We start from the raw sequence: 72089 nt of genomic DNA, 5'->3' as shown, positions 1-72089 counted from the left end.
TCTCCCTTCCTATTTTTCAATGACAGTGTGGGCTCCAGCAACAGCTAGTAGACATTGCACATCAGCTCTATGGCATGATGGTTTATTGCTCCCACAGAGTCGACTTCTGACGTAGTGTCGAATTTACCTTTAAAGGGAATGTCTTGGTTAGTAGTGCGACCTTGGTTCCCTGAATGGAGGGAACGAGACGCAATGATACTGCAGCTACTGATTTTTCACTGTCATGGGACAATAGATATGCTCTCTTTCTCTTCAGTCAGAAAATTCTGATGATGTGAAGCCGGCTTCTGCTTCCATGCTCACGATGACGTCAGCATAGGCGGAGCGCTAAGCTTCACCAGCATCTCATTCCCTCTTTTCAGGAAACCAGGGTTATGCTATTAACCAAGATGACTTGTATTACACATAAATAAATGACTGAAGTTCAACTTTACACAAGCTGATAGGTACTTTGAACTTGTATATTTAGCTGATCGGCTCACTCAGATGTGAAATGTTAAGCCATTCGGCTCACTTGGTGTAAGCTTATTGGTCCTTTAACATGTAATTGGGTAGCCAATCAACTTGTGTCTCTCCCTTTGTCTAACATTTAAGTAGCTTAGCTTTGCAGATACGCACTGTGAGAGCTTTTCTCTGAAAATGCTCAGGTGGTTTCTGGGGATTTTGGCTTGCACGCAGGGGTGGAAAGAGTACTGAAAAATCATACTCAAGTAGAAGTACTGTTACTTCCCAAAAATTTTTGTGTGAGTAGAGTAAAAGTAGCTGTCCTAAAAACTACTCAAGTAAGAGTACTCATGAGTAGTGAGTATTGAGTACCAAGTTGCAAAACCTATGCCCCATTATAATGAACACTGTATGCCAACTTTTAAAATACATCACTTATCTATACACTACATGAATCTGATTCCAAAAAATAAAAGGGAGACATGATAACAGAAATTAAAAGATTAAAAATTATTTTCAATACACTGATCACCATTTTAAATTGTAATGTATGAAACAATGACATTAAAATCAGTTTATGTTTAGGGTCTAAATTTCCCTCAATGCCGACAGAGCGTTATTGTTGTGCATAAAACATGTTCAACACAATGCAAGGAATGCAAAAATAAGCAGGATCACTTGGCATGTCATGTCCTGCACAATAAAGGAGGTAGAGCAGACATGGAAAAAGTTGTTTGGTACAGGAGCTACATCACACTTAAAAAGGAATAATTCACCCAAAAATGAAAATTCTCTAATCATTTACTCACCCTCATGCCATCCTGGATGTGTATGACTTTATTCTTCTGCAGAACACAAATTAAGATTTTTAGAAGAATATCTCAGCTCTTTTGGTCCATACAATGCTCAAATATTTAAGCTCCATAAATCACATAAATCAGCATAAAAGTAGTCTAATTCATGTGTCTCCAGTGGTTAAATCCATGTCTTCAGAAGAGATATGATAGATGTGGTGAGAAACAGATCAATATTTAATTCCTTTTTTACTATTAATTCTCCTCCCTGCTCAGTCAATCTCCACTTTAAATTTCACATTGTTCTTCTTGTGTTTTTAGTGATTCACATTCGTCATGCATATCGCCACCTACTGGGCAGAGAGAAGAATTTCTTGCAAAAAAGGACTTAAATATTGATCTGTTTCTCACCCACACCTGTCATATAAATTCTGAAGTCATGGATTAAACCACTGGAGTTTTATGTATTACTTTTATGCTGCTTCTATGTGCTTTTTGGAGCATCAACATTTTGACACCCCTTCACTTACATTGAATGGACCTACAGAGCTGAAATATTATTCTAAAATTCTTAATTTGTGTTCTGAAGAAAGAAAGTCATGCACATCTGGGATGGCATGAGGGTGAGTAAATGATAAGAGAATTTTCATTTTTGTGTGAATTATTTCTTTAAGTAGCACATGGGGGGGGGGGGGGGGGGGCACATTGTCCTCCTTTTGAGATACAGTGTTCAACATTGATTTAGTTCTTGTATCTTTTAAGCCCAGAAATAGTTGTGTTCTCATTGTCATGCATGATGCACAATTTTCTGAAGTTTGTGACTGGTGGAATGTTCTGCCTGAGGTATTGCTCTACAAGGGTTGATACTTTTCTATCTTTATAAAGGCTAAGCATAATTATAAATTATTTTATCACCTCTACTTTCCTGGTAATTTATTATACCAATTAACACACTCTCTACATCTGGGGTTGGTATTATTAAAAAACAAACAATATTTTAAAAAAAATATTATTAATAAAAATGTCACTGTTTTATTCTATTACATTAATACTTTTAAAGCTACTCAAGTTATTCAGCCAAAAGTAGTGAATGGTTTTCTTGTTTCCTTGTTAATGTTGTTTGATTAATAGCCTTTATATGACATACCGGCAAGTAGAGTTTTCGCATGTGGCGGACTGAGTCCCCGTGAACTTCGTACTCTTCCTCGCAGAATCCCTGGCGAAGTCATTACTGTACCTCTCAAGATGGCACTGGTAAATGCTCATTCAATAACTAACAAAACTTTTGTGTTGAATGATATTATTCAAACCAAGGAGTTGGACTTTTTGTTTTTGACTGAAACCTGGCAGAGAAATATGGAAAATGCTCCGTTTTTAGAATTATGCCCAAAGGATTACACTTTTATTAGCCTTCCTAGAACCTCAGGCTGTGGTGGAGGACTTGCTGCTGTGTTTAGAAAATATTTCTTTTGTCAGATGGTAAATGTTGGGTCTTTCTCCTCTTTTAAAATGCAAATGTTTCAAGTTGGACGTACTAATCCCTTTTACTGTATTTTAATTTACCGTCCACCTGGCCCAAACAGACATTTTTTAGATGATTTTAGTGATTTTTTCTCATCTATTCTTACATTTTCTAGTATTGTGATTCTTGGTGATTTTAATATTCATATTGATGATGTCTCTGATAAATTTGCATCTAACTTTATGAATGTCACTGAATCTTTTAATCTTACTCAACATGTTACTGAACCCACTCATATAAAAGGGCATACTCTAGATCTTGTCTTTAGTTATGGTTTACATATCAGCTCTGTTTTGTCCGAGGACCTTTGTATCTCAGATCATAATTGTATCTTATTTGACCTGCCCTTTAATCTAAACTCATCATGTGGTAGTCGGGTAATTACCTCTCGCATCCTAAATAACCATTCTGCAGAAAAATGTCCTGCTGCTTTTGACAATACCACCATTATTATGTCGCATAGAAATGTCGATGTTCAAGTGCAATCTTTTAATGAGTATTGCCTTTCAATCTTGGATGAAGTTGCTCCTATGAAAAGTTTTGTCATAAAACTGAGCATTTGTGGAAATCTACTCATTTACTAGTTCACTATCAGCATTTAAAAGAACTGTTAATGGATTTCAATAGCATGGTTAAGGATGCCAGAATTAAATACTTCTCCAATCTTATATCTAGTAGCAGACGCAATCCCAAAATTCTTTTTGACACCATTAATAACATTGTCTCTCCTCCATCACCTGCTCCATTTTCAGATGATGAGTGCAACAGTTTACTTTCTTTTTTCATGAGTAATATAAACAATATACGAGATAACATTATTCCTTCTCATTCCCTTCAAATACCTTGTATCTCCAAGCCAGTAATCCTGGAGAATTTTTCTCAGATAACATTAGATGATCTTACCAAACTGGTTAGCTCTATGAAAATTTCCTCCAGTTCTCTTGATGTGGTACCCACTGCTCTGTTCAAAAATGTAATTAATGACACTATTGGTCCCTGCGTGCTCTCTATAATTAATAATTCACTGATATCTGGTTATGTTCCAATTTATTTCAAACAAGCTGTTGTTCAACTCCTTCTTAAAAAAAAAAAAAATAATAATCTTGATCCATCTTTGTCCCAAAACTACAGGCCTATTTCTAAGTTGCCGTTTATGGCTAAGGTTTTGATGCATTATAGGATGCTTATAATGTGTTTGACATTTCAGTCTGGTTTCCGTCGTTTGCACTCTACTGAAACTGCTCTCCTTAGAGTTTCAAATGATCTGTTAATGCAAGGTGATGCAGGTAAATGTTCTGTACTGATTCTTTTAGATCTTAAAGCTGCTTCTGACACTGTCAATCACTGTTTATTTGTGATTGGCTTCAAAAAGGTGTTGGTATCTCTGGAACAGCCTTGAAGTGGTTCTCGTCATACTTATCAGACAGGTCTTTTTCAGTCAGAGTTCAAAATAATGTCTCATGAACAGCATCTGTGTCCTGTGGTGTTCCCCAGGGCTCTGTTTTGGCCCCATTGCTTTTTGCATTATATTTGTTGCCTTAGGGCAATTAATAAGTACATTTCAGGGTGTCTGTTATCACTGTTATGCAGATGATATTCAACTATATATTTCTTTTTAGCCACATGCAATTACTAAATTGTCTATTCTTCTAAATTGCATAAACTCTATAAAAGATTGGATGGCTGAAAACTACTTGCAGTTAAATGGCAAAAAAACAGAAATTCTTATTTCTGCTCCTGCTGGTGTTCTCCCAAAGGTGATGGAAACTCTTGGTCCTTTATCTCATTTTGTGAAGCCTACCCTTTGAAATGTAGGTGTTTATATGGGACAGACCTTGAGTCTTGATCAGCATGTAAATTCGCTTGTGCATACTTGTTTTTATCAGTTGAGAAATATTGCTAAACTAAGGCCAGTTGTGTCCACAGTAGAGATGGAGATGATTATACATGCGTTCAATTCCTCTTGTCTCGATTATTGCAATTCTCTTTTTACTTGTCTTAATAATGCATCCTTGAAACGATTACAAGTGGTTCAAAATGCTGCTGCCAAACTTTTAACTAAATCATCAAAAAGATCACATGTAACACCAATTCTAAATTCTTTACATTGTCTCCCAGTTAAATTTAGAATTCAATTTAAAATTCTTGTGATGGTGTTTAGAGCATTGCATGGTCAAGCTCCTGCTTATATAAAAGAGTTGTTGCAACCTTATAACTCCAGAAGGAATCTGATATCTTAGGAACAGGTCTTGTTTGCTGTTCCTTGCTTTAGAATAAAGACTAAAGGTGACTGTGCTTTTGAGGTTGTTGCTCCCAAATTGTGGAATGCTCTCATTTTTAAAAAGCAGCTAATAACCCACTTGTTTAAAATTGCTTTTGTCTAATTTGTTTGTTTTGTCTTTTTTTAATTTATTTTGTATTTTTTATTTTTTTTATGCTTCCGTGTTTTTATATTGTGGATGTTAAGCACATTGTGATGTCTGTTCTAGAAAGGTGCTATAGAAATAAAAATTACTTACTTACTTACATAGCCTACTAGACAGTGCTCAATTTGGTTACACTTCAAGTCCAGCATTTTGATGCAAATACACTTTTTGTCCCACTGTTTAAGTTCACTTTAGACATAAACGACTGTGTTTACATTAAATCCTCACCAAAACGGGCACTGGTGGAATTTTGAAGTGTATTTGACCGTTTAGGCGCGAACACGCATTAGTGCCTGTCAATCAAACAGCATGCGCCTGTCAATCAATCAGCATGCAGCTACAGACGTCAGGAAATAAAAAGTCAATCTTTTATATTTCACCTAGATCAACCAACCAGTGGTGCTCTTGCTATCACGATCGTTGTAATGAACACACCTGTTCTAGATGTAGAACATAGGCTAAATATAGAAAATTACTCAAAAGTTTGATCGAGGACATCTCTCTTTTTTCCGATAAACATCTAGATCATTTCATTGCCCAACCCTATTGATAACTTTGCATTAATCTCTCACAGCAGCGCAATAATCTCATTGATAGATAGTTAAATTACAGGCAACGTTATAGACACATAATTTAGTAAGCAGAAATATGAAATTTACCGCAATATGTTTTTTCAAATTAGAGGCAGAATTAATGCTGATATCTGGCTTGAGTAAGTTAAATTTACATGACACAGTCAAGCAATTTACCTTTTTCACTGCGAAAAGCCCTTTCAGGTGCGGCTGTGATGTTCAGGTGTAAACTGTGCTTGAGGCATCCATAACAGTTGGCGCCAGATCTACAACTGCCATTCAAGTTTTTTACGTGTGATTTGATTGGATGGGAGTCACGAGACTCTCTCCCTAGCCAATCATGTTGATAGATAAAAATAAAATCAGGACAGGAAAGTAGCGAACACAGACGATGGGAAAATAGTACAGTAAAAGTACAGTTACAGCACTTAAAACGTACTCAAGTAAAAGTATAAAATGTATAAACTACTTAAAAAAGTACAATTCCTGGGAAAAACTACTTAATTACAGTAATGTGAGTATTTGTAATTCGTTACTTTACACCCCTGCTTGCACGGTAAGGTCTCCTTTGGCCATGACACATAGAAGCACGTCTATAACAATGTAAGCCTTACATCCTAGCACACATTGCTATCTTAGGTCATTACTTTTAATAAATCCACACATAGCTAGGCTGAGTCACTTGTTAAATAAGCTCTGGGCTTTCAGGTCCAGGAACACATTGAGTCAGGTCAGCCATTTAAGCCTTTTGGCCAAGCAGGCCAAGATACACCTAGTTTGCATACATTTGTTGCATATGGCCCTTCAGAGTAGCAGCAGTATACAAGTCTTGGCGATAGATCTGCTTAGTTGGGGGGGGGGGGGGTTTGTTTCATGTTTATGTTATGCATTGTGCAGCTTGTCTGCTTTGTAGCAACATGTATTGTGTTTTTTTTTCTAATTGTGCAACAGCAGCAGCACATCCAAATGCATAGCTCAGTATGTCTGTGTGTATTCTATCAGAAAGACTTGCAGACTTAAGTGAAATTGGCATGATATTTATTTGATGAAATAATTATGAAACACATGTATTTAATGTCTCTTTGGCATAAGCCCTGTCTGATGTCTAGTGAGATTACTACTTGAACAGTAAGGTCGTGCTGGAGATAGGAGGTATGGGGCAAGGAGCCAACCCCAAAAGGAGAACCCAAATACTATCCCAAAAGAGAGGAGTTCCAGGTGGGTTACAAACTAGGTCTTTGAGGCTGGAGTTTCAATCTGGAGAAGAGAAAAGAGATGTAAAAACATTTAATTTGTCAGTTGTGCATAAATTATGCAATATCCCTTGCATGGTTTGTGTAATACCTTTAAAAGAGGATAAGCCGTACTTTACATTTACTGATGAACCCTTCTGATGGGGGTGGGGTGTGGGGGTGGGGGTGGGGGGGCAAGGATAGTGTGATATCCTTGCTGAAGGATAACCATGCTTGCCAAAGGTTTAGCAATGCTGCATTTGAGCCCTACGATAAGGGCAACATTATTGTGCAATATTCTGTGCCAAAATATAAACAACATATGCGTTTGAGGCCTTTGATAAGGGCAAACGCTATTGGTGCAATATCCTTGCCCAAGGAAAACAATGTTAAGTTTGAGCCCTATGATAAGGGCGACATTGTTGTGCAATACCCTATGTCTAAAGATAAATAACATCTGATTATGAGCCCTCCAACGAGGGTGGCCGTTGTTTGTGAAATATCTTTGCCAAAAGATGAAAAACGTTGCGTTTGGGTCCTATGATAAGGACGACGTTGTTGTGCAATACCTTTGCCAAAAGATAAACAACATTTGCATTTGAGCCCTTCGACGAGGGTGAGCTTGGCTTGTGCAGTACCTATGCAAAGGAAAAAATATTCTTGGGATAGCAAATGAGCCCTAGTAAGAAGGATGAATATGATAATACACTATCCTTGCAGAAGGATAGACATGCTTGAATTTGATAATTATCTGAAATAAAAATATGAGTGGCTGAAATGCAATGAGTAGCCCTAGACCACCACCAGGCATGAAAAATGGATGACTTATGGAGAAGTGAGCGTGCATGATGATTTGAGGGTTGGGTCAAATATATTTCTGGTAGGATGAAAAAGAGCAGTGGCCAAGCATCTTGATCTTGGACTCTGGTAGCCCTTGATGAGAGACTGCAATGTTTGAGGGTAGTGTAAAGGTGATTTCTTTACCAATAACATGATATGGGTTCTCGAGATGGGGTGATGAATAGAGGAGAGTCAGCTGCAAAATGTGAATATATATCAGATATTTTTTCAAAGAAGGGAAAAATGGTTTGGAGAAAAGGAAATGTTGGAAAAGGATAGTTCACAAAAAGGCAGAAAGGAGAGTGAAACAGTAGTGAATTCTCTGTACCTCAGAAAACTGTAAAAGGCTAAAAGGAAATCAGCTTCCAAAAGAATATTAACATACTCTGAAAATGGGATGGGAAGTTTGCTGGCATAGGCACATAGGCGATAAAACTCCTGAAAATGAAAACGAGATAGGGAGTCAGCGATTTAATTGGAAAACCCAGGAATGTGCTCGGCTGAGAGAATTAAATTGCAGTTGATGCTTTCCTATATAAAATGTCTCTGTAGAGACATAATGAGACTGGAGGAAGACCAGACTTTTTAGATGATTGCGATGACATCAGCACAGGTGGAGCGCTAAGGCGAACTTCTTAGAAATAAAATACATGTGTTGCACTTCTCATAATATTCACCAGGTAGCGCAAGGAACACGCCCCTCTGTCCAGTTACAGTGACAGGTCACCTGCTGCGTCTTTTGTGGGTGGGTCTCATCAGTATTATAATTTATTACCTTGTAAGATAGGTATAGGAAAATATTAAATATAAAGGTCAAGTCAAGTCATATTTATTTGTATAGCGCTTTTCACAACACACAAAATTTCAAAGCAGCTTTACAGAAAATTATGCTTTAACAGAAAAAGCTTTAATATAGTAATGTCTTTGAATCATAAAAGTGCCCAGTAAGCAAGCTTAAGGCGACTGTGGCAAGGAACACAAAACTTCATAAGATGTTGGTTAACCCTTTAAAGCCTGAGCCCAAATTTCCGAAAATTCCATTCTGTGCCAGAATATGATATTTGTATCAATTTTCATATTAAAATCATATTCATATAACATCACACACCTGAACTGTATATACCATATTGAAGAGAAGAACTAGGGCTTTCAAATGATATAAATATATGTATGATTATTTAAGGCTAATCATCCTTTATCAATAAGATTTCACACAGTAATTTTTACAAAAATCTTCTCCGGCCACCATGCTTCATCAGACAACTGCATTTTCAACCATTTTAATTACAAGCTAGAGGGAAACTTAGAGTGAATGAAATATACATAATTTTGTGGGCAATGTAGAATAGCTGACAGATTAGAAATATAATCGATTGTTTAAAAGTTATGACCATTCTAGTGATTAGTGAGAAAACTGAATAAAACAAACATTTAGAATGTTAAGATACATTTCACATGACCACTCCTCAAATACTTTTTTTGAGCACCTGTAATAATAAATTGAGATTGCATCTGAAATTGAAGGACACAAACACTGAAATATACATTTTATGTGTTCAATAAAACACACACTATATTTAATTTGAACATTAGAATTACACATGCATTACACAGCAAAACATACAAAATCAAACTTTCGAAGTATCTACATAGTAACATCAAATACATTTTTATTAAAGAGTACAGGAACAGAATATATATAAATTCATAAATACTCAACAACTGCAATACCTGTGGAGAGAAGAGAGGGAGAAAAGAGGGGAAGGGGAGGACGACAACACCAGTAAACACAGCCCAAGCTAGACCTCTTCGTGAAACTGGTCACACTCAGCTGAGTGCCAAGATTGAAAACAGTTCCTATCGCGAACCAAGCAAAGTATTTTGCCATTACATTCCGGCGCGCAACAAGCTACTTTTGTTGTATTTTCAGTCCCACTTTTTGATAGCATAACCAACATCTCTTAGAGTACTTTTCAAATTTAGGGACATGGGTTGTGTGGAGTGATGACGAAGGAGGGACTACAGGCTTTAGTGTATGCAAAGGGAAACTTCCAGCTGACGAGCCAGGTTTTCTCTGAAATCTATCTGGGTTAAGTTCATTGGTCTATGCTCATCCCCTGGTGCCTCATGAATGTGTTGCCATTCCTTAAACAATATGAAACTATTGATGACAGCAACATCTATGAAGTGGGAAAAAAAGAGTCTTTATAATTAATTATATTTATTTATCACACATTATACATTTGCACATGTACAGTGAAATTCTTTTTTTTTTCACATATCCCAGCTAAGCTAGGGTCAGAGTGCAGGGTCAGTCATGATACAGTGCCCCTGGAGCAGACAGGGTCAAGGGCATTGCTCAAGGGCCCAACAGTGGCATCTTGGCAGTGCTGGGACTTGAACCCCCGACCTTCTGATCAGTAACCCAGAGCCTTAACCGCTGAGCCACCACTGCCCCTGGTAGTGGAGTGGTGGAGTCTTCCACCACTTCTGAGTTTTTTGCAGGATGTTGTAAGATTTTATCATTTGGTCTGACCTATCAACAGCGCCTATGTTTTTGTTATAATCACTGATGACAGTGGGCTGGAGGGCTACTTCTTTTGTCCAGTCGCCATCATTTTTTACAAACCTAGTAATTTTGGTTGAGCCATTTGCATTGTGGAAATTGGAGAGGCATGTAACTGCACGCGTGTCCTTCAACTGAATTACAAGTATATTCCCCTCAATCCTACACCACCTCATATCCCCACGAGCTGTCTTGCATTCCCATCTTTTGATGTCTTTAAATTCTGCAGGAAACAGTTTACGATTCATCCTGCATGTCCCACAGGCATTACTTCCCATTTCTAATAACTTAACCATAAGAGCTGGGGATGTGTAAAAGTTGTCAAACCAAACATTGTGGCCCTGGTCTTTGAATGGCTGCAGTAACGATTCAACTACTTTGGTGACACCAAGTCAGTGACATGCCCATCATGACTACCTGTGTAAACATTAAAGTTGAGAGTATACCCTGAGTCTGATGTTGCAATTACCCATAATTTAAAACCCCACAGAGTAGGCTTGCCCTTCATGTATTGTTTAAATCCTGACCGAGCTTTAGACTTGACCATACGTTCATCTATTGCGAGATTTTGGTTAGGCTGAAAGAGCTGCTGGCATTTTTGTTTGAGGTGGTCCATAAGATAACGCAACTTCCTAAGGCAATCCTGATTATCCTCTGTGGTAGGGTCTACAACATGTAGAGCTGCTAAAAGAGTATTGTAGTGGTCACGCGACATAAATCCCCTTGCCCATGAGCCCTGAAGTGACTTGGTTCCCCAATGACGATGGGAATCAGGGAGAATTGAAAACGTCCTGGTTACTTGCGTAACCTCCGTTCCCTGATGGAGGGAACGAGACATTGTGTCGAAGTAGTGACACTAGGGGTCACTCTTGGGAGCCCGAGACACCTCTGGTCTTTAACAAAAGGCCAATGAAAATTGGCGAGTGGTATTTGCATGCCACTCCCCTAGACATACGGGTATAAAAGGAGCTGGTATGCAACCACTCATTCAGGTTTTATGCTGAGGAGCCGAGACAAGGGTAGTTCAGCATTGTGGCAGGAGGGACACAACGTCTCGTTCCCTCCATCAGGGAAAGGAGGTTACGCAAGTAACCAGGACGTTCCCTATCTGTCAATCACTCGACGTTGTGTCGATGTAGTGACACTAGAGGTCCCTATACAGAATGCCACAACTGGTTGAACTGTGTTACGTGAACTGGCAGTGTGTGACAGGCAGACCACTGTGTGCCTCGTAGCCAGCACACCAGGCTGACTCGTAACCTCCCCCAACATAGTTACGAGTGTCGAATGGCCCTTTGGGGACAAGTCGACTACCCAAAAGATAGAGACAGGCTAACCAAGTCGTGGCCTCTTTTCCCCTTCTTTTTTTCCACTCCGTAAAAAAGAAGGGGGATTATCCGACTGGGCCGCTAGGTCTAGTCAGGGGGTGTCCCTCCCAAGGGGAGGACACCGTGGTGACCACACCTTGCCCAAAGAGAGGGGGGATATTTAAGTGGAAAATACGTCACATGGTCTTGCCGACCATGTGGAGAGTCTCATGGTAGATCCTACCCAACGGGGGAGGAGTTGCTACAAACATGGAGTTGTGGCAGAGGGGGCTCTGCCCAAGGAAGATGCAGTTTGCCAACAGGGAAATGAATTAGCCGAAGATATACATCACATGGGGTTACCTTACAGGGAACCACCACATGCGGAGCACCTACCCCAGAACAGGGCTCTTAGTTAGCACGTGTACTGGGCCGGCAGCGAGTCTCTCCGAAAACTCGACTGCCAAGGGCTCGGAGGAAGTCAACCAGGGAACATTAAACATTAACTACTGGGAATTAATGGCACACGTCTTCAGCTCAGAGGAGGTGAAAGGGGCTATGTGCAAGCGATACACCCGGCCAGCTATCCCGGGCTTATCCGCTTGTATTGCATGCCACTACCTGGGACGAAACCGGTTCCACCCAGAGGTTATAGAACCTTGCAAAGGTGTTGGGTGTTGCCCAGCGCACTGCTCTGCAAATGTCTGTTAGAGAGGCACCCCTGGCCAGGGCCCAGGAGGCCGCTATACCCCTGGTAGAATGGGCTCGTAGCCCTACTGGGGGCGGCACGTCCTGGGCATGATATGCCATAGCTATGGCATCAATGAGCCAGTGGGCGATACTCTGCTTGGAGACAGCGCTTCCTTTCCGCTGTGCACCAAAGCAGACAAAGAGCTGCTCAGAGAACCTAAGCTCTAAGTGCGATCCAAATAGATGCGTAAAGCGCGCACTGGACACAGCAACGACAGGGCTGGGTCTGCCTCCTCCTGAGGCAGTGCTTGCAGGTTCACCACCTGGTCCCTAAAAGGGGTCGTGGGAACCTTGGGCACATAGCCCGGTCGGGGGTCTCAGGATCACGTGAGAATAGCCCGGACCGAACTCCAGTCTTCAAAGTGAGTGCCTTATGCTGCAAAGGCTCAAAGGGGGCTCTCTGTAGACCCTGAAGAACTACAGAGAGGTCCCATGAGGGAGCGAGGCACGGTCTGGAGGGATTCAGCCTCCTGGCACCTCTCTGGAACCTGATGACCAGGTCGTGCTTCCCTAAGGACTTACCATCCACTGTGTTGTGGTGTGCTGCTATAGCAGTAACGTACACCTTCAAGGTGGAAGAGGACAGCCGCCCTTCCAACCTCTCCTGCAGGAAGGAAAGCACCGATCCGACTGCGCATCTCTGGGGGTCTTCCCATCGGGAAGAACACCACTTAGCGAACAGATGCCACTTAAAGGCATACAGGTGCCTCGTAGAGGGGGCCCTAGCCTGAGTGATCGTGTCTACCACCGCGGGTGGTAGACCGCTTAGGTCTTTCGCGTCCCATCCAGTAGGGTGCTACCAGGACGACCTGCTCCTCGTCCTCCCTGACCTTGCACTGAGTCTGTGCAAGTAGGCTCACTGGGGGAAACCCATATTTGCTTAGGCCAGGAGGCTAGCTGTGTGCAAGTGCGTCTATGCCGAAGGGTGCCTTGGTCAGGGTGTACCAGAGCAGGCAGTGGGAGGATTCTTGGGAGGCGAACAGGTCTACCTGTGCCTGTCCGAATCAACTCTAGATCAGCTGGACCACCTGAGGGTGGAGTCTCCACTCTTCCCTGAGGGTAACCTGCCGTGACAGCGCGTCCGCTGTAGTGTTGAGGTCGCCCAGGATGTGAGTGGCTTGCAGCGACTTGAAGTGCTGCTGACTCCAGAGGAGGAGAAGGCGGGTGAGTTGTGACATACAACAAGAGTGCAGACCGCCTTGGCGGTTGACATATGCTACCGTTGCCGTGTTGTCTGTCCGAACTAACACGTGCTTGCCCTGGATCAACGGCCGGAACCTCTGCAGTGCAAGCAGAATTGCCAACAACTCGAGGCAGTTGATGTGCCAATGCAGTCGCGGGCCCGTCCATAAGCCGGCAGCTGCGTGCCCGTTGCAAACAGCGCCCCAGCCCATTTTGGAGGTGTCTGTTGTGACCACGATGCACCTGGAGACCTGCTCTAGGGGAACACCTGCCCGTAGAAACGAGAGGTCGTCCAAGGGCTGAAAAGATGGTGACAGACCGGCGTGATGACCACACGATGTGTCCCGCCATGCCCATCTTGGGACTCGAGTCTGAAGCCAGTGCTGAAGCGGTCTCATATGCATCAACCTGAGCGGGGTGGCCACCACTGAGGATGCCATATGCTCCAGGAGCCTCTGAAAGAGTTTCATTGGAACCGCTGTTTTCTGTTTGAACACCTTCAAACAGACCAGCACCGACTGTGTGTGCTCGTTTGTGAAGTGTGCTGTCAAAGAGACTGAGTCCAACTCCAAACCGAGAAAAGAGATGCTCTGAAACGGGAGGAGCTTGCTCTTTTCCCAGTTGACCTGAAGCCCTAATTGGCTGAGGTGTGAGAGTACCAAGTCCCTGTGTGCACACAACATGTCCCGAGAGTGAGCTATGATTAGCGAATCGTCGAGATAGTTGAGAATGCGAATGCCCACTTCCCTTAACGGTGCAAGAGCTGCCTCTGCGACCTTCGTGAAGACATGAGGGGACAAGGACAGGCCGAAAGGGAGGACCTTGTACTGATACACCTGACCCTCAAATACAAACCGCAGGAAGGGTCTGTGTCAAGGTAGAATCGACATGTGGAAGTACGCGTCCTTCAGGTCTACCACCACGAACCAATCTTGATGCCGGATGCTTGCCAGAATGCGTTTTTGTGTCAGCATCTTGAACAGGAGTCTGTGTAAAGCCCGGTTCAGTACTCGCAGGTCCAAGATTGGCCGCAACACACCACCTATTTTCGGTACGATGAAATAGGGGCTGTAAAACCCCTTGCCAAATAGGCCAGCCTGGGAGATGGGGGCAGCAAGGAACTGTGTCCTGTCGGCCTAACCCATCTCGACAAGGTTGAGCCAAAGGTGGTGCTCCTGGACTACTAATGTGGACGTCGTCCGCCCGAGAGACCACGCCATGACCTTCGTCACTCAGAGAGTGCGCAGTTCCTGCATCAATCCCAGGGTGGGATTGCACAACCAAAACCTCAAGCAGTTCATTTAGCACCTTGGCAGACTTGCAGGAGAGCCATGGCGTGCAGGGTGGAGGCGGCTTGTCCAGCGGCATCGTAGGCCTTGGCCGTCAGAGACGACGTAAACCTACAGGCCTTGGACGGAAGCTTTAGCACCCACGCCAGTTGCCAGCACTCTGCGGGCATAGGTGCACCGCGAGTGCCTTTATCCACCAGGGGGATTGCCGAATAGCCCTTGGCCATCCCACCATCGAGGGTAGAGAGGGTGGGGAAGTTGAAAGACCGGGACCGGGCAGTAAAAAGTGCCTCCCACGACCTTTTCAGCTCTTCATGCACTTCCGGGAAGAAAGGAATGGGGGCGGGGCATGGCTTTGAGTGGCGCCGCAAGCCCAGGAACCAATCATCGAGCTGCGAGGATTCAGGGGAGAGCGGAGTTCCACTCTAGCCGACGCTAGCGGCTGCCCAGGAAAAGAGCGGAGTTCCACTCTAGCCCGACACTAGCGGCTGCCCAGGAAAAGAGCGGAGTTCCACTCTAGCCCGACACTAGCGGCTGCCCAGGAAAGCATGTCATCATCTCCGCACCCGAAGGGAGGAGCCCAGCTGAGGCTTCCGTGTCTGACTGGACGAGCCCACTCTCCGATGCTGCGCTCGAGAGCTTATCACTTTCGTGGGCTCTGAATAAGAGGTCAAACTCGCCGTGAGACGAGCCGGCGGATTCATCCGGAAGCCCGATCAGGGCAGACGAGCGTGCTGGGGAATGGGAGGTCCTTGGGGGGATACCCGGTGGAGGTGGTCCCATTGGGGTCCCCAAATCGCCCCCAGTGCTAGCCGCGCTGGCCTCATACCCGTGGGTAGAAGGACCGAGGCGGGGAGCCTCTGGGGTGGCTTGCTTTCTTATGAAGGTAAACCGCGACCGCATCGTTGCCATGGACATGTTCTCGCAATGAGTACATGACCCATCCACGAACGCTGTCGCTGTGTGAGCAGTGCCCAGACCCAAAGTGATCGTGACCGTCAGAAGGTGAGAGATAATGAGCGCAACCAGGAATAACACACAAAGGAAAGGCATCTTCAAAAAGACGTTCTGTGTGTGCCACTCTTTCAGAGAAATATACTCTTTTAGAGAAATATACTCTTATTTCTGCCAAAGCGCCCAGGGAATTCAGCTTAGTGAGCATGACCGTTCGGCTCCGAAGAGAAAATCTGAATGAGTGGTTGCATACCAGCTCCTTTTATACCCGTATGTCCGGGGGAGTGGCATGCAAATACCACTCGCCAATTTTCATTGGCCTTTTATCAAAGACCAGAGGTGTATCGGGCTCCCAAGAGTGACCCCTAGTGTCACTACATCGACAACGTTGAGTGAGTGACAGACAGGGAACCACATGTAAATGAGCAACCCAAGAAATTTGTAAAATTCATCATGGTCACCTCCATCCAAGCTCCTTGGTAGCTGGAATATGATGGACACTTTAGTATGAGCTCCCACCCCTGACGGTTTGTAAAGCTGCATTTCTCAGCAACTACAGCCTGAGTAAAAAACAGCATGAAAAAGTAAATTTCTCACAACATCATATTGATGGTTGACCACACAACCTGACGCATGCTACCTAAGTCAATACCGAATGGACGGCTAGGCTTAAATGGGAGAGGTTTTGGTGCCTGTGAATCGATGTTAGAGTACGAGGAATAAGAAACAGAGTCAGGGAAGCATTTAAGCTTTCTAGCTGACTTGGGACCTGTGCGAGAATGGCTAGCCATACCCAAAATAATAAGAGTAACAGTGTTAGTGTTACTGTGAGTATCAGTCATATGAGACATAGAACCAACAAATACATACACATTCATATATAGCCAGTTGATGGTCTTGGCTGGGGATCACGTTCCATCTCATCCTCCATGTCCTCGTGATCCGGGTCCTCTTGCGGTAGTTCCTGGTCTAGCAGATCTTCCCCCTGTGTGCTCATGCCCTCAAAAGCAGGGAGCCATAGACATAGATGTGTGTTCTTCACAAATCTATACACTGAATAGTCACCAAAGACTTGCAGAATAACCAGAATGTCCAACTGCAGACAGCCCTCTCACATTTTCCTTGTGAACAAGGAAGCTACACACAATCTAAAATCATGTCTGTGTGATGGATTGGTAAGGCTATCTGCTAAATTATAGAAAGATATCTACCATTTTTTTTTTTTTTAATTACATAGGAAAATCAACAAGTTAGATAACTTATCTAACTAGCAGGCCAGTTTCCAGGCAGGTCTGAACAGCATCAAAAAATAAAATAAAAAAAATAAATAAAAAAAGTCTGAACAGCGTCTGCACTCTACCTCACATTACTTCAGGTGGATTTTTCACAAGCGAAAAAATTGGGAAAAAAAAGTTATTGGTATTTAGTTAAAAATTTACAAAGTATTGTTTTCACAGAAACATTTATATAAAAAGAAGAGGCTCGCCGATGACAGTGAAAAAACAACAACTACCTAGTGCAAATAAATGCTTCGTAACAAAAAAGGTTTGACTATCTTCCACAAGCAACAAAATTGGCCAAAAAAGTTAATGATATTTAGCTAAAAATGCACATAGTATTGCTAACTAATGTTTATTTAGCAAGTTTCACAGAAATTTGCTTAAAAATAGAGGCTAGCTGCCTGTCCGATGAACGCCGACGGTCATGTAATTTTTTCCAGAAATAACTAGTATTACTCCTACAAATAAATACTTTGTAACTAAAACGTTTTGACTTTCAATAGACAATATTGACAACAAATCACTTGTCTTACCTCGAAAGATCGCCTCAGTTTTCTATTTGAAGCAGTAAATCCAACACTGGAGGTAATCTCCCGGGATATCCTTTCTGGCTCCACCCAGGCAAATGATGGATGACGATGATGACGAAACATTTATTATTCACTCCCAGTAACCCCTTAACCAATCTATAGCTTATATTGTCATGATTATCTGGCAGTTTTCAGAAATAAAATCGTGATTGGACGGTGAAGATATTGAGACAGGAACCATGGGAATAATTGTTCCCAGATTTGAATGCTCCGGCTGGAAAGGGTTAATGGAGAAGATAACCTTGGAGGAAACCAGGCTCAATGTGGGGGCCAGTTCCCCTCTGGCTAAACAGCATGAATATAATGCCAATATTAGTAATTTATGTGTAGTATAGGTTAAAATTAATTAGATTTAATATTTAAAATTAATAAACTATATAAGTGTTAGGGGCCAATGTTTAAACAATAAGCTTTTGTATTAACTGTAAGATTAATGACTAAAGTCTGCAGAAGTGCAGACAGATGCATTATCCTTTGTTATTATTCCATTTTAAGAATGTAGTCCATACTTTGGCCAAGGGGATGCAGGCAGAGGTCAGTAAGTGCACTGCAGTTCAACTGTAAGCTTGTAACAGATTAATTTCTAGTGGAGTCCATCTTAAATCCAAGTTTAAGGCAGTGTCCAGTGAAATATCCCATGTCTGATGGTTGGTGCTGGAATCAGTTTATCCTCTGTTAAATCCATAGTAGTAGATTGAAGTGATATCTGACTGGTACAGGTTGCAGTTAGTCGTCATCACTCAGCAACACGTAATAGTGGGAGTCGGACATCAGGCAGGACTGGAGGCAGACATCAGACAGGACTGGAGCTGGATCTGGCAGGCTCTGGTAACCTCAGGATATTTATCCCGAGGTTAAGACAAGGAAACAAATAGAATAATATTAGCATAGATGCAATTCACTTTAAAACAGGATTATAGAAAATGAGAAGTGTTTCCGGTTCCAGCAGACTTAACTAATGCAGCATAACTATGAGTTGATGGATAAATTAAATGTATGCCTTGCTGCAAAGATGAGTCTTTAGTCTAGACTTAAACTGAGAGAGTGTGTCTGAGTCCTGAGCCATGTTTGGAAGACTATTCCATAGTTTAGGAGCCAAATAGGAAAAGGTTCTACATGCTTTTGTGGATTTTGATATTCTAGGTGTTATTAACAGACCAGAATTTTGCAATCTTAGTGAACATGATGGAATATAGCATGATAGAAGGTCACATAAGTACTGTGGAGCTAGACCATTTACAGCTTTGTAAGTAGTTAGAAGTTTTTTTAAAATTAAAATAAAATGTAATAGGTAAATCATTATTACTTCGCTGCTATGGAATATCTGGTTCAGTCGAAGCTTTATTCCTTAAAATGTTTTCCACATTACTGAATAAACACCTAGGATTATTGTGGTCATGTTCTATGAGTTTGCTAAAATATGTAGACCTGGCAGCATTTAGAGCCTTTCTGTAGCTAGAGACACTATCATTCCATGCACCACAAAAGACCTCTATTTTTGTACTCTTCCTCTTGTGCTCCATGTTCCAAGCTGCTCTCTTGAGAACGTGGGTGTGATTGTACCACGATGCAGGGTTTTTCTCTTTAATTTTCTTTAATCGAAGATCAAGAGTGCTAGAGAAGACTGTATCTATATTTTCTGTGGTTACATCAAGTTATTCTTTTTTACTGAGTATTTGAGACAAATCTGGAAGGCTATTAGTGAAGCTATCTTTAGTGGTCGAAAGAATAGTTCTACCCGATCGATAACGTGGCATGGATTAAGTGACCTTTGCTAAGCGCAGCATACAAGAGACGAGGTAATGATCTGCAAAGTCATCGCTCTGTTCTAAATGATGGAATTAAATCTAGCATATGATTATGGCAATAAATTGATCCTGTCACATTTTGTCTGACCACAACAGAGTTGAGAATACCAATAAATGCTAATCCCACTGTATCATTTTCTTTATCTATGTGAATGTTAAAGACACCAGCGATTAAAGCTCTATCCACAGTAACTACTAGATCTGACAGAAAATCCGCAAATTCTCTTAGGAAATCAGAAGATGGCCCTGGTGGTCTATACACTCTAGCAAGAACAAAAGACAACATAGATTTTTTTATTTATATCTATCGATGTCACATTAGGCATTATCAGTTCAAAAGAATCAAACTTATCTCCTGACCTCTGAGTAACACCAAAAACATCACTGTAAATTGTAGCAACAGGTGAGGCTCTTGTTTATAACAATAACCTTGGAGAATAGACTCATTTAAACTAATATTTTCGTCTGGTTTAAGCCATGTTTCAGTCAAAGTGAATCTAAACTATGATCTTTAATAATCATTTACAATTATTGCTTTGGATGAAAGCGATCTAATGTTTAGTAGCACTTACCTTTATATGATGTTTATCTTCGATTTTTTTTCTTCAAGTTTGACACCAATCAGATTTTTTCTAAATGACTTAGTGAGAGTTCCCTGTCTGTCACTCACTCGACGTTGTGTCAATGTAGTGACACTAGGGGTTCGATCTTAAGAGCCCCAATCACCTTTGCTTAAAATAGAAAAGTCCAATGAAAATTGGCAAGTAGAATTTGCATGCCACGCTCTGCCCTGGACATACGGATATAAAAGGAGATGGCATGCATCACTCATTCAGATTTTTTCTTCGGAGCCGAATGCTTGTGTGTTCGTCCTCTCACCTCTTGCTACGCTGCTATGGGTGTCTATGAGTCTATGGGTGCTAAAAGAGTATAATCAAAAGAGTATATTTTCTCTAAAAGAGCTCACGCAAATGCTTGCAGTCTTTTTAAAGATGTCCTTCCGCGTTTGCGCTACTGGATGTGGCCGTTATCTCTCCCCTCCGGATACCCATGAAATCTGCCTCGAGTGTCTGGGGCACCGGCACGCCGAGGTGGCTTTCATGGAAGGGTTGTGTTCTCATTGCGAGAACATGCCCATGAGAACGTTGCGGTCACGACTCACTTCCTTCTCTATGAAGCAAGGAGCCACTGCGGCTGCTCCCCAACCCAGCCGGCCGGGTCGGCAAGCACCTCCCATCCTCCAACACGCTCGTTCTGTCCGGACGAGCTGTCGAGCGATGCAGGCGGTCTTCCTCAGGGCGGGTTTAATGTGTCGTTCGTGGCTCGTGACGAGGATGAGCTTTCGGTCATGGCATTGGAGGGTGGGCTTCTGCTATCGGAAGCGGACGAATCTTCTGAGCTCCTGCCCACGGGCAGTAGAGCACAGGATGAGGCGGACGCTGAGAGGGCAGCCATGCTTGCCCAGGTGGCTGCGAACATCGGGCTGAAGTGGAACCCTCCACCCTGCCCTGAGCATTCGCGGCTAGATGATTGGTTTCTGGGCTCACGGCCATGCCCCGCCCCGGTGTCTTTCTTCCCGGAAGTGCACGAGGAGCTAACGCAGTTTTACTACCCGTACACGCTTCACGGGCTCGTCCACTCTGACTACCCTCGACAGCGGAGCGGCTAAGGGATATGTCGGGCTTCCCCAGGTACAGCGCTCCATAGCGGTGCATTTATGCCTGCTTCCACCCTGTACACCATGGCCATCTTGCAGGTCCAGGCCAAGGCGCTGAAAGATCTGCACGAGGGTAGGACCGACCCAGGGCTGATGCAGGAACTGCGCACTGCGACCGACCTTGCCTTACATGCGACGAAGGTCACGGTGCATGCCCTGGCTAGACGATGTCCACTCTTGTGGTTCAAGAGTGGCAGCTGTGGCTCAAACTTGCGGAGATGCGTGACACCCAAAGGGGGTTTTTTGGCGACACGTCGAAGATTTTGCCCATCAGTTCTCGACAGTGAAGAAGCAGACCAAGGTGATTAAACACAACCTGCCACGGCGCAACCCAGCCACCTTGTTGTTGCATGCGCATCTATCTGGACTGCACGCAGAGCTTTAGATGCTCGGAGCAGCTCTTTATCTGTTTTGGAGGACAGCAGAAGGGGAAAGCTGTCTCCAAGCAGAGATTAGCCAATTGGATTGTGGATGCCATTTTCCTCGCATACCAGTCTCAGGACTTGCCATATCCCTTGGGAATCTGGGCACACTCCACTAGAGGTGTTGCATCCTCCTGGACACTGGCAAGGGGGGCCTCTCTAGCAGACATATGTAAAGCTGTGGGTTGGGCTACACCCAATACCTTTGTGAGGTTTTATAACCTTCGCATAAACCCGGTTTTGACCCAAGTGTTACGCGGTAACAGCAGGTAGATCGGGCGGCCAGTTGGGTGTACCGCTTGCATTGCGCCTTTCCCCTTTTTTGAAAGGTGATAATGTGCGCTTTTTTGTCCACAACAGTTCCCTGTACCGGTAAACTCCGGACACCTCTTTAATTCTTTAGCACTGTTCAGTGAAGAACTTGGCAGAGGAGTAATGCCACCAGGCCCAGTACTCGTGGTATTCCCCTTTTCAGGTGAGCCTGTGTGCTCGGGCTCAATGCTCCATGCATGGTGATTCCCGCTTGGTAATCCCGTATGATGAGTTTCCACTGTTCAGTTTCCCCCTTAGGTGAAACCTGTGTTTCCCCTCGTCAGAGCTTTTTCTGTCCTGGCCACTGTGCTGCGTACCCTCTCTGTAGATAGGGTCCTCTTGTGGTATCATTCCATATATGTACTTCCCCGTTGGTAAGTCCATGTGAGGTATGCTCCACATGTTAACCTCCCTCCAGCAGGATGTAGTCTCCATAGTACTCTCCTTCCTTGAGAGGGAAGGGCACTTCCCAGCGCTATTCTAGAAAGTGCTGAGCGGGTGATTGCTTAACAGCAAATTAAGAAAGGCACCACCGGTAGCCTACTTGAGTAAGTGCCTCCTCCCTCCTTAACGGGACTAGGGAGATGCCTTACCTAACTCGCTGGTAGATCACAACGTGGTTGAGTGCTCACTCCGAGGCATGCAGCAGCTTGCCCGTGTCCACTCTTCCGTGCTTCGTGACATGGTTCAACGCCTGCAGCATTTCCTATAGGAACCCCTAGTGTCACTACATCGACACAACGTCGAGTGAGTGAAAGACAGGGAACGTCTTGGTTACTGATGTAACCTCTGTTCCCTGATGGAGGGAAAGAGACGTTGTGTCCCTCCTGCCGCGGCGCTGAACAGGCCGCTGACATGGCTGGGACTCTCTATCGGCTCCTCAGCATAAATCTGAATGAGTGATGCACACCATCTCCTTTTATACCCATATCTCCGGGGTGGAGAGTGGCATGCAAATTCCACTCACCAATTTTCACTGGCCTTTTCTATTTTAAGCAAAGGTGATTGGGGCTCTCAAGATCGAACCCCTAGTGTCACTACATGACACAACTTCTTCTTCCCTCCATCAGGAAACAGAGGTTATACCAGTAACCAAGATGTTTTGTGTCTGGTAGTTCAGGGAACTATGTTGTTGTTTATGTGACCTGTGTGACATCTCAAGGCAGCTAGGAGACATTCGGATTATCCAGTTTGTCTGTTTCCTGATCTGGGCCCCAGTTAGTCAAACACTATCACTATTTAAGACAATGAGCCAAATTACTAGAGAGGAGAGCGGCACCTTCCCTGGAGGGATGGAGTCTGTCCCTCTTAGGAGGTCAGGTCTACCCCAAAAACTTCCAAATGTCTATAAATCCTGCGCTATTTTGTGGACACCACTCAGACATCCATTCAGTAACACTAATCTACTATAAAACTCATCACCATGACGAGCAGGGAGGGGACCAAAGCATATTACAGTGTCTGACATCATTTTTGCAAGTTCACAATCCTCTTTAAAATTATCTTTAGTGATCGCTGACTGGCGATGCCAGACATCGTTAGTGCCGACATGAATAACAGTCTTAGAAGATCTATGTTAAGCATTAGTCAGCACTTGTAAATTTGATTTGATTTTAGATGCTCTAGCTCCCTAAATGCATTGAACTATGGTGGCTGGAGTCTCTATTTCCATGTTCCTTACAATAGAATTATCTATAATCAGGGCGTTTCCAACAGGCTTCTCAGTGGGTGCTTCACTGAGTGGGTAGAATCTATTGGAACTCCTAAAAGGAAAGGGAGAGTGGTATTGCTTTGCCCTTCAAATATGCTGCCGAGACGTCACCCAAATGCCCTGCTGGGGCTCTACAGCTGGAACCGAAGTGTGTGTGTTGCTTGCTGTACAATCCACATCTGAAACAATATCTACAGACTTCTCTTTCTCACTAACCTTCACTAGCGTTTGGATGTGTGTCTCTAACACATTAATCTTCTCCATCAGTCTGACTAATTCCTTACAATTATCACATGTAAATCCCTCACTGCTGATGAATGAAGCTATCATAAACATATGGCATGCAGTGCAAGTAGCAATAATGTGTGCTGATGCCATGTCTTACCACAATTGTTTTTTGTTGTGGTGCTTCTTGGCAGTGTGGGTTTGAGATCGATTGCCAATCCCTCACACAATTGTTTGTTGTGGTTGTTCCTGGTCAGTGGTGATTTGAGATAGATGCAATAATCCACCTAAACACGGAGGACAAAATGGGTGCACATGGTAAAATGCACGCAGTTTACTCGCGATAAATGTATAAAGTGGAAAAAATAAAGTGCACTGAAAATTGGCAGAGATTAAAGATTAAACGCTAAAAATAGAAAGATAAGCAATGCTAAAAAGGCTAGCAGGCTACAAACACAGACTCGAGCTAGGCGCCAGCAGCAACAGGAACAGGAAGTGATGTCAACCAGTCTTGCAGCCAAAGGCTACAATTTCGTTCTGATGAGAAATGCTGGACTGCAATGGTGATTGAAAGTGAGACTGATTCTAATGCGTGTGTTTCCAAAGTGTAGGCTGCTATATGCATTTATTGCAGGGAGACAAAGAGTTCCTTGAAAAATTTTATTAGGTTATTTTAAAAGATAATAAAATTTAATTGTGTAGAGAAAATGCATTGTTGATTTTAATCATGTTTTATATGGATATGCATTGTTAATTTCACTGCAAAGAGCATTTGTAAATGCTTGTCTTATTTCATAAATAAAAAAGTTTGGTGTAATGTGTTAATTATTATGGAGAGTTGATTTTAAAACACAGACCTTTTCCTGATTTTTTTAGAGGGCATTTGTATTATTAAATTTGAGAACCTCTGGAATTTGATTTGCCTACATCATTCACAATTCTTTATGGGAAGAGAATCATATAGTTCATTCCCTCATTAAAGATGTTAAGCACACAGTTTTGAATGCTATTATTTAGATTTTCAATTACTTTTGATTGTAATTAAATATTTAAAGTGACTCATTTCAAATCTTGTTGATTTGTTTTATGGCTCATAAAAATAGGTGGAGCATGTGTAAGGCTGGCCACAGGTGAAGGCCATGATGTGTGAATTGAAACAGAATTCCAATTGTTGCTCTAGGAAAATGCTGGCTCATAACTGCTGGTCTAGGATCAGCTTCTCCTCCTCAAATTCAAATGTTAATAACTAGTGTGAAGTGAAAGGCTGACTCTAGATCAGTGGTTGTTTACGAATTCATCTCACATTAGTGGTTTCGGCCGAGCGCAGTGTCCATGCGATTATGGACGTGGATAATGTCTTCATTTATTAAATAATTTAACATTTTACAACAAATATTAAATAGTGCAGTTCTTGGATTAAAACATGGTTGCACTGAAAAACAAGTGCATCCAAGTGTTCCTTTTTTAATTATATCCATTCACATTTAAAATAATAATCATCCAGTTAAACTCTTGGAGGAAATAAATTTATATAAATTTATATTCCTTAAACTTGTGAAAAAAAAAACACTCTCTCCACTGGATTTTATCTTAACTTCCAACACTTTTCAAGTCATCCCTACATGATATTGTCAGCGTGGAGCACCATGGCGTATGACGTAATGTATTTTTAGAACAGATGCAATGAAGTCGTAAACCAAAATTAAATTAAGTGCATTTTAGATGTATATATATATATATATATATATATATATATATATACATATATATATATATAAATTATCTATTAACTTTTACACACATTGCTGTAGGCATAAAGTGTTATTTTTTTATAGTGGTTTTCCCCTGCCAAAAATGATTTATTTAAATCTTAGATAGCATAAAGAAATGGAGTGTGCCCTTTATATAGGGGAAACAGAGCCGGCGTTCTCATTAGAGTAAGACGCCGTGCAAATCGACCCCCGCTACCCACTATTCTACTGGCAAATGTTCAGTCTCTGGATAACAAGCTCTGCGAGCTGAAAGCGCGGATCTCTTTCCAACGAGATACAAGGGACTGCTGCATTATCTGCCTTACGGAAACTTGGATGTCTGCAGAGATTCCAGACTCAGCCACTGAACCCGCGGGGTTCTCTGTGCACCGAGCGGACAGAGCAAAACACCTCTCAGGTAAAAGCAGAGGTGGTGGTGTATGTTTTATGATCAACAAATCCTGGTGTGATCAGAGGAACCTACATTCTATCAAGTCTTTCTGCTCTCCTGATCTGGAATTTCTTATGCTTCTGTGTCGACCGTTCTGGCTACCGAGGGAATTCACAGCGGTCATTATCACAGCTGTGTACATTCCCCCACAAGCCGACACAGACCGGGCACTCAAGGAACTGTATGGGAGTATAAGTGAGCAGGAAACCGCGCACCCTGAGGCCGCATTCATTGTGACCAGGGACTTTAATAAAGCCAGTTTAAAATCAGTCGCACCAAAATACCACCAGCACATTAGTTTCAACACACGAGGGGACCGGGTTTTGGACCATTGCTACTCTCCCTTCCGGGATGGCTACAAATCCCTCCCCCGCCCACCATTTGGCAAATCAGACCACTCTTCCATTCTGCTTCTGCCCGCTTACAGGCAGAAATTGAAACAGGAAGCACCCACCCTCAGAACGATCCAGTGCTGGTTGGACCAATCAGATTTTACGCTACAAGACTGTTTTGATCACACGGACTGGGAGATGTTCCGGTCTGCCTCTGATGACGACATCGAGCTTTACGCTGATAGCGTAATGTGTTTCATCAAAACGTGTGTAGAGGACGTGGTTTCGACCAGAACAATACGGATCTATCCGAATCAGAAACCTTGGATTAATAGCGATGTTCGCGCGGCACTTAATGTGCGGACCTCCGCTTTTAATTCCGGGAACATGGAGGAGCATAAACAAGCCAGTTATCATATCAGAACTGCAAAACATCAGTACAGGAGCAAGATTGAAGGACAGTTTAACACCACCAACTCTAGAAGCATGTGGCAGGGAATTAACATCATCACGGACTTTAAAGGGAATAAAAACTCCACCATGAACACCGCTGCCTCTCTCCCGGATAAGCTAAATACTTTTTATTCTTGTTTCGAGGGAAATAACACCGCCCTCGCGGAGAGAGCTCTCGCGGCTGAAGCCACAGAGGTTAATTCACTCTCCGTCTCTGTGGCGGATGTAACCCGATCCTTCCGACGGGTGAATATCCGCAAAGCCGCAGGCCCAGACGGCATTCTGGGCCGCGTCATCAGAGCGTGCGCGAACCAGCTGGCTGGTGGTTTTACGGACATTTTCAACCTTTCCCTCTCTTTGTCTGTAGTCCCCACATGCTTTAAAACATCCACCATTGTGCCTGTTCCAAAACAATCCAAAATCACTTGCTTAAATGACTGGCGTCCTGTTGCTCTGACCCCCATCATCAGCAAATGCTTTGAGATACTAATCAGAGATTACATCTGCTCTGTGCTGCCTCTCTCTCTAGACCCATTGCAGTTTGCTTACCGCAACAACCGCTCCACTGATGATGCCATTGCATTTACAATACACACTGCTCTCTCCCACCTGGAAAAAAAGAACACTTATGTGAAAATGCTGTTTGTAGACTACAGCTCAGCATTCAACACCATAGTGCCCTCCAAGCTGGATGAGAAACTCCGGGCTCTGGGCTTAAACAGCAACTTCCTGTCAAGCAGACGCCAGGTGGTTAGAATGGGCAGCAACATCTCCTCATCACTGACCCTCAACACTGGAGCCCCGCAGGGCTGTGTTCTCAGCCCACTCCTGTATTCCCTGTACACACATGACTGTGTGGTAACACATAGCTCCAATGCCATCATTAAGTTTGCTGATGACACGACGGTGGTAGGTCTGATCACTGACAATGATGAAACAGCCTACAGAGAGGAGGTGCACACTCTGACACACTGGTGTCAGGAGCACAACCTCTCCCTCAATGTCAGTAAGACAAAGGAGCTTGTGGTGGACTTCAGAAGAAAAGAAAGAGAACACAGTCTGTGGACAGAGTCAGCAGCTTCAAGTTCCTGGGTGTCCACATCACTGAGGAACTCACATGGTCCATCCACACTGAAGTCGTTGTGAAGAAGGCCCATCAGCGCCTCTTCTTCCTGAGACGGCTGAGGAAGTTTGGAATGAACCGCCACATCCTCACACGGTTCTACACCTGCATTGTAGAGAGCATCCTGACTGGCTGCATCTCCGCCTGGTACGGCAATAGCACCGCCCACAACCGCAAAGCACTGCAAAGGGTGGTGCGAACTGCCAGACACATCATCGGAGGTGAGCTTCCCTCCCTCCAGGAAATATATACAAGGCGGTGTGTGAAAAAAGCTCGGAGGATCATCAGAGACTCCAGCCACCCGAGCCATGGGCTGTTCTCACTGCTACCATCAGGTAGGCGGTATCGCAGCATCATGACCCGCACCAGCCGACTCCATGATAGCTTCTTCCCCCAAGCAATCAGACTTATGAACTCTTGATCTCCCACGATCAAATACATCAGCACTGCACTTTATTACCCTTACTCTTATATCTCACACCGGACTGTCATAAATTATATTATTATTATATTATATTCTCTCTTAACAACTGACTATCAACCGACAGCCTGAATGTCAATACAGTACAATACTGTACATTCTATATATACTATATATACTTTTTTATATATTTTTATTTTTTATTTTTATTGAATAATGTGTATCTATATAGTGCGTATTGTATACTGTACAGTGTATGTTATTATTTGTATATTGTTGAGTGTAATTATGTGTATATCAGATGTTTAAATTGTGCTGTGTTAATTTGATGTTATTGTAAATTGGTACTGTCTCATCACTGTCACGACTGCTGTGTTGATCGGAACTGCACCCAAGAATTTCACACACCATTGCACTTGTGTATATGGCTGTGTGACAATAAAGTGATTTGATTTGATTTGATTTGATTGATTTTCCTAAGATGAAACTGAAAATGTCTCTTTTCCCCTGGTGTGGTTTGAAACATTAAGTGCCCCATTCATGATTCTTTTGTCTCGCTGACTTGCGGGAGGGAACATTTTTTAAGGTGTGAATCTTTCCTTCCTCCATCAGGACTCTGGAGAACATTCCTAAAAGGAAATTTTATCTGATGCATAGCCCATACTTTAGCTCACATTAAAAATGGAATAGGGAACCATGTAAATGTAACATACTGTATCTGTCTAAATATTCAGTATGCCTTAATAGTAAATGTTATTTGACCCACACGTTTTTTTAAATAAACTGCTATTTTGGCTGGAATCAAACCAGTTAACTTGTTACACATCTTGAGCGGGTGTTTTAGACCACAGTGTGTGATGTGAATTTCAAACTATATTTGGCTAAAAATCAGCCGTTCGCTGTCGTAGACATGTAAATAATATGGCATGTTATTCATTACGAATTGTGAATTCAGGTGACTTCAGCGCAATTTGTCATTTTAATTTTATAATGCTTCTTTATTTTATAAGGCAAATAGCTCCAAAAGTTGAACACCTACAGAAGAAACCACTCTAATCTTGACCAGTCTGAATTGTTAACTTTTTCACAACAAAGTTTTTGTCTTTTAGTTAAGTCTGCAAGTCGAGAAGGTGAAAAATAAGTGCATTTAACTTTTAATGCTATTTCCAATAAACACAGTCTAGGTTCATGCTTCACTTGATTAGGACAGAGCCTGATTTGTGAAAACTGGTGGTGCATTTGGTGGTGTTTGATTGCTCTTACTCCCCTACCCCATTGCCTTGTGTAATAATAGGCAATGGATGTTCATTGTTTGGAGCTAAAACCCCAATTCCGAAAAAGCTGGGACAGTATGAAAAATGCTAATAAAAACAAAAATTAGTGATTTGTAAATTATAATCACCATTTGCTATATTGAAAGCACTACAACTACACAAAATATAATGTTTTACCCTGTGAATTTAATTTTTTTTTTTTTTTTTAATGTACAGTAAATTCAAATCAGATTAATGTCACTGCTGGAGACAGGATGGATTACTTTTAGGCTGACTATCTGTCTTTTTTAAACCTACAAATATCTAATCACCATCCTCTCTCATTCTAAGGACCTACTGAGCCTGGATATTTTTCTACAAATCTTCAAAAGTGTTTTGCAGAAGAAAGAAAATAATACACATCTCAGATGGCATGAGGGTGAATAAATTATCAGAGAATTTTCATTTTTGGGTGAACTATCCCTTTAATGTACATTGTTTAATATGTATATCAATGTCTCTGTATATTCTCGTGGCATTAAAAACAGCAGCAAGGTTTGGCAAGCTCGTTTGCACTAAGCTCATAGTAAAATATCCCATAAAAAGATTTGATACATGCAATGTTTTAGACAAACAAACTGCAGAACCACACTGCTATTTTTATTGCAAGGACAATATTACAATGTATTGCAATAATTTAAATAAAGACCATGAGCAGTGTTTTCTTTTATATTGTTTTTAATATATACATAATATTTTATACTGTACATGTTATTCTCAATGTACATTATTCCACGTGTATTTATATCACTGTACCTTGTTTTGTATTATCCAGGCATTAATCCAGGCATTATAAAAAAGAAGTTGAGTTCGGGAGTCTGGAATATAGACCTACTTGTAGCAAAATACATGTGCAAATAAATATGAAACAGCACTCTTTACTCATCTCACCGGCATAAAAAAAAAAAAAAAAAAAAAAACAGATCATATACTCAACATTAATCAACACCATGCAAAGAACATAATGAAACAGTTATGCCAAAGTAGGTAAATTAATGCTTTAACAGTGTTCAGTATATTAATCTCTAACAGCTGAAGGGTCCGGACAGGAGACTGGGCTGTTGTCATCCCCACAACATCGCCGCCTACTGTACCGGAGTGAAATAGTTTTTAGTTTCATGTTTTTATGGACTCGGTGTGAATAGAACATCCATCAGATGTTCGTCTCGCAAAATCATCATGGATTTGGTGTGAACTGGCCTTTAGATGGACCCATTGGAGAAATAAACTCACTTACTAAACCATTAGCGATCTGTGTTGGTTCACAGAATGAAATACGACTGCCCTCTACTGATCATGTCTCTCCCACATCGCCTAATGTCACATCACACCACGTGAAATCACAGTATCGATTTCCTTTTGACACGCATTCTCAAAGGCCTCATCTGTAGATAAATGACTGAAGTTCAGTCATTTTACACAATCTGAAAGTTCCTTTGAACTTGTTATCTGTTAGCTGATCGGCTCACTCAGATGTGAAATGTTTTTTCTTTTTTTTTTTTTTCCCAATTTGGAATGCCCAATTCCCAAAGCATGGTGGCGTAGTGACTCGCCTCAATCCAGGTGGCGGAGAATGAATCTCAGTTGCCTCCGTGTCTGAGACTGTCAATCCGTGCATCTTATCACATGGCTTGTTGAGCATGTTAACGTGGAGACATAGCACGCGTGGAGGCTTCACGCTATTCTCCGCGGCATCCATGTACAACTCACCACATGCCCCACCGAGAGCAAGAAACACATTATAGTGACCACGAGGAGGTTACAGTGGCTGAAGCTAAGGCCATGGAACACACCACTGAGGCTGCAGTTAAAGTGGTTCATGCTGCCTCACGCAGCGGTATGAAGCCATGATGGAGAGCAACAAATACACCACGTAAGTCCACCGTCTCTCCGCAAATGTCAGCAAACGAATCACAGAAGAAGGCTGATGCTAAAACATGTTACCATTGTGAGAACAATGTTTACTTTCAGTTAAAAAAAACAAAAAACTTTCAGTTAAAAAACTGATTTAAATGGATCACTCAACTCTAGAGATCAAATAAAATATTTTCCCCCAAACAATTATTGTGATAGCCTACGTTTCTTATGCAGAAAAAACGTCATGGTTACTGGTGTAACCTCCATTCCCTGATGGAGGGAACGAGACGTTGCTGTCAATGTAGTGACACTAGGGGTCACTCTTGGGAGCCCGAGACACCTCTGGTCTTTGATAAAAGGCCAATGAAAATTGGCGAGTGGTATTTGCATGCCACTCCCCCGAACATACGGGTATAAAAGGAGCTGGTATGCAACCACTCATTCAGGTTTTACGCTGAGGAGCCGATATAAGGTCCGGCCATTTCAGCGGGTAGTTCAGCGTTGTGGCAGGAGGGACCAACGTCTCGTTCCCTCCATCAGGGAACGGAGGTTACACCAGTAACCATGACGTTCCCTATATGTCACTCACTCGACGTTGGTGTCGATGTAGTGACACTAGGGGTCCCTATACAAAACGCCACAAGGCTGAACTGTGTTACGTGAACTGGCGGTGTGTGGTGGGCAGACTTGCTGTGTGCCTCATAGCCAGCGCACCAGGTCGACACGTAACCTCCCCCAACATAGTTATGAGTGTCGAACGGCCCTTTTTGGGGACAAGTCGACTACCTAGAGATAGAGACAGGCTTAACCCAGTCGTGGCCTCTTTCCCCTTCTCTTTTTCCACTCCCTAAAAAAGAAGGGGGATTATCCGACTGGGCCGCCAGGTCTAGTCGGGGGGTGTCCCTCCCAAGGGGAGGACACCGTGGAGACCACACCTCGCCCCAAGAGAGGGGGGATATTTAAGTGGAAGAATACATCACATGGTCTTTCCAACCATGTGGAGAGCCTTCAAGGTAGATCCTGCCCAATGGGGGAGGAGTTACTACAACATGGAGACTGGGGCAGAGGGGCTCTGCCCAAGGAAGACACAGTTTGCCAGCAGGGAAATGTACTAGCGGAAGATATAGATCGCATGGGGTTAGCCTTACAGGGAACCGCCACATGCGGAGCACCTACCCCAGAACCGGGCTCTTAGTTAGCGCGTGTACTGGGCCGGCAGCGAGTCTCTCCAAAAACTCGACTGCCACAGGGCTCGGAGGAAGTCAACCAGGGAACAACTTTTGTGAACACTACTGGGAATTAACAGCACACGTCTTCAGCTCAAAAGGAGGTGGAAGGCGCTATGTGCAAGCGATACACCCGGCCAGCTATCCTGGGCTTATCCGTTTGTGTTGCGTGCCACTACCTGGGACGAAACCGGTTCCACCCGGAGGTTGTAGAACCTTGCAAAGGTGTTGGGTGTTGCCCAGCCCGCTGCTCTGCAAATGTCTGTTAGAGAGGCACCTCTGGCCAGGGCCCAAGAAGCCGCTACACCACGGGTAGAATGGGCTCGTAGCCCTACCGGGGGCGGCATGTTTTGGGCGAGATATGCCATAGTTATGGCATCAATGAGCCAGTGGGCGATCCTCTGCTTGGAGACAGCGCTTCCTTTCCGCTGTGCACCAAAGCAGACAAAGAGCTGCTCAGAGATTCTAAAGCTCTGCGTGCGATCCAAATAGATGCGTAAAGCGCGCACCGGACACAGCAACGACAGGGCTGGGTCTGCCTCCTCCTGGGGCAGCGCTTGCTGGTTCACCACCTGGTCCCTAAAAGGAGTGGTGGGAACCTTGGGCACATAGCCCGGTCGGGGGTCTCAGGATCAAGTGAGAATAGCCCAGACCGAACTCCAGGCATGTTTCGCTGACAGAGAACGCTTGCAGGTCACCTACCCTCTTGATGGAAGTGAGCGCAGTCAGGAGGGCAGTCTTCAAGGAGAGTACCTTAAGCCCGGCTGACTGCAAAGCTCAAAGGGGGCTCTCTGTAGACCCTGAAAAACTACAGAGGTCCGATGAGGGAACGAGGCACGGCCTGGAGGGATTCAGCCTCCTGGCGCCTCTTAGGAACCTGATGATCAGATCATGCTTCCCTAAGGACTTACCGTCGACTGCGTCGTGGTGTGCTGCTATGGCAGCAACGTACACCTTCAAGGTGGAAGGGGACAGCCTCCCTTCCAACCTCTCTTGCAGGAAGGAAAGCACTGATCTGACTGCACACCTCTGGGGGTCTTCCTGACGAGAAGAACACCACTTAGCAAACAGACGCCACTTAAAGGCATACAGGTGCCTCATAGAGGGAGCCCTAGCCTGAGTGAACACGTCCCGTCCAGGGGCCAGACATGGAGATTCCAGAAGTCTGGGCGCGGGTGCCGGATGGTGCCCCTTCCCTGAGAAAGAAGGGCCTTCCTCAGGGGAATTTGCCCGGGGGGAGCTGTCACGAGGAGCGTGAGGTCCGAGCACCACGTCTGGGCGGGCCAGTAGGGTGCTTACCAGGACGACCTTCTCCTCGTCCTCCCTGACCTTGCACAGGGTCTGTGCGAGCAGACTCACTGGGGGAAACGCATATTTGCGAATGCCAGGGGACCAGCTGTGTGCCAGCGTGTCTATGCCGAGGAAGGCCTCGGTGAGGGCGTACCAGAGCGGGCAGTGGGAGGATTCTTGGGAGGCGAACAGGTGCACCTGTGCCTGACCGAATCGACTCCAAATCAGCTGGACCACCTAAAGGTGGAGTCTCCACTCTCCCTTGAGGGTAACCTGTTGTTACGGCGCGTACGCCGAAGTGTTGAGGTTGCCCGGGATGTGAGTGGCTTGCAGCGACTTGGTGCTGCTAACTCCGTTGGAGGAGACGGCGGGCGAGTTATGACATACAGCGGGAGCGCAGACCACCTTGGCGGTTGACATATGCTACCGCTGCCGTGCTGTCTGTCCGAACTAGCATGTGCTTGCCCTGGATCAATGGCCGGAACCTCCGCAGGGCGAGCAGAATTGCCAGTAACTCGAGGCAGTTGATGTGCCAACGCAGCCGCGGACCCGTCTAGAGGCCGGCGGCTGCGTGCCCGTTGCCAACAGCACCCCAGCCTGTTTTGGAGGCGTCTGTCATGACCACGACGCGCCTGGAGACCAGTTCTAGTGGAACACCTGCTCGTGGAAACGAGAGATCGGTCCAAGGGCTGAAAAGACGGTGACAGACCGACGTAATGGCCACACGGTGTGTCCCGTGGCGCCATGCCCGTCTCGGGACTCGAGTCTGGAGCCAGTGCTGAAGCGGCCTCATATGCATCAACCCGAGCGGGGTGGCCACCGCCGAGGATGCCATATGCCCCAGGAGCCTCTGAAAAAGTTTCAGTGGAACCGCTGTTTTCTGTTTGAATGCCTTCAAACAGGCCAGCACCGACTGGGCACGCTCGTTCGTAAGGTGCGCCGTCAAGGAGACTGAGTCCAACTCCAAACCGAGAAAAGAGATGCTCTGAACCGGGAGGAGCTTGCTCTTTTCCCAGCTGACCTGAAGCCCTAGTTGGCTGAGGTGTGAGAGCACCAGGTCCCTGTGTGCGCATAACCCGTCTCGAGAGTGAGCTAAGATTAGCCAGTCGTCGAGATAGTTGAGAATGCGAATGCCCACCTCCCTTAACGGGGCAAGGGCAGCCTCTGCGATCTTCGTAAAGATGCGAGGAGACAGGGACAGGCCGAAAGGGAGGACTTTGTACCGATATGCCTGACCCTCGAACGCGAACCGCAGGAAGGGTCCGTGTTGAGGAAGGATCGAGACGTGAAAGTACGCATCCTTCAGGTCTACCGCCGCGAACCAATCTTGATGCCGGACGCTCGCTAGAATACGTCTTTGCGTCAGCATCTTGAACGGGAGTCTGTGTAAGGCCCGGTTCAGTACTCGCAGGTCCAAGATTGGCCGCAACCCACCGCCTTTTTTCGGTACAATGAAGTAGGGGCTGTAAAACCCCTTCTTCATCTCAGCTGGAGGGACAGGTTCTATCGCGTCCTTCCGTAGGAGGGTAGCGATCTCCGCGCAAGGTAGCAGCGTTTCCGTCTTTCACCAAGGTGAAGTGGACACCGCTGGACCTGGGCGGATGCCCGGCGAAGTGAATCGTGCAGCCGAGTCGGACGGTCCGGACCAGCCCTCGTGACGGACTGGAAAGCGCAAGCCATGCATCCAAGTTCCATGCAAGGGGGACCAAAGGGACAACGTCATCGGATGTACCGGCAGGTGGGGCCTCGCGGCGGGGCGGAGCTCGAGGTGCCACACCACATCGTGGCCGTGCTGAGTCCGAGGACATCGAAGCACTTACCTGGCTCCTTGTCACCACCCCCGGAACAACCTGGGACGGGGGAGGAAGAGACCTGTCCTCATGACCCGTGGAGACTGTCACATCGGGGGCGGATTTGTGCCACAGCTGGGCGCTCAGGGCGGGAGACCGCCGCTGGAGCGCCAACCTGCCAAATGGAGTGGTGGAAGGTGGTCGTGATGCCAGCTGTACACACCGGATATGTGACCCAGGGAACAAGGAAACCACTCTTGCTGAGCTCTTGATTACTGCAGCCACTTGAGCATGCAGCGCAATTAAATGCAAAAGGTAACAAAAAGATGAAGATCTGCTTACCAGCTCCAGAGCAGCGGGTTTCGTTGTCCCTGGGTTGCCAGTCTCAGGGGCGCTTCGAAGACCTCTGTGGGTTCTTCGGTGCCGGCTGTGAGACGGGTGGCGTCGGCTTCCTGCGGTGGGCTCCACCCCGGGGCCGGGCCGGAGGTGCGGGCTGCGGCGGAGCCGGTGCAGTCACCGCAGGGGGACGCCCTCGGCGATGAGTAGATGGGGTGCGGGATCTTGAGCCGCGCCGGGGCAGGATAAGCCGGCTAGCATCCATCTACTGCTCTACCATCGAGAACTGCTGGGCAAAGTCCTCGACGGTGTCGCCGAATAGGCCCGCCTGGGAAATGGGGGCAGCAAGGAATCGTGTCCTGTCGGCCTCACCCATCTCGACCAGGTTGAACCAAAGGTGGCGCTCCTGGACCACTAGTGTGGCCATCGTCCGCCCGAGAGACCGCGCCATGACCTCCGTCGCTCGGAGAGCGAGGTCGGTCGCCGAGCGCAGTTCCTGCATCAATCTTGGGGCGGAACTACCCTCGTGCAGTTCCTTTAGCGCCTTGGCGGACTTGCAGGAGAGCCATGGCGTGCAGGGCAGAGACGGCTTGTCCAGCGGCACCGTAGGCTTCGACCATCAGAGATGACGTAAACCTACAGGCCTTGGACGGGAGCTTTGGGCACCCGCGCCAGGTGGCGGCGCTCTGCGGGCATAGGTGCACCGCGAGCGCCTTTATCCACCGGGGGATTGCCGAATAACCCTTGGCCGCCCCACCATTGAGGGTAGTGAGAGCGGGGAAGCTGAAAAGATCGGGACCGGGCAGTAAAAAGTGCCTCCCGCGACCTTGAAATCCACTCTAACCGACGCTCGCGGCTGTCCGGGAAAGCATGTCGTCATCTCCGCGTCAGCCTGTGACTGAGCGATCGACCCCGAAGGGAGGAGCCCAGCTGAGGCTTCCGACTGGACGAGCCCGCTCTCCGATGCTGCGCTCGAGAGCTCATCACTTTCGCGGGCTCCGAATAAGAGGTCGAACTCGCCGTGAGACGAGCCGGCGGACTCACCCGGAAGCCCGCTCGGGGCAGACGAGCGTGCTGGGGAATGGGAGGTCCGCGGGGGGATACCCGGCGGAGGCGGTCCCATTGGAGTCCCCAAATCATCCCCAGTGCTAGCCGCGCTGGCCTCAAACCCGTGGGTAAAAGGACCGAGGCGGGAGCCTCTGGGGTGGCTCGCTTTCTTACGAAGGCGAGCCGCGACCGCAACGTTGCCATGGACATATTCTCGCAATGAGAACGCGACCATCCACGAACGCTGTCTCTGCATGAGCAGTGATCGTGCAGGCGAGAGATAACGAGCACAACCAGGAATAACACACAATCGGAAAAGCATCTTTAAAAAGACGCGTCTTTAAAAAGACGTTCCGTGTGTGCGCTCTTTTAGAGAAATATATACTCTTTTAGAGGGGAAAAATGCTCTTTCAGAAAATATACTCTCTAGTTTTTCTGCCGAAGCACCCAGGGGCATTCTCTGCAGTGCACCAGTGCAGAGGAGGGAGAAGCCGCTGAAATGCGCCGTCAGATCCAGCAGGTGAATGAACAGTAGTATTCAGCTCAGCGAGCATGACCGTTTGGCTCCGAAGAGAAAATCTGAATGAGTGGTTGCATACCAGCTCCTTTTATACCCATATGTTCGGGGGAGTGGCATGCAAATACCACTTGCCAATTTTCATTGGCCTTTTATCAAAGACCAGAGGTGTCTCGGGCTCCCAAGAGTGACCCCTAGTGTCACTACATCGACACCAACGTCGAGTGAGTGACAGATAGGGAACAATATTGACATTAAACCAAACAAAACTGTCCCCAATGGTTGGGTCTCTTATTTCTATAAGCTTGATAAAGAATGGAAAAAAAACTAATCAATGTTATCAAGCTTTGGGGCAACATCGGTTAATAGCAAATATTAACTACTAATAAAATACTATGACAGATAATGAATAACAAAGCATGAAACCTACAATTTTGAACTGCATAGCATTTCTGGTTAGTACATGTTGCATAAAACTCAAACGCATGTATGGAGACAAATTATACAAATAAAATGGTTACAATACTTCCAGCCTAATTCATGTAAAGGAAAATTGTGATTGTTTTTCAAATATTTTACAATATTTCAATTGATAATTATTCTGCTCCCATGAAGAACAATTTTGTTCACTTTCGTTTTTATTGACACAACAATACATATATAAATTAATTGCTATGTCACATTTGATAATCCTGTTTAAAAATAGAAAATATGGGCTAGCCTATCGGCACATTAAAAGAAAGCACACGTTTAGAGTCTTGACAGTTTTTGGAAGTTGCAATTGTTTGAAAATGCTGCCTAATAATGCTTGCTTATAACATCTATGCATACATATAAAATACTCACAAATTATAATTCTCTCTAATGAAATGTGAACAAATAAATGGAAACAAATAAGCCTCCACGTGGACATCCTCGTGAACATTGAAAGTTGCGTGAAATATTTATCATGATTCATGCATCTCCATTGCAACATCCAACCAGCAAATAAATGTGGTGTTCTTGCATTTGATATTCTTCTCTTTTATGGCAGTTGGCAAAACAAGCTTAACTTGCATTACCACCACAACCTGAATGGTTGTGACATTGGGAGAAAGAGCTTTGAGGCGTTCAGCTCTGGCCTGCTGAAATTCTATAGTTATAGTGCCCATTAACAATTTAGACTAATCAATTCGGTGATTGCAGTGGTGCTAAGCCTATTCTGGTTGAATACCAACTGTACCAAGTTTCGGTTTTTATTTGACAAAGCGTTGCCGAGATACAGCCTCACTTCCTGTTTTACATCAAACTCATTAACTTTGTGTTAGCATAACTTCTAGATGGTAGCAGAAATCAAAATTCTCTTTGGTGAGGCTCAGTCTGGAGTTTATTTTGAGCCATTGTTTGGGCAAATCGGACCAAGTTTGAAGGATGTGAAACATTTAATATAATGTGAGTTTTAATTTAAGATGATTCATTTTTAATAATCAGGAGGAGAGTAAACATCACCAAATGATATGGTATTTTCAGGGCTTGGTCACAATAAAAAATAACAAGTTTCATATCAGTACGCCAAAGCATTCGTGATATACAGCCTCAGATCCTTGATGGCACCTTGCAATGAAATTCGTTGATGTGTTTCATGAAAATGGTCTATTAAAAATATTTTTTAAGTCTCTTCATAAGTGTCTCTAGATTATACACGTCAAATTTTATGCAATTGGATGTACGACTTAGAAGTTCTAAAATGTAGGTTTTCAATGAAATTCAAAATGGTGGACAGGAAGAATGGTCAACCATTTCAAAGTAGGTGCACAAGTCTCAAGATGATAGGCTAAAGTTTTATTAAAAGTTCTAAGCAAGTCCTAGCACCACTAGGTTGCACTGTCCCAAAATGTTTCCAGTACCTTCAGGGCATGGCCCTGATGACACATACTAAATTTCATAATGATAAGTCAGTGCATTTGTAAAATACAGCCTTTTACAAAACAAATCTAATTGCCCGACACCCAATATGGCAGACATAGATACAGCCTCACGTCCATTTTGGTGTGTTTGACGTCAAATTCTTTGATGTGGTTAAGAGAGCAGTTTGGTTTATCATGAATTTCATAATTTTTTGTCACATGTGTCTCTAGATGATACATGCCAAATTTCGAGGAAATCGGACATACGGTCTAGGAGGATTTGGAAAATGTACGTTTTTTGAAAAATTCAAAATGGTGGAAAATCTAGTCAGGAGGAAATTGCAAAGTAATAAATGTAAATTTGAACTGTTGGTGGCACTAGAGGGTTTGAATTAGAAACCCCAAATTTGTGGCAGTTATAGTTCAGACTGTCTTCTATCAGAGTGCCAAATTTAATAACTTTCCTATGTACGGTCATAGACTTCAAGAGCTGAACAAAAACAAAAAGCTAAAACCTAAGTTTTGTTCCAATTGACAATATTTGTTTTAACAGTCATTGTATGTTTAGTATGCAGTGATTAAAAAAAGTACAATTAGATGTGTGTGTCAAGGGCATATAATCATTGTTGTTCCAATTGTTAACATTTGTTTTAACCGTTAATTTTATTTTTATACTTGATTCTTTCTAATCACCCCTCAGAATGTTCATACTGCCAGTGAACTTGTCCTACTGGTGAACTGAAATAATTTGTGGAGTGTCTCAAATGTTTTCTTTCTTGTTGAGCAAATCAACAACAAACTCACTGCCGCCGCTGCAGCTTGTGGAAAAATCCTTTTCTTTTTCATTCGGCTCGCTAGAGAACTGTCTTTTATACAGTGATTCCATGGTTGTTTTGCAAACTCGTCAAATAGTTCTCCTTATCATACGTAAAAGGTGGAGAATGGACTGAAAGATGCGTTGCACAAATTACTCAAAAAGTCAAATTGACTGTCAATCAGTGCCACCTATTGTTGAGGCATGGATGTGCTAATGGCGATCATTCACCTCGCTTTTAATGTGAATGGGCCATTAGTTTGCGAAAGGCTGTATGAGTTACTCAGAAACTAGAGGCTTATTGAAGTCACAATGCTGTAGCTGTTGTAAACTTCACCCCAGAGATCAAGGTACAGTAGTGATGTCCAATTCATGATTAAGTTATTCTTTTGAACCAGTTCTTTTAAAATAATCAGATTCTTACATCCATCTGAACTGATTAAGTTATTGGTCTGAATCAGCCAGAATGCTTGCTGATGTAACAACACATTCATTGTCACTTTTGGTCATGTTTGAGAACTAGTGCTGATTCTAGGAGCACATACAAATTAATTTACTAATGAAATGTGCCTGCTGCAACATGATTACACAGGAAATAGACATGTTACACATGAATGTTCTTGTACCTTAAACTTGACCCCATTCTGCCGAATTACTAACAAGCACCATCCACCATCAGACATTTTTTCATCAATTCAAACATGTTCACCTTTCCCTCTATAACGTTGGAGGTAGGACAGGCAGAAACAGATGATGATAGTGAGAACCCAAGTGCAGTTTTAATGAAATAACTTAAAAGGTACAAAACAACAGCGGCAGGGTGGAACCGGCGAGGCAACTGGAGACCACTGGGGATCCTGCGGACGGCTGGGAGACCAGTGTGGAGCAGATGAGGCAGCAGAAGACTACTAGTGCTCCTGCAGATGGCTGGGAGACCAGGTAGACAAGGCGAGGCAGCAGGAGACCACTTGGGATCTGGCAGATGGACCAGGACCAGGCGAGGTGGCCTGTGTCTCTGGCGGTGGGGTCAAGGTGGCCGGCGACTTAGACGTAGTGGCCAGGACGGTGGACGACTCTGATGTGAGTGCCACTGTGGGAGTGCAGAATTATTCATCAATCATTCCCATAGTAAACAATGAACCACTCAGTATTAGAGAACAGTCTATATACTCAGCCAAAGTCCAATTAATTCTGCCTTTGGGCAACACTGAACTGGTGGGTTCCTTTAAGCCACCGTGGAAAACGTTCTTGAGGGCAACCTCATTGAAACCCACCTGGTATCACAATCCACAGAAGTCCGAAACATAGTCCTCAATGGGATGATTCCCCTGGTGGAGATGCATGAGGCCAACTGTGGCTCAGAGTCGGCATCGGCAGGTATAATCCGTATAAGCCTCACATGTTTTTTTGTTTTGTATGATCATTTGTAAACCACATGTTGAATATCCTGAATTCATGAAAACAAACAATATACATATTTATTTATATATAAAATACAATTGTACAGGATGAGAAATTTATAAAGATTTATAAATAGTAAGACAGATATGGCAAATCGCTGGGAAGTGACTGCACGAGTGTAATGCATTCTTCCAAAATTTGCTTTATGAAAGCACACTAATGTGTACAGGTGCATTTCATTCATGCACTCACAGTGGTGGGAGTGGGAGGTCTCTTTGTACCTGATGTGATAGTGTGTGATTAATGCCATGTCTGTGCTGTTTGGACTCCGGGAAAACAATGGATTATTTACAAAGTTATATAAAACTGAATAATTTAGAAGAAAACTACTTGAATGAGCACCGAAGTGCATTTACATTAAATGTATTTATTTAGCAGGCACTCTTAAAGAGACAAAAAGTGCTTCAACTTCATGCGTGAAACTGCAGCGATTGATTAGCTTTTAGCTTATCTCGATGCTGTTCTGTATTAACTACAGCCAATAAACAAGACATTTGTCATGTTTAATCTATCAATTGTTGAAAGTGGTGTGTTTTGAACACTCTACACAGCACTGCACTAAAACTTTGAAGAAACACTGATGAGGAGAGAGAGGAAGATGAAAATGATTGTCCAGGAGGAACAGCAGGTTTGTTTGTTTGTATTTATGTTTTTGTTTCCGCTATCATTCTTCTTATTTCATCAAGGCATTTTTCTTAAGGTTTTTCTCAAAGGGATAGTTCACCAAAAGATTCAAATTCTCTCATCATTTAATCACCCTCATGTCATCCCAGATGTATATGACTTTCTTTCTTCTGCAGAACACAAATTAAGAATATTTCAGTTGGTCCATACAATGCAAGTGAATGGGTGCAAAAATGTTGCTGCTCCAAAAAAGAACATAGAGTCAGCATAAAAGTAATCCATATGACTCCAGTATTTTAATCCATATCTTCAGGAGTGATATGATAGGTGTGGGTGAGAAACAGATCAATATTTAAGTCAATTCTTTTCTAGAAATTCTTCTCCCTGTCCAGTAGCATGAAGAATGTGAATATCCAAAAACACAAGAAGAGTAATGTGAAAGTTAAAGTGGAGACTGACTGAGCAGGTAGGAGAATTTATATAAAAAATTGACTAAAATATTGATCTTTCTCACCCACACCTATTGAATCACTTCTGAAGACATTGATGTAACCACTGGAGTCTTATGGATTACTTTTATGCTGACCTATGTAATTTTTGGAGCTTCAAAAGTTTGGCACCCATTCACCTGCATTCTATGGACCAAAAGAGCTAAGAAATTCTCCTAAAAATCTTAATATGTGTTCTGCTGAAGAAAGAAAGTCATGCACATCCGGGATGGCGTAAGGGAGAGTAAATGATGAGAGAATTTAAATTTTTGGGTGAACTATTCCTTTAAGGATTTTTTCCCTATTTCTTCAGGCAATAAAAGGCCAGTAAGATTGAAGAGGATTAGTTTGTCCTGGTGTAACATTTGCAGGAATGAGGCAAGGAGGATCTATGTGCAGGCTTTTTAATAAAAACATACATAAATATACATAAAGAACTCAAAACACAAACACAAAACAAACCGTTACATCCACGAAGTAAAAGAACTGGCAAAGACAAAGGTAACATGAGGGCATTTTATACACAAGACTTAACAAGGGTAACAAGATACAGCTGGGATTAATCACGGGGAACACAGAGAACAGAGACACAACCAAAACCCAAAACCAAACTTCAAACTAAAAATCTCAATTCTCCTAGTGACCTCTGGTGGTCGATAGGGAGAATGTCCCAAGTGTTACAACTGAGAAGTATTAGAAAAGAGTCTTGTTTTCAAATCAACCTCAAATTCTCTGACTGAACTACAATAGAAAGAAATAAGCATCCAATCAATGAACAAGTTGGTTAGTAGTAAATGTGTATGTAAATATATGTCAGCATGACTTTACCATTTAAATACCATGTTTTATACCATGTTTTTTTTGTTTCAGGAGGTGTAATACGGAATAACGGGGGTATCTCAACAGAAGACACTGTATCGGATCATGGGGAAGCTTTGGCAGATCCTTGGCTAAAGGTGAACTGGCCCGAAGGGTCCTGGTTGTTCCAAACTTCTTCCATTTAAGAATTATGAAGGCCAATTTGCTCTTGGGAACCTTCAATGCAGCAGGTTTATTTATTAATTTATTTATTTTCCCAGCTCTGTGCCTCGACACAATTCTGTCTCTGAGCTCTGCAGGCAGTTCCTTTGACCTCATGGTTTGGTTTTTGCTCTGATATGCATTTTCAGCTGTGAGATCTTATATAGACATGTGTGTTCCTTTCCAAATCATGTCCAATCAATTTAATTTGCCACTGGTGGACTCCAATCAAAGTGTTGAAACATCTCAAAGATGTTAATTTTCTTACATCTTTTTTGAGTTAAATTTCAAGTGCCATTGCAAAGGGTCTGAATACTTATGTCAATGTGATATTTCAAGTTATCAAAAATCTGGTTTTTGCTTGGTCATTATGGGGTATGGAGTGTAGATTGATGTGAAAACAAAATATTTAAACATTTTAAATCCATCAAGCTGTGTTTGTATGCAAGAATGTGTTCTTATCTTGTGTTGTCTGCTCTCAGTAAGCATTTACAGCGAGTTTCGCTTACTGCCCCCTGGAGAAAACAGGTGGTACTCCATGCTTGAATTGCTCATATGGAAGGAATATTCCTTATTACGGTCCAGGACATGACTTATTGCATACATTTTTTAACACGTTATTTTTTATATAATTAATCTGACTGAATTAATGCATTAAACCGACAGTCCTAATAAAAACATGATATGAGTTAAAAATCAAACATTTGATAACAACAACAAAAAAAAACATCATGGTTCCTTATGCCAATGAGCATCAAGCTGTGTCATCAACAAGTGGTTTCCCATTGTGTCTGCAGTTTGCGCAGTTGGGAGAAAGCAACTCCTACAAATTCTCACTCTCAGAAAACATATATTTTTGACATATGTCGCCATGTCATCACAGAAAGTTGAACAGATTTCTAACCAGCATGCACCTATGTGTGATCACCTGTGATCGGTTCTATGCAGAACTTGCTTTAGAATCTTTAACTAACCTGTTGTGTGGTGGTAGGTTAAGCACGAACTGCTGTGATGTCACAATTTAAATGCATTTTGGGAGATGAAGCTGCCTGAACCTTACATATGTGTAGGCTTGCTCCCTTAGTCGAAATCGAGGTGTTGAGGGTGTTGGATTTTTATATGTGAATAATTTAAGAATCTTGCCTGCGTTCTACCCCCATTATACAGGTGCATCTCAATAAATTAGAATGTCATGGAAAAGTTCATTTATTTCAGTAATTCAACTCAAATTGTGAAACTCGTGTATTAAATAAATTCAGTACACACAGACTGAAGTAGTTTAAGTCTTTGGTTCTTTTAATTGTGATGATTTTGGCTCACATTTAACAAAAACCCACCAATTCACTATCTCAAAAAATTAGAATATGGTGACATGCCAATCAGCTAATCAACTCAAAACACCTGCAAAGGTTTCCTGAGCCTTCAAAATGGTCTCTCAGGTTGGTTCACTAGGCTACACAATCATGGGGAAGACTGCTGATCTGACAGTTGTCCAGAAGACAATCACTGACACCCTTTACAAGGAGGGTAAGCCACAAACATTCATTGCCAAAGAAGCTGGCTGTTCACAGAGTGCTGTATCCAAGCATGTTAACAGAAAGTTGAGTGGAAGGAAAAAGTGTGGAAGAAAAAGATGCACAACCAACCGAGAGAACCGCAGCCTTATGATTGTCAAGCATAATCGATTCAAGAATTTGGGTGAACTTCACAAGGAATGGACTGAGGCTGGGGTCAAGGCATCAAGAGCCACCACACACAGACATGTCAAGGAATTTGGCTACAGTTGTCGTATTCCTCTTGTTAAGTCACTCCTGAACCACAGACAACGTCAGAGGTGTCTTACCTGGGCTAAGGAGAAGAAGAACTGGACTGTTGCCCAGTGTTCCAAAGTCCTCTTTTCAGATGAGAGCAAGTTTTGTATTTCATTTGGAAACCAAGGTCCTAGAGTCTGGAGGAAGGGTGGAGAAGCTCATAGCCCAAGTTGCTTGAAGTCCAGTGTTAAGTTTCCACAGTCTGTGATGATTTGGGGTGCAATGTCATCTGCTGGTGTTGGTCCATTGTGTTTTTTGAAAACCAAAGTCACTGCACCCGTTTACCAAGAAATTTTGGAGCACTTCATGCTTCCTTCTGCTGACCAGCTTTTTAAAGATGCTGATTTCATTTTCCAGCAGGATTTGGCACCTGCCCACACTGCCAAAAGCACCAAAAGTTGGTTAAATGACCATGGTGTTGGTGTGCTTGACTGGCCAGCAAACTCACCAGACCTGAACCCCATAGAGAATCTATGGGGTATTGTCAAGAGGAAAATGAGAAACAAGAGACCAAAAAATGCAGATGAGCTGAAGGCCACTGTCAAAGATACCTGGGCTTCCATACCACCTCAGCAGTGCCACAAACTGATCACCTCCATGCCACGCCGAATTGAGGCAGTAATTAAAGCAAAAGGAGCCCCTACCAAGTATTGAGTACATATACAGTAAATGAACATACTATCCAGAAGGCCAACAATTCACTAAAAATGTTTTTTTTTTTATTGGTCTTATGATGTATTCTAATTTTTTGAGATAGTGAATTGGTGGGTTTTTGTTAAATGTGAGCCAAAATCATCATAATTAAAAGAACCAAAGACTTAAACTACTTCAGTCTGTGTGCATTGAATTTATTTAATACACGAGTTTCACAATTTGACTTGAATTACTGAAATAAATGAACTTTTCCACGACATTCTAATTTATTGAGATGCACCTGTATATAGGGAATCAGCGACTTTGTAACAGGGTATATTTGTAACTGCCAGCATCAATCACCAATTATATTTAGCAAATTTGCATAATGGTTAACTTATAGCTTTAAGCTTATGCCTGTGTCATTTTCCAACCACTAATGCAAATTATTTAGCTTAACACTTTAAAGCCTGAGCCCAAAATTCCGAAAATTCCATTCTGTGCCAGAATATGATATTCATATCCATTTTCATATTACATTCATATTCATATAACATCACACACCTGAATTGTATATACCATATTGAAGAGAAGAACTAGGGCTTTCAAATGATATAAATATATGTATGATTATTTAAGGCTAATCATCCTTTATCAATAAGATTTCACACAGCAATTTTTACAAAACGCTTTTCCGGCCACCATACTTCATCAGACAACTGCATTTTCAACCATTTTAATTACAAGCTAGAGGGAAACTTAGAGTGTATGAAATATACACAATTTTGTGGGCAATGTAGAATAGCAGACAGATTAGAAATATAATCTATTGTTTAAAAGTTATGACCATTCTAGTGATTAGTGGGAAAACGGAATAAAACAAACATTTAGAATGTTAAGATACATTTCACATGACCACTCCCCAAATACTCCTTTTGAGCACCTGTAATAAATTGAGATTGCATCTGAAATTGAAGGACACAAACACTGAAATATACATTTTATGTGTTCAATAAAACACACACTTTATTTAATTTGAATATTAGAATTATACACGAATTACACAGCAAAACATACAAAATCAAACTTTAGAACTATCTACAATAAATACATTTTTAATAAAGAGTGCAGGAACAGAATATATATAAATTCATAAATACTCAACAACTGCAATACCTGTGGAGAGAAGAGAGGGAGAAAAGAGGGGAGGGGGAGGACGACAACACCAGTAAATACAGCCCAAGCTAGGCCTCTTCGCGAAACTGGTCACACTCAGCTGAGTGCCAAGACTGAAAACAGTTCCTATCGCGAACCTTTTGCCAAGTCTTTTGCCATTACATACCGGCGTGCAACAAGCTACTTCTAGTTTTAATTTCAGTCCTACTTTTTCGATAACATAACCAACATCTCTTAGAGGACTCTTCAAATTTAGGGACATGGGCTGTGTAGAGTGATGATGAAGGAGGGACTACAGGCTTTAGTGTATGCAAAGGGAAACTTGTGTGAATATCAATACCTCCCAGCTGACGAGCCAGGTTTTCTCTGAAATCTATCTGGGTTAAGTTCATCGGTCCATGCTCATCCCCTGGTGCCGCATGAATGTGTTGCCATTCCTTAAACAATATGAAACTATTGATGACTGCAATGTCTACGAACTGGGAAAAAAAGAGTCTTCCACCACTTCTGAGTTTTTTGCAGGATGTTGTAAGATTTTATCATTTGGTCTGACCTATCAACACCGCCCATGTTTTTGTTATAATCGCTGATGACAGTGGGCTGGAGGGCTACTTCTTTTGTCCAGTCGCCATCATTTTTTACAAACCTAGTAATTTCGGTTGAGCCATTCGCATTGTGGAAATTGGAGAGGCATGTAACTGCACGCGTGTCCTTCCACTGAATTACAAGTATATTCCCCTCAATCCTACACCACCTCATATCCCCATGAACTGTCTTGCTTTCCCATCTTTTGATGTCTTTAAATTCTGCAGGAAACAGTTTACGATTCACCCTGCATGTCCCACAGGCATTAGTTCCCATTTTCTAACAACTTAACCATAAGAGCTGGGGACGTGTAAAAGTTGTCAAACCAAACATTTTGGTCTTTCAATGGCTGCAGTAATGATTCAACTACTTTGGTTGCCAAGTCAGTGACACGCCCATCACCTGTGTAAACATAAAAGTCGAGAGTATACCCTGAGTCTGATGTTGCAATTACCCATAATTTAAAACCCCACCGAGTAGGCTTGCCCTTCATGTATTGTTTAAATCCTGACCGAGCTTTAGACTTGACCATACGTTCATCTATTGCAAGATTTTGGTTAGGCTGAAAGAGCTTCTGGCATTTTTGTTTGAGGTGGTCCATAAGATAACTTCCTAAGGTGATCCTGATTATCCTCTGTGGTAGGGTCTACAACATGTAGAGCTGCTAAAAGAGCCTTGTAGTGGTCACGCAACATAAATCCCCTTGCCCACGAGCCCTGAAGTGACTTGGTTCCCCAATGATGATGGGAATCAGGGAGAATTGAAAACCCCATGTAAATGAGTAACCCAAGAAATTTGTAAAATTCATCGGGGGTCACCTCCATCCAAGCTCCTTGGTAGCAGGAATATGATGGACAGTTTAGGATGAGCTCCCACCCCTTTGTAAAGCTGCATATCTCAGCAACTACAGCCTTTGTAAAAAACAGCATGAAAAAGTCAGTTTCTCGCAACATCATATTGGAGGTTGACCGCACAGCCTGATGCACACTACATAAGTCAATACCGAATGGACGGCTAGGCTTAAATGGGAGAGTTTTTGGTGCCTGTGAATCGATGTCAGAGTACGAGGAACAGGAAACAGAGTCAGGGAAGCGTTTACGCTTTCTAGCTGACTTGGGACCTGTGCGAGAATGGCTAGCCATACCCAAAATAATAAGAGTAACAGTGTTAGTGTTACTGTGAGTATCAGTCATATGAGACATAGAAACAAACAATACATACACATTCATATATAGCCAGTTGATGGTCTTGGCTGGGGATCAGGTTCCATCTCATCCTCCATCTCCTCGTGGTCCGGGTCATCCTTCAGTAGTTCCTGGTCCAGCAGATCTTCCTCTTGTGTGCTCATGCCCTCAAAAGCAGGGAGCCATAGTCTTTCCATCTCTACAACAGAAACAATTACACAATTGGTAGACAGCAGTGTGTTCTTCACTCCATACACTGAATAGTCACCAAAGGCTTGCAGAATAACCAGAATATCCAACTGCAGACAGCCCTCTCACACTTTCCTTGTGAACAGGAAGCTACACACAATCTAAAATCTTGTCTGTGTGATGGATTGGTAAGGCTATCTGCTAAATTATAGAAAGATATCTAAAAAAAATTACATGGGAAAATCAACAAGCTAGATAACTTATCTAACTAGCAGGCCAGTTTCCAGGCAGGTCTGAACAGCGTCAAAAAAAAAAAAAAAAAAAAAAAAACCTAGCACAAATAAATGCTTCGTAACTAAAAAAGTTTGACTATCTTCCACAAGCAACAAAATTGGCCAAAAAAGTTATTGATATTTAGCTAAAAATGCACATAGTATTGCTAACTAATGTTTATTTAGCAAGTTTCACAGAAATTTGCTTAAAAATAGAGGCTAGCTGTCTGTCCGATGAACGCCGACGGTCAAGTCATTTTTTTCCAGAAATAACTAGCATTATTCCTACAAATAAATGCTTCGTAACTAAAACGTTTTGACTTTCAATAGACAATATTGACAACACGTTAAATAACTTGTCTTTCCTCGAAAGATCGCCTCAGTTTTCAATTTGAAGCAGAAATCCAACACTGGAGGTAATCCTCTCTGGCTCCGCTCAGGCAAATGAAGGATGACAATGATGATAATTTATTATTCACGCCCAGTAACCCCTTAACCAATCATATGTGCTTTTAGCTTATATTGTCAGTAGGTATCTGGCAGTTTTCAGAAATAATATCGGTGATTGGACGGCGAAGATATCGAGACAGGAACCATGGGAATAATTGTTCCCAAATTTGAACGCTCCAACTGGAAAGGGTTAATAAGGGGATTAACGATTGATTTGGGGAATATTAAAATAATTAATGTTTACTTCCGATCAAAGTCTTTGGCCAGCAATGAGTTGATCTGAACGTAGTGTTAATTCATACAGTAATACTACTTTCAGTGTGATTGAAAATAATATCACAAATAGATTTAAACAATGTTTATGAGCACACATTTTAGGATCTACAGTTTTCTAGGGACCAGTATGATTTGTTAAAATACACAGTCAAATCCTATTTGAATACAAACAAGACTTTATTGCTAATCTACAATATAAAGCTAAACTAACACACATAGACAAACATAAAACAGGTTGGTGAGTGAGCTGTAACAGAAGGTGAACATGACCTGATAAGGCACGCCAGAGTGTCAGTATGGGAGAGAAACAGCAGAGAGACCGAGTGTGCAGCAGTGGCATGTTCGTCAGAGTATTAGATCTAATGAGTGTTTTCCGAACTTTTTATGTTGAAAGTGAATTATTGACCGAGTGAGAAATTAACAGACTGTGACAATGCTGAACACTAAAGATTGAAAGAAAATAAAAGACTTACGCTGACAGTTCGCTGCCTCCTGACTTCTTCATTGCACACGAACTTATCACAGTGGTACCAAAAACCCGGCTTTGGAGGATTACGCCACTATGGAGTCTTCACCGCTGGGTGAAGTTGTCAAGTCCCTCACCAGCATCCAGGAAAACCAACATCAAGCCCTGTTTGAGTTAAGCCTGGAGCAGGAACAGCATTTTAAAGTCCTGCTCCAGGCACAAGCAGAAGACCGGCAGGTGTTCCGGAGCCTGATTACCAGACAGGGGGCTGGTGCTGCAACCCCCCCCCACACACATACACCGAGCCCACCCTACCCATGTCTCTGATGAGGATGGGGCCAAATGACAACCCAGAGGCCTTCCTAGATTTATTTGAGAACACGGCCAAGATACGGAAGTGGCCTCCCAACCAGTGGGCGGCCCCCTTATTGCCCTACGGGCTGGGGAGGCGCAGCTAGTGGCACAACAACTTCCTGCCGCCAGCCTCCTTAACTATCAACATCTGAGGAAAGCCATCCACCAATGGGTTGGTTGTAGCCCCGAACAGAGTCGTCAGCTCTTCAGGTCCCTGAGCTTCGGGAGGCATGGCCGCCGATCACTTTTGCCCAACAGCTCCGGGATGCCAGCCGGAAATGGTTGCTGGCAGAGGGAACCCGCGGCGCCGTGGATGTCGTCAATCTGGTGGTACTGGAGCAGTTCATCTCCCAGCTTCCTTGAGGAATGTCCGAGTGGGTCCAATGCCACCACCCGGCGTCACTGGAGGAGGCCGTCCAGCTGGCAGAGGACTACATGGTGGCATTTCCAGGAGGCAGTGATGCAGTGTTATTTTCTGCTCCCTCTTCTCTCTCTTCTCTCTACCCTGTGTCTTATTCTTTTCCGCCCTCATCCCTCCCAGTTCCACACTGTTTCGGCTCCTCGGAAGAGGGGAGGAGCCCCTCCCAAACCCCTCCCCTTGTCCGTCCCTCCTACTCCCCCTGTCTCACTCCACTCTTCTCCCCAGGTTGGTGAGACAGCCCCCATGAGTGTGGTAGGAAAGCCTGGGACAGTCTGTCAGAGCTGCGGGGAAGCCGGGCTGCCAGGATCAATGTTTGGTAATGGAGGTGGGGACACTGATCCGAATCCCTGATGCTCCACAGGCCGATCGGGGGCATATCGGAGTAAAAGGGGATACACATCAAGCTTTGGCGGATTCGCTTGGTGCAAGGCGGGGCATTGGATAAGAAAAAACAGGTGAGGGTGAGGTGTGTGCATGGTGACATTTACAAGTATTCAGTGGTTACCATGGAGATACGATTCAGGGGGAAAAGGCATAGAGTCGAGGCCACTGTTAATTCCCGCCTCACCCATCCACTAATTCTGGGAACCAATTGGCCTGGCTTTAAAAATGTATTGAGGGTAATGTGTGTGGATGGGTCCTGCAAAGTGGTGTCGTGGTGTGTGACATGTGATGCTATGACTGGAGAGGCGGTGCCAGGGCCGTTGACGTCTGCTCTGTATCATGATGACTCAGACGAGGGAATTCCCGTACTCAGGGGCTTCCCTGAGGGGGATTTCCCTCTGGAGCAGTCGCATGACGAGTCCCTCAAGCACACCTGACCAAGTGAAAGTGATTGATGGTCAACATCTCCAGCCTAATGTTGCACTCACATACCCGTACTTTTCTATTATTAAAAAGTGGTTGTATCGAGTGACGCAGGACACTCAGACCAAAGATAATACAACTCAGCTAATAGTACCAAAGAGCCATCGGGAAACACTCTTCCAGGCAGCTCACTATAACCCAATGGCTGGTCACTTAGGTCACAAAAAGACTGGGGTGGAATTGGGGTGGGGTGGAATAATAGGGTTCAAAACAGTATTACTATGAATGCAAAATGTAATACAGTGAAAAAACACTCTATTAGCATAACATATATATATATATATATATATATATATATATATATATATATATATATATATATATTTAAACATTTCCAACATTCTTTTGAATTTCCATGTACTAAAATAAAATATTTGATGCCATGAGTGTACCTTCATTTACTATTACTATTACTATTATTTTGAATGGCCATGGAAAATGAAGCAATGTGATAACAATTTTACCTGGTCACAAAAAGTAGTCCGTTAATTTACCTGATGAACTTTCATCTTTTGTGTGATTCTAAATCACTTGCACCTTTATTTGCAACTGACACATAAGTGCCAGCTTTACATGTCATACATTCTGCTTCCCACGGATCTCGACCTGGACAAAAGCATGGGAATTTTTTGTGCAAATCTTCTGTAAATTTTCACTTTCGTTTGGGCATTGTTTCCACTCAGCTGTCATTTGCTGCTACTGTCAAGCAACTGTTTGATGCCGAACACAACAGTGCTTTGCGTGTTCATGGAGAGATTGACAGGCAGGAATTTGGCCAATAGTTGCTGCAAGCATCTTATAATCGACCAATTGTGTGTGAGAAGGTGGGACTTACAAAGAGGGGTTAAAGCAATGCAAATATGTGCGCATACACAATGAAGTATTAGACCAGACGCACATCATAATGCAACTAAAGCCGAATCCTGGACATTTTCGCAAATTTAGAAATCCCGGCCGGACGCTTTTTTAAGGTCCGAAAAAGAGGACATGTCCGGGAGAAAGAGGACGTATGGTCACCCTATATTATGAGGATAGGTGAACAGATAGGGGAGGGGCACGTCAAATCTACCACCTCCTCAACCATGGAGAGAGGCAGTGCCTGTAACCTTGGTGACGGTAGTTCCGGAGAGTGCGGAGCTCGGGCCGGAGGTGACTCCCAAACCAAATTCATTCACCCCAGTCCCTTGTGGAGACCACCTCTCACTGTCGCATCTTACAGACATTGCCCGGTTGCAAGTGGAATTTGCAGATGTGTTTTCACCCCTTCCCAGTCACACGAACCTTATAGAGCACCATATTGAGACCCCCCAGGGGTGGTGGTTCGTAGCCACCCCTATCGTCTTCTTGAACACAAGAAAAAGACTGTTCAGGAAGAATTGGAGGCAATGCTTGAAATGGGTGTAATATAGGAGTCGCACAGCGATTGGGCCAGCCCAGTAGTTCTGTTACCGAAGAGCGACGGCTCGGGCCGGTTCTGAGTTGACTTCCAGAAAGTGAACGCGGTGTCCAAATTTGACACTTATCCAATGCCGCGAATTGATGAGTTACTTGATCGGTTGGGCGTGGCTCAATTTTACTCGACACTAGACTTAACAAAGGGTTATTGGCAGATCACTTTAACTCCAATATCCTGAGAAAAAATGACACCAATTCGTGACGCTTCCGTTTGGTTTGTTCGGGGCCCTGGCCACATTTCAGCGCCTCATTGACAAGATCCTCAGACCGCATACGGCATATGCCGCCGCACATCTAGACGATATTATCATTTATAGTAATGACTGGTGGCGGCATATGCAACATCTGAGGTCTGTCCTGAGAGCTCTGTGACAGGCGGGACTCACAGCCAACCTGAAGAAGTGTGCAATTGGGCGGGTGGAAATTCGGTATCTGGGGTTCCACTTGGGTCATGGGCAGGTGCGTCCATAGGTTAACAAAACCGCAGCGATTACAGCCTGCCCGATGCTCAAAACCAAAAGGGAGGTAAGGCAGTTTTTAAGGTTGGCTGGCTACTACCGGAGATTTGTGCCTAGTTATTCTGAAGTCACCAGCCCGCTGACTGACCTTACTAAAAAGGGGGCCCCTGATCCTGTCCAGTGGACAGAGTCGTGCCAACAGGCTTTCCTGAAGGTAAAGTCCGCACTTTGTGGGGGGCCACTTTTACATGCACCTGACTTCTCTCTCCCCTTTATTTTGCAAACTGATGAATCTTGCAGGAGGTGGGAGGAGAGGAATGGCCAGTGCTGTTTATTAGTCACAAGCTCTCCTTCAGGGAGACAAAGTATAGTACCATCGAGAAGGAGTGTCTTGCAATTAAGTGGGCTGCTCTTACCCTCCGCTACTACCTGCTGTGGCGGGCCTTCACCCTCTGTTCCGATCACGCTCCTCTGCAATGGCTCCACTGCATGAAGGATACTAACGCACAGATCACCCGTTGGTATCTGGCTCTTCAGCCCTTTAAATTTGAGGTGGTCCATAGACCGGGGGTGCAGATGGTTGTGGCTGACTTTCTCTCCAGAAACGGGGGGAGATGGCAGGCTGGATGTTGCCCCGGCCTGAGTTGGCAGTGGGGGTATGTGGCATGGGGGGGCATGGTCATGTGTCTGTATGCGGGAGAGGGAGAGTGGTAAGGCTCGTCACCTGGGTTGTGATTATTCTAACACTTGTCTCTCATTATAGTGATAGCAGAGGGAGACCTGATAAGGCATGCCAGAGCATCAGTGTGGCAGAGAAACAGCAGAGAGACCGAGTGTACAGCAGTGGCATGTTCATCAGAGTATTAGAACTAATGAGTGTTTTCCGAGCCTTTTATGTTGCAAGTGAATTATTGCCTGAGTGAGAAATTAACAGACTGTGATGACGCTGTACACTAAAGAGTGAAACAAAATAAAAGATTTACACTGACAGTTCGCTGCCTCCTGACTTCTCCATTGCCCATCAACTTGAACTTATCACAATGAGTTTTTAGCATGCGATGATTATAATTACCATCACCTCTGCCATTTAGGGGTGAGGGTCTCCTTGCTGAGATGGCCAAGATGGCCGTATCAGTCATGTGACAACCATTAACATGAGGTTTTTCTGGTCTCACCACAGGAACTAGAAGGGGGTGTAAAAGAATGTTTTGTGCTATCCTGGACAAGTTCCCTTTGTTCTCAAGATGGTTAAGGTTAGGCTGATGTGCATTTCATCTAATTTCCAAAGGGTTGATTCAGTCTTTAGTGTGCTGTCTTGGCAGTCTTTAAATTTATTGCCCTGAGGAATTCCAGTGTGGACTGTGGGCCTCTGTGTCTCAGTTTTTATAACTTGGAAGGAAATATTAGTGTCAATCCTGGATTCAAGTCGTTCTGCATAGAAATGGTTAATTCTTCTGCCTATAAGCCCTACAAGGGTCTGTCAGCAGAAACTTCCCTCGCCCACTTAAAGAAGCGGAACAGACTTCCAAAATTATGGCGGCGATTCCCCCAACAGGAAGAGCTTAGTGAAGTTAGCAAGTATTTGCCAAAAGTGAAGTGGAATGCAACTATCAAGTGATGGAGAAAGAACCTCTTAACCACATTTTTTTTGTATAAAACAAACCCAGGTGGGACCTGTGAATAACTGAATTGTTGAAAAGCTGAAAATGTGCAGTGCCAGCATTTAGAGTAAAACAGGACATTCTCTGCAAGTGCTTTTCATTTAGAGTTCAAAACTCTGAATAGCCACGATTAATATCGTGGAAGATCAGGGTTTGAGAGATTTATTGCACATTGCAATGAATACTCAACCTATGGGGACTAGTTCTTTCATTTAGTGAACTTCTCACTTAGACTTTAGAATTGGTGCTATTTTAGTGCATTTCTATCTTTATATTGTGGAATACTTTGTTTGTAAAATGTTAATAAAACATTATTGTTACATATTGTTTTCTTTTTTAAGAAGAAACTAAATGCATTTTGACAAGAAAATAAGTATATATAGAGCCTAATTTAGTTACTGCGATTAGCTATGAATAATAATGTGATACATTCTGATTAAATAATGTAATCGAATGATATCACTAATACAATAATAATAATATTAATAATAATAAATCATGCATCAGTCATGTTTCAGTCCCCCCCTCCCCCCTTCAGGTGGGGTCAAGCTTATATTGCTTATACCTCAATGCTCAATACTGATTTTTGACATAGATTCACTTTTCAACACAGTTTATTATAGTTATTTACATTTTTAACACACATTTACAATCCTTTTACAACTGAGAAGAAGACAACTGACAAATGAAGAAATTAGGTACATAATTCAGAGAAAGGAGGATGATTTTGAAAGTGACAGTGATAAGGATCTGCCTCCCAACCTCGAAGCCCTTGAAAATGAAGGTGAAGGTATTTCAGCCACAACACATGCCCACGTTAACTCACTGTCCATCAGAGTGGAAAAGGCAAACTTTTCATCCTGGAGGATAACCAGCTATTTTAACCCTCCTGGACCTGGGGTTACTTTTGTTAACCAGATGTGTGGCATCTACAGAATCCTTCAATGAGGTGCAATGTTTTTAAAATGTTCCTCTAATTGAGGAAATTGTGGAGGAAACAAACCATTATATCCCAGAGCCTCAGGAGAAGACACCACCTGGGGTAAAAAGATTGTAAAGTGTGTTTTAATAAATGCTCATGAAATGTACACATTCGTGGTGGAAGTCCTCCTGATGGGAATTGTGGAAAAAACCCTCATGTCGTGATATTTGGAGCATTATTATTTTTATGGATTGAAGTAAAAAGGAAGGTATCAGCTTTCTAAAGATCTAATTTATGTTTCAATCCCAAACCTTTGGTGGGATATAATCATTTGAATGTTGTTTGTCATTTGAGAAAACAGGCTCTTAAGATTCCATTCATGCATACTCCGGCACTGAAATGGTTACATTTCCTGAAATGAGTTGTTCACTCCACACCTGTTGTTGCATTTTTGACAGTGATGGTATTTAAATGTTTTGCAATTTTCTCTTCTCTGCAGTTAATTTTTTTCAAGCTACCTAACTATTATGCAGTTTTCCTCTTTGAATTGACAGCAGCTACAGCAAATTGACACTGCATTAAGGAGCATAAAAACAACATTAAATTAAGGAGCATTAAATTAAATTTATTGTTGGAATTTAATGATAACATTGACATAATTTAAAGCTAAAACTTTGTTTTATCAAAAACAATAGAAAACCCAAATCAGCCAAAAATCAGGCTGAAAAAAAAAAAAAAAAGGCTCACTGTGACATCCGACTCATTTTGATTAAGCGTGTCACATATTTCCTGTAACTTTAATTTGGTGTTATTTGTTACTATTCTATTTTATTTTATACTTATTCTCGGTTAGTGTTCTTGGAATTAGCTTGCTCACCAGTTCTCAGGTCATTTTAAATGTACATGACCAAAGTGATGGCTTTTAGTTCAGTGAGTGAACAAGGTGTAAACTGAAATTATTATTCCAACCAATAACTCATAAATTCAATCCAGATTAATACCACATGAGTTTGATTTAAACCAAGATCACATAAATTGGATTTTAGACAGACTCAGATTAGTTTGCATTTAAATAAATCATCGGTTTAAATTATTTATTTAAAAAGAAAAAAAAAATAGTTAAAAACCTTTATATGATAGGTATGCCTGGTAGAGTAACATGCAAGTGTTGCAAAACAAATGTAGCATAATAAAACTTCCTGTATCCTCTGTTAGACCTGGCATGGATGAATTAATGTACATATTATATGCTTTGGATTAAGGGGTGCTCATTTTAAACTTTAAGCAAAATTTCAGACAGCTCAACGGACAGGATATGATGACGAGCTTCTAGTTTTAATAAATTATATATCACAAATATCAAATAATACATTCCTGCAAAAATAAAAACTTTAAGATTTGAAATATGTGTACTTTGCTTTAAGCCAAGAGGTCAGTGTGTGATGTTTCAATCTTTTTTGGTCACACACCTTCTCGTCATCTGAATTCACAGGTCAGAGTTCGTCAAACGTAAACTTTCGTTCACAGTGGAATGCAACATTTCTTCGCAAGGGCATGCCCTTCTGGAGTGAATGGAGCACGAATTAGGGGTTGTACAGACTAGTCGACTTGTATACAATAACTAATGTATTTGAAACTGTCAACCCAAAGTTGACTTCTGACGTGATTTACAAAACGCGTCTGTAAGAAATACATCAGGTGGCGGATTTCAACCTGATGTACTGCAGGATGGCAGGGGAAGACTTACGCCTGTTTTACATCGCACGCCGAAGCAATGTATGAGCCGAACCGAAGCAGTGCATCATGACAATTTTACAGCAAACAACGTATGCTTTTACACCAGAAGTATTTCTGCTGCAGAAATTGCTGCGCTTGATATAGAAAATAAAGTTATAAAATGGTTATCAGGAGTGAGTTATTTTTAAGTGTTACAAGCTTGATCATCATGAAATCTTATTTACATGATGCTGGTGTTATCTAATGCAGTCTTGTAGAATTAGTTCATGTAGTGACAGCCAACACAGTAAGCTCTGCTCATTTTCAAACATCATTATTTAGTGGAAGGGGAGGACGATGAGCCTGAATTTGTTTTATACAACAGAGAACAGTTTGATCACTTGGTTTGGCTCGATCACACTTAATAATATAGCTCAAATATATAGTCCGAAAAAAAGTAGTTATGCACAACCATTAAATAGAAATATCTCAAACACCAGCCAAAACTTTTAAGTGTTGAGTACTTTCCTCACAAAAAGGATGCACTTCCAACGTGTTAACTCACCATCTTCACCAACAGCCAGATACAGCATCTCATGTTTTTTTCTTTGTTAATCCTTATAAAAAGTTGAGTACAATAGAGCACTTTAATACAAGTGTCTTTCAATATAAGACTGAGATAAGTTTTGAATTTACCGACCACATGTGCTGTCGTGTGTATTTGTTGACATTTGCCAGCACACTCGGCTGTATATTGGTATTGCTGTTAACCATTTAGACCTACTCTCAATGTAATAGTATATAAATGGACAGTTTTATATTGTTTGTTTAAGGCTATGACTTGTATTATACTGCAGTTTTAAATTATAAAACTGTATCTGCTTAAGCTAAATAATTAAAATAATTACATTTTGTTTTTGTCATTTCATTTTTGTCTTGTTTTCCTTCGAGCTGTAATTAAAACAAAAACACACTAGACATCAAATATATGCTTAATCTGTGCAATATCTACTTTTTTGTGTCAACTCATCTTCATGATGTCCATCAACAGTGCACTTTCACTTGAATTCAGCTCAAGCAGCGCAGCAAAAATAGTCTTGGCGCTGAAACTCCCGCTGCACTGCTGCTCACGCGTTGCCTCTGCAACACTCTGAAGCACTGCTTCTACTTCCGATGTAAATACACTCATTTGTTAAAATGGATGCTGAAAAAAATACACACTGCTTCTGTCCTGCTTTGGCGTGCGGTGTAAGCAGGCGTTATTCATATTTATAATAAAAGCTCTACCTCATTTGTTAAGGTTAGGTAGTGCTTTCTAGATGAATATTACTGAATCGTCCAATCAGTTATCGCTTTACTCATGAATATAAATGAATCTTCCTTTGCCATCCTTCATTTCAACAACTCAACAGCGAGTGTGGAGGCCGATGGCTCTGCACTGAAAGAGCAAAGTAGCTCAAATGTACTTTGATAAAAATGACACAGATGCTACAGTAACCTCCAATATATGCCACGTGGCCTTCAAATATAACAGAAATGCTAGTGCTATGCATTATCATTTAAAAAGCCACCCACTGGCACTAGTTAGTGATTTCAACATGATCAGCCCAACTTTGTGTTGGGACATCTGACCTAGTTCGGCGACAATTAGAAAAGCGCTTTAAGTTGGAGTACGATGACATGGCGGAATACATCCCCATCCTACATGCTAGATCCCCTGGCCGCCTGTAACCATTTGAACAAGTGACTGCAAGAGGAGGGGGAACCGTCTGTAGCTACTGGTAGTCTAGGCTAAGCTAAATATGTTCAGAGACTTATGTTACATTTTATCTATGTTGCAGCTCGATGTATGCCTCCCTATTGTTGCTTATTTATAATAAAAAGTTGCTTATGAGGAGATAACTTTATGGTTCATGTTTATTTCATCTGATCCATTCACAGACAAAACAATGATCAGACCATCGCTCATAATTTTCCCATCAGGTGTCAAGCTACTACGTGCATTTCCATGGCAACCTGGAACCCAGGCACACTGGCTATCTAATGCCTGATGACTTTCAGCTACATTGATATTTCTTAAAATTACATATAACTAGCAAAATCCCATTACTTTGTAGCAAATGTAGATCTATTTATTCTATACTGTAAGATTCAAAGTGTGGGGGAGTGGAATTTCTGCCCCACCCTGGGTTGAAGTCATCATTGTCGGTTGTTTAGATTGACTGATCCAACAAGCTGGAATCTATTTATTGTGAACAATTCTCAGCTTAAAACAAAAGAGATGTTGCAGCTGACAACATTATAACTGTCAAGCTCTGTGGTTGAAATGTGACCACCAAAACATAGCCTACCTAACATCTCTCAACTTGCTTTTATCTGTGCTACTGTATACACAGTATGCATGGAGTTGCTCCTAAACTTGCTGAGGATTGTTCATTTCAATCAGACACCTTTTGTTTAATTCAGGAAATGTTTAAATTGACATGTTAAACAGTGTGGGGTTAAGCCGAGATGACATTTTTCAGTTTTATCCTTGTGGGAGCAACATTGGCGTCACATTGTGAGTTTCCTCCAAATTCACTCTGTCACATGTTATTGTTTGCATCATTTAACACTATAATTTTAGAAAAGATGTTGCAGATGATTCAGAGACAGTGATGAGTATGAAATCAACACAAGTCACTAGAGTTTCAGTTCACAATTCACAGCCATTTTGCTGGTTCTGCATGCCGACCATACCTAAATCACAAGGTTATGACAAAGGTTCCTTTGTTGGAGAGATAAAGATATTTCTATGTATCCCTTCACCTAGGTGTACAATTATATTTGCATAAATGTGCACCTTTATGGTCATTATTTATGGATTAATTAGCATGGTGCTTAATTACATTTACATTAATCAAGGAGACAAAGGAGGCGCATGGAGAACACTTTACACATGTTAAATACACTGTACTTTATTAGCCACAGGATTTTACATCACAGTTATTTGTCGATTAGATATTGGCCTGGCCAGAAACCGTAACCACTGCGGCAGCACACACATAAACCTTCGTTTGACCTCAGAAATGACTGATCAGGGAAAGGTACATGTCTGCAGTGTAAATGTTTAGGAAATGAATTGGACTCCAGTACAACTTCCAGTTCTAATTTCCAACTATCTGATTCTTTCGTATTGTTTGAGCTGCAAAAAAAGTGCATTTGTAATACACAAATGGAGTATGTGAGTATGTGTATGAGTATCTGGTCCTTTTAGTGTGTAATGGAAGGCTGACTGTGTGTACTCACCTGCAGGGCAATGGAGGCAGCGTGAGACGCCCAGACGGGCTCAGTTTAATTAAACATATATTAATGGAGGCTGCCGTGTGCTGGGGAAGGTCAGTCCCCACAGAGTGGTGGCTATAAACGCGCACATGTACACACACACACACACTTGCACATACACGCACGAACACACACGTACAGTGGCTGCAATAAGTATTTGGACACTTAAAAAAACAATTAAAATGTATACATTTCATTGGATTACTTAAAAAATGTCAAATTTGTTTATTTATCTCTTTTATTTATTTATTTATTTATTTATTTATTTATTGACATTGATGTATCAAGCCAGTTCCCTCAAGTTCACACAGGTGAAACCACAGGTGTAGTTCATCAAATTTACTGTTGACATGTTCTACTTACATAAGACAACCGAACATGTCCAAAAAGATTTTGTCCTATAATTTGAACAGTAGATCTGTTTTATCATTAAAAACCTTTCAATCTTTGTTTTGTGAAATGTGTTGCTTTATCATTTAAACCTTTCAAATTTGTTTTGTGAAATGTGTTGCTTGATTGCTTGAAAATGTTTTGTACATGCTCTCTTAGATTTTTGAGACATGCAAGTGGATTTTAAATTCCAAAAAAAACAAACAGTCACATTCAAATATTTACATTTATTTATTCATTATATTTGAACTCAGGTCCCCTTGCACACTAAACAAAAGCTCTACAACTGGGCTATTACTTCTCACACAGTAAGTTTTAAAAAAGTATATATTTTTTTTCATGCTTTGCCACTTTGCCCCCTCAAAAACATGATATATATGATATAATATATGATATTGTGGAGAAGGTGGGCCTCCTCTAAGAGGATGTCTGCATTCGTACTGCTGGAGCTCAGGCATTTGAAAAGAGAGAGACACTCCACTTGTGCCGCAGAAAATCCATGATTAAAGGAATAGTTCACCCAAAAATGAAAATGTGCTGATAATTTACTCACCCACAGGTCATCCAAGATGTATCTGAGTTTCTTTCTTCATCTGAACAGAATTTAACAAAAAATGTTCACTTCTGTCCAGCTTTGGGAGGAGTGAGGTCACGACCTCTTACGCGTTAGCGCGTAAAAAATCCTCCAAAATCATTGTTTACAATTGTTTTGGACTGTTTTAGTTTGTGGATGGCACTTGGTCTGTGGTCTGTGCACGTTTCTCTTGTAAACAATGACGTGCTTCCTGCCTTCTCCTCCATGCCTAACTTTGCCAACGCGCTTATGTCACGTGAGAGGTCGTGACCTCACCCCTCCCAGAGCTGGACGAAAGCAAAAATTTGTAGTTAAAAAGTATATAATTATTGTTTCGTTTCTGAAAATGATCAGTCGTTTCGGTTCAGAAGAGGTTTATTTATCGACTGGAGTCGTGTGGATTATTTTGATTCTGCCTAAATATGCATTTTGGACCATCAAAAATTGGTGGCCGTTTATTTGCATTGGTTGGAGATAGAAGCCTGGAATACTTTCCTAAAAATCTTATATTATGTACTGATGAAGAAAGAAACTCAGATACATCTTGGATGGCCTGAGGGTGAGTAAATTATCAGCAAATTTTCATTTTGGGGTGAACTATTCCTTCAAGTGAACCAGCTAAATGGACCGTGCAAATAAACTACCTTTTTTGCCTCTCCTTTCTCACACACACGCACACACACACACACACACACACACACACACACACACCCACACACTCAAAGTCTGTCTGTACTCTGCTGTCTGTCAATAAGAGATGATCTGTCAGACACAAGTATTACATCTTGACAGAGGAGCTTTGTTACTCTTTAATGTGCTTGCCATGGGTGCAGTTTCAGACTGAGCTTAGGTGGTTTCAGGATTATTGACAGCAGACCCTCTCATCTTTGTAAAAGGTGATGTGTTCTTCTCAGATCTTTTTTTTATGTTGCAGTAAAACACACTTATTCAAATGAAAATCCACCATTGTGACGGATACATCAAAACCTCACATTGTACAGAACTAACTTGAATCTCTGTAAATTGTTTCAGTGCCAGTTCCCTATAATTAAGGAAAATAAACCTACAAGACTTCCCTCAGTGCTGCTATGTACCAATAATTTACTACCTTGTTAACAAATACCCAGCACAATCACACCCAATTTTCCCCAGAATGAGGTCTGAGCCATTCCCTGACAGGAAAAATGAATGCCTGCGAAATGCAGAGCTCTGTATTGAAAGAAAGCCCAAAAGTGTGTTTTTTCTTGTTTATAGTTTATAGTATTCTCTCTTTTTTTTTTTTTTTTCACATTTCTTTTTCCACAGAACAAGAAAATGACTGAAATGGCTGTATGACTTCTATTCACTGCATTTGCTTATTGTTCAAGGCGTTGACCCTCCCGATCACATTGCAGGAGGTAAGCGGTGGCACACAAGCTGCATCATGTTATCAATTCATGCAACATGACAAATTAACAGCAAATTAATGTGTATTTTGGAAGGCAGCATCGCAAATAAAAATGCACAATCTATGGATTGTCTCTTGTGAATGAGATGGAGGGGTGTGAACATTAGCTGTGTTATTGCTTTATCATTTGTTCTGGCATACATGAATGGACAAACTTGATAAGTGACATCCTCACCTGCAGTCATTTGTAAGGCTAACTGTTCTTTTTTTTTTCTTTTCTTTTTTTAATTTTTTTGATTCATTCATCCATCATCAGGTAGGGAAAGTTCAAATTTAATGCTCAAAAAATGTAACATTTATAATAATTTACAGTAATGCACAATGGACTCACCATTAGCCTGTGTGATGTGTGATTCAACCCTCTGCCGCTTTCCAATACAACAAACAATTTCAGTAATTATGTACACAGTAATTCTCAGTAAAATTTCAGCAATTATGCTTTGAACAAGTTAAGTAAAAATTATTCTTTAAGTAATTTCTGTTCTTAGGGTCATGATTTTATTTACAATAGATCAAATCATACATCACTGTAAACAGGAATCTCTCCTCCAAAGATTACCTCCTTTACAATAATACAGACCAGTGTTGGTTAGTAATGGACTACATGTAATCTGGATTACATAATCAGATTAAAAAAAAGACTTGTGATTAAATTACATCACATTTTTAAATGTGTTTTACCAGATTACAGTTCATTTTTATGGGTTACATAAATACATATCATCAATTATTTCGTGTTTGCGAATGTTTAATGGAAGGAGTCTAAATTGCCACCTAATATACACTTAAAATTAAATTGTAATCAAAATATGCAATAAGTATTGCATAAGCAATCAGATTATATTACATTAAAAATGTAATCTAAAAGATTATGTTACCTGTTAAAATTTTAGTTGTGTAATTTGATTGTAGTAACAAATTATATTTCAGAAGTACTCTACCCTCATAACCAACATCAGCACTTTATAAACAGTGTTGGGTGTAATTGAATTACAAAGTAATTAATTACTGTAATCTAATGACTTGTTAATACAAAAAGTAGTGTAGCACATTGCATTTCAAATCCTTGAAATTAAATTAGAGTTACTGACTTTCAATTAAGCTTATTACTTTTAACTACTATACTTGGGTTACACATATTTCTAAAATAATAATATATAGAATACATTTAAAATGTGAATTACATTAATATCTGTTTGTGTCTTGTGACAACTGAAGGTCGTGTGACCCTTGACACGTCAGTAACCTAGGAGGATATATTAACAATTATTTTGAATTCGTTGAGCTGGGAAAAAAGCTTTTCTGTGAAAGTGTTTTAAAAAGAAACAAAGTAATTGGTCATGTGATTACTGTTTTCAATTAAGTAATCATTAAAGTCAGTAATCTGAATTTTTTTTAGGAAAGTAATTAGTAATTTGAATGTAATATTTTTTTTTTTTTTTTTTTTTTTTTAGTAACTTACCAAACCCTGCTGATAAAGTAATTAAAACTAATACCAACTAGGTGTAATTCTGTTATATGTAATTATCTGACATGATTAGATTATACATTTAACTGTCACAGGTGATGACTAATTACATGTCAAAGTTAATTGAGGCAAACATTTTCTGAGTAAATAATTGAAGGTTGTCAAGAGATTTTCAAATTATGTGTAGTTCCATATGGTTTCCTCATTGTAGTTGACTATTTCTGCAGTTGTCCATTGCTAGCATCTCTTGTAACACAGATGTGTACATAATCCTTGTTGATGGACTCCCAAACCATTCTTTCCTAACAAAGCTCTTATGGTGATGATTTAGTGTACAGACATTTGTGGAAGTTTGGCTGACAGCATTTGGCAAGTGTTCGTTTCTGTGTTCACCCTCATTGACCTCATGTAAAAAAGCGTGTCAGCCTGTTAAACACATCTGGAATTGAAACATGGAAGGAGAAACATGCAGCAGCCACACCATCAATACAGGGTCAAACATCAGACACAATCATTATAATCATCCAGCGTCCTCACAGAGTCGTGAGTACGTATGGCTGTCATTGTCATAGTACCTCTCCTCTCAGCTCTGTTTTCAGGAGGGAGGTCAAATCCCAGTGTAAATGTGATATGATGTTCAAAGTATATCCTGTCATCTTCTGTCTTTAATATGTAATTGCTCCAGTACTATTGCTAGCCCATTTCCAGAGCTCGTGGCAATTACAGAAATACAATGAATCTCTCTCTCTCTCTCTCTCTCTCTCTCTCTCTCTCTCTCTCTCTCTCTCTCTCTCTCTCTCTCTCTGTGTGTGTCTCTCTCTCTCTGTCAAAGGTATGTTCTAATTCACAATAAAGTGCTACAGCTGTCACTGCATTTTATGCTCTGTTACTTCAATAAATTGGAACTGCAAAAAATTCAGAAAAAAAATAAAATAGTGAATTGCATTACGGGCCACCTCTAGTGTATAAGCCTTCTCTCAAACACAATTTGTACAATTCTATTTCAACTTAGATGAGGAAGTGTAGCTTGTCATTGCTAGACTGGACAAATATTCTTCAATCAGTTGATAATGGATTCCATTTGCCAAGAAATAATAATTTTAGATTAGGGAACTTTTTTTTGTATTTTCAATCCAAACATTAGGATTGGTTGACATGGAATGTATTGGTGCTGTGGGATAAAGAGGTCAACATATGCCATTATGAATAAAACTATGAATTACTGTTACTAGAAGTGAATTGTTAATGGGATCATTAACCATGCAGCAACACTCACAAACTGTGACGGTGGTGTGTGTTCAAGTATGATAGAGAGGGAGAGAAAGAACTCAGAGAAAGATCCTCTCTGTGTGTTTGACCTGTAGGCACAGCTCTTTTTGTTGGGTAACAGAGATAACAGGGTAACAGGGTGCAGTTGCAGGATCACTAAAGCTTTTTTCCAAATGATTAGTGTTTGTCTATGTCTGTGTGGTGCAGTGTATAGAATGTGTTTATGAAAGGGTGCTGAACAGAGTGGAAGAACTGACAGTAGCGTCTCTGTGCAGAGAGCATCTCACAGCAGGTGGAGGAGGAAAACAGAGAGAGAGAGAGAGAGAGAGAGAGACAAAGAGAGAGATAGAAAAAGAGGAGCGCCTCTTGTAAGGGATCATTTATTAACTTAGATCATCTCATCGTTGGCCTCAGGGTAATAACTACTGTCAATGGCAAATTTCACAGTTGTCTAGAGAAATGAATTAAATTTGCAATAAAAAGCCCTTTGGCTTGTTGTACATGCTCATTTATTGGAGTTGGTGAACTAGGACTGTAAAGTAACGGCAAGCACTGCCTTCATTTCCCCTCTTGTGAAAATGTTACCTTTTTCTCTCATTATTGTGAGAGTTTTATGGAAAGAAAGGGGCCTGGTTGTTCAGGGGGCCACAGAAGCATATTACCTCACACTCGCTGATGCTAATGAGTCTTACAAATAGTGTTCCAGCATTTAACCATGGCTGTGAACCCTGCATTTACATCTAACCTCTCTCCGCTCTTAGTCCACTATTCATCACCTTCCCTTCACACTTTGTCTGTGACTCAGTGGGTGTGATTTTGTGTGTGTGTGCACACGTGTTTATGTGAAGGAGAGGGACAGAAAGAGAAAATGTGTGTGAGACGTGAATTAGAGATTAAAACTCTAAAGTATTCTCTAATCCAGGCATTGAGGGTTAGCAGTGTGAGGAGTGAGAATAGAGTGAGCACAAAGGCTCCCTGTGGCCCCAGACTCCCGCCATCACCGCTGCTCCTGATGGCCACACAAAAACGCCCCGCACACCCCCCCTGGCCCCACCTCGGCCTGCAAAAAAAAGCCTGTCAGCTTTCTTCCATGCCCCCGCTAAAACTCTGCCCCCCAGCAGTCAGGACCATAGGGGTGGGGAAGGAGGAGGGGGACATTAAGAAAAGACCCCAAAATTAGGCGAGTTCTCTTCTCTCTCACTCTTGTCTCACTCCCTTCCTCTGAGGACAGATGACAAATAATGGTGTGATTGAGCCTGTGTTTCAGTCACACATGTCCCCCCATAGCCAGCTGCCAGTGGGGAGCAGTAAGAGAGGTTAATTGAGGAAAGGGTTATGAAAATAAAGCGCAAGAATCACTCAGATTCTGCTCAAAGAAGAGGAAAAACGGCATCCTGTTAAATAATGCTCAGCACAAAAGAGGAGAAATTGGGAGCTCAACACAGAAAACTGTTACTTTTTATTCAGAATTGTGAGGCACATGTAGGAAAAAAAAAAACTGGTTTATTCAATAATAAATAATTTCATGCCACAGAATTGGAAAATCAGCCAACATTCAATGGCCCACCACTTTCTTCCTCTCCGTCACATTTTGAGAGATAAATGTAACATTTAGCTGTTAATTCCAACATCTGAAGTGTTCGTCTTCAGATGATTTAATTGCCCTGCAATTTTCTCCTGTCAAAAAAGCATCGTGCACCTCTGATGAGAGCAAGCGAACGAACAGGAGTGTGAGAGTTAATTAGCGACCTCGTTAGAGACCTGGAAGTGTCTCTGTCCCTTCTCACTCTTTCCTGTTCCTCTAACAAGCGTTCTCATAGGAAACAAGAATAATTTCTTTCTTTCTTTCTTTCTTTCTTTCTTTCTTTTTCTTAACATAAAATAATCATCCCAGAAACTAGGGGGAGTTATGAGCTGACCTGGTATACAGCGGGTTGTAGGAGGGAGAGTTTTAGACCACTCTACAGAGGTAATAAAATGATTAGGAGGAGATGATGGATCTTGCTGCAAGTTGATTACAGCTGAACTGTCTCATGAGTAGGGGCTAATTAGCTGAATGAATTGAATGGAAAGGCACACTGTGGATCTGCATTGATGCTTGGTAGGACTGTGTGGAGTGCTGAACCAACTCTCTTCTATTCAGGCTCTCAGAGTTGCTCTCAATATTAGATTTAAGAAGAGAATCAGGTTCAGACTCACAAGGCCAGGATTAGGTTTAAGTACCAGCACAGGCCCAGATTTAGGATTAAATTTAAGCACTGGCTCAGTTTCAGATTCAAAATTAGGTTTTATCACTGGCACAGGATTAAGTTTAAATTCAGACTCATATAAAAATAAATATTAAGGAATCAGAGGGCATATATTGCCTGATTCACGTTTTTCGTATATTTATATTTTCTGACCCCTCATATAGTAGTTTGAAAGGACATTACATCTCTGCTTAGTCTTATTGCATAGTCTGGCATAGTCTCTCTCTGCATAGTCTTAAATACAGATAGAAAGGAAAAGAAAACTCTTTTACCCCTGATATCAAATCATCAAAACAATAGCTTTAAACATGGCACAGGAAGAAAGTGAATATGTAAAATTTTATTATTTAATATGTAAATTGAACAAACTGGTCTCAAACAAATCCTACACATTTAAAATATAGTTTCATGTGGTTCATTTTATTTATTTTCACACAAATCATGAGTGAAAAGGCAGACTATCAGTTCATAAACACGTTTCACACTGTTCATCACACAAAGCTGTCTTATGACATCTAAACACTTTTAATATAGTGCATAGACTTCAGTGGCATGCAGTCAGCCCCTTCAAACACTTCATAAAGCATTGCACTTGTAATCTAAAGGACTAGGGTACGAGTCCTGAAGAGCATGCGAGCTGACAGTCTAATAAAACTGATAATATAGCCAAAAGTCTAATAGAAGCACCAAAAAATATTGTGGCTGCTTCAGCAAGTGTGTTTTCATATCACCTTTGCTTTTTAAGACACTATCGGTTAGGTTTAAGGTATAGGAATGTAGTTTATATATATATATATATATATATATATATATATATATATATATATATATATAAAACTCAATAGATAAATTAACCTTAAAAAAAAAAAAAACATTTTACCTAGGAACTGCTAAGATACATTTTGAAAAAAGTTTGCCCGTCATTTTTCATGAGAACAGGCTCAAAAAGGCAGATAATGATAATATCCAAAGGACCAACTAAAGAAACATGATAATGGTACATTCCTAATGATCTGGTGCTCTAAAATTTGAATATTCTAAACAAACAAGAACTTTTCCCTTTATTATCAATGCTGCTTTTATTGTCAGACTGGCTCACACAGCACTCCGCTCTCAGATGCCTCTCATATGTCTAATGGCAAAGTGAATAACATGACAAATAGCTTCAAACAGGTGAAAAACATGCAAATACTGCAGAGAGACAAATGTCCAACCTTGTGTTTAGTGAGAAGGTAAGGTCATCCCTGACTCCATCTATCACAGTTGTAATCAGGCGGACGCAGGCTAACTCCAAGCTCTGCTTTAGCTGCATAGATAAGCACACACAAGCAGGGAGAGCCAGCCCAGATAAAAACAGGAAAAAACTGATAAAAGATTCAACAAGTAAACATTCTCTCCCGCAGCTGTGGTGTTCCCCTTTGTAGTCGTTTACTGTGGGGCTGGCATAAGGTTACACATGCCTCTATCTCTCGCTCTCTTTCATACACAGATTTCTTTGGGAATAGTTCTCTTAGAATTCATCTGTGACTATAATCTAGTTTAAAATGTGGTTAGAGTGTTGTTTATAGTCAGTGCTGTATATATTTAACTTGTCACTTTTATCAAGGCATTTATTATTAAACATGCTGATCATAAACTGGCTAAACTGTAAGAATTCATTAGACTGACTACAGTAATATTCACTTAAAATATGAACAAACACACCCCTCCAAACTCTTATCACATTTGTCTCCTATCACAATGCATTTATACAACAATTTGCAATTCAATTTCAATTATCTATTGCACACTGAGAACAAACTGAAACTGTTTATGCCCTTTTCAAATGTGCAACATTTTGCAGATATTTTGTGATTGCAATATCCATATTTTATAATGTATGCAGAGCCAGCACAGAATGACACAGAACTCCAGGGCATTCAGATTTGTACCTTTCTCAACTGTGATTGAATTAACTTCCTTCTCCTCATCAGGTGTCAGTGAATGCTGCCCAACCTTGTGAACAGGTGACATGAGTGCAGAGAATGTAGGCTCTTTTTTAATTCAATATTTAAGCAACGTTTGGGTTGAAAAAATAACATATGTTTTCACCTTGTTCATGCTGTTTTGACTCTAATTAATCATTTGAAACAGTTTTCTAAAGTGAAATTAAACAGATTATCAAAACAATTTAGACTTTCAGATGTCCAAGAGTTTTACAACATTAGCTTTGTGCTGTGCAAGTGCCCATATACATTCTGAATATGACTCTGAAGTATAGTTACATAAACTATGGCAAAATTATATGCTACTAGTTATGCACAAACAAAAATATCTCATGGCACACAAT

Source organism: Myxocyprinus asiaticus, chromosome 9 (assembly GCF_019703515.2).
Source record: "Myxocyprinus asiaticus isolate MX2 ecotype Aquarium Trade chromosome 9, UBuf_Myxa_2, whole genome shotgun sequence".
Lineage (NCBI taxonomy): Eukaryota > Metazoa > Chordata > Actinopteri > Cypriniformes > Catostomidae > Myxocyprinus > Myxocyprinus asiaticus.
This window is presented reverse-complemented; position numbering follows the sequence as displayed.